The sequence below is a fragment of the Ixodes scapularis genome, unplaced genomic scaffold, assembly GCF_016920785.2.
Source record: "Ixodes scapularis isolate PalLabHiFi unplaced genomic scaffold, ASM1692078v2 PGA_scaffold0__279_contigs__length_252992795, whole genome shotgun sequence".
NCBI lineage: Eukaryota > Metazoa > Arthropoda > Arachnida > Ixodida > Ixodidae > Ixodes > Ixodes scapularis.
This window is the reverse complement of record NW_024609835.1, coordinates 116,640,452-116,712,540: the sequence shown is the minus strand read 5'-3', so window position 1 is coordinate 116,712,540 and position 72,089 is coordinate 116,640,452. Positions and strand designations below refer to the sequence as shown.

General features: G+C 44.9%; 1 protein-coding gene across 2 annotated transcripts; it reads right to left on the bottom strand.

Annotated features, from left to right (window-relative positions):
* Positions 1-22,964: 22,964 nt before the first annotated feature.
* LOC8029771 lies at positions 22,965-51,523 on the bottom strand. Of its 2 annotated transcripts, none has more exons than XM_002407403.5 (2): positions 50,141-51,523; positions 22,965-25,846 (listed from the first exon to the last, which is right to left on the bottom strand). In XM_002407403.5, the coding sequence occupies exons 1-2, from the start codon at positions 50,865-50,867 to the stop codon at positions 25,722-25,724; spliced, it is 852 nt and encodes a 283-aa protein (XP_002407447.3). In that variant the 5' UTR covers positions 50,868-51,523; the 3' UTR covers positions 22,965-25,721. The 2 variants fall into 2 exon arrangements, with proteins under 2 accessions (XP_002407447.3, XP_029824692.3); XM_029968832.4 differs by lacking the exon at positions 22,965-25,846 and adding an exon at positions 45,076-45,125 and having other exon boundaries at positions 50,141-51,417.
* Positions 51,524-72,089: the final 20,566 nt, after the last annotated feature.

Below are 72,089 nucleotides of genomic sequence, written 5' to 3'. Positions count from 1 at the left end.
AAACAAATGGGAGAACTGAGTTAGAGTGGCCGGTCCTCCGGTGAAAAGTAGATCCGGTTGCTGTAGCTTTTTTTACTATACAAATTTCGTACTGGTGTAGGCCTTTAGCGACAATGAGTGGAAGTCAGGAATAATAAATAAAAACGTGCTCTTCTGACGCAATGAACGCAGTGGTTAAGGTTAGTATACTGCCGGCGGACTCCACGGCTATTCAAGTAACGGGACAAAGGTACGCTAGTTGATCATTTACTTAAATAAATAAATCAACAGAGCGCTATAGGGTGATTTTAGAGTACCCAAAACTATTTTAAGAAAGCGAATCACTTCACAACAGCAGCCACGAGCGGGTGTCCGAAGTTCGAGACAGCCCGCCGGTACATCCCAAAGATGGAAAACGGCAGCCTCCCGGGTTTGACGTCTGCTAGCGGAATCGGCAGCGTGCCCTCCCCTCTCGATTTACCCCCGCCGAAACTGCTGAACTTTCCCGAATGTGTGGAGAGGGCGCTGCGGTTGAACAAAATGGCGCCGCCCTGAGATTGCTAAATGGAATGGTCTATAAAGCCCCGTAGACGTCCGGTAAGGTGGCGCTGTTTACATTGCATGCCGTTGACTCATGGCGGATAAACCCACGATTTAACTTCCGCGGCCCCCCCCCCCCCCCCCCCCCCCCCCCCCCCCCCTCTGCTCCCGTGGCAAGGTCGAAGCAAAGTTGAAATCCAAAGCATGATCCGTCGTCAAGAAATGAACGGCCAGATCGGACTTCGCCCGTGTAGCGTGTGCTGAATTGGCAACAAGTCTTCTGTGTTCCCATGAGAAGAGTGTTTCTTCGTCTACCCGTCTCACCCAATGTAAGTTGCGTCGCGATGAACATTTGATTACAAAAAAAAAGAAAGAAAAGAAGACAAGCCTGTTGTGTATTTTGCTCAAATAAGCAAACTCCACTAACAACGAGAGGGACAGGACAGAGCGTCTTTACGCAGAGTGGGATCCTTCCAAAAAGCCCAACAAACAAATCGGCTAGCCATGAGGTTGGAGGCAAAGCCCCTCTATCCCTGGGAAAAGTGGCGCCATTCATTGTTGTAGAAATGCTCGAGGCACGTGCCGCGCGCCACTTTTGGGAAATTTATGGCGTCTGAAATCTAGCTCAGTGCTGCGCTGTGCCGCCATGATCTTCCCAAGAGCTGCACGCTGCACGTGCATCGACGAACCTTGCGCCTACTTCTGAAACATAAAGGGGCTTTAGTTGGAGGTAGTCCCGCGCTCCCCCTTTGCTCCGTGCCCCGTGCAAAACCGACTCCGTGAGCAGGGGAGCAAGCGGGCCCGGGGCCGGGGGGGGGGGGGGAGGGGTAGTTTTGGCATCTCAGGGGAAGGGGGTGGTTTCGACGCCCCAAAACACCCCCTTTCCTACGCCACTGCATCAGGGTGCCACGTGACATCTTGATTGTCACACGTGACAATAAAACGTGACATCAAGATCACGTTTTATTCGCGATGCACGACAGTACACCAAGCGAAGACACCCTACGCACAGATTTTTCCCAGCCCTGCACGGCCGCAGGAAGGCCGCAGAACCTCCAGCGGCGCCCCAAAAATCAGCTTTCCCCCAAACCGATCGTGTCTGTGGAACGTACCCGACGTGTGACAAAAGACGCTACGTTATTCAACATAATGCTGCCTCCCTCCCCCCCCCCCCTCCCCAAAAAAAAAAAAAGAAAAAAAAAAGAGGTTCATACGCGCACGTTGCCGTACGGGTGTCATTTTATCATTCTGGAAAGTAAAAGTTATCACGTCCATGGAACGCTGCTACGGGTATTGGCAAAATGGACGATATATCACAGTGGTCTCAAACCCATATGAGTGTGGGGGCCAGGAATCCCGGAGAAAAGCTCACCCGGAGGAAAGCTCACCGGAGGAAAGCTCACCGGAGATAAGCTCACCGGAGAAAAGCTCACCGCAAAACCGGCGGATGCGGAGAAAAGCTCACCGATTTTTTTTATATATATGGAGGCTGTTGGATTCATGCGTAACATATATCAATTTATTATCATTAAATTTCGTCAGCTTTGTCAAAAAGAAAAATGTCATTTTTTGTATTATTTGCCAAGCTTATTGAGTATATTGCTCCCAAATTAATAATGGCGGGCCACTGTTTCCTGCGGCTTACTCTTTAGGCAACTAAAGCTTAACTGAAAATTTTATGAACTTGAATAACATGAAAAAGTTCGAAAACCTATCTCTCCCCAAAAACCTAAAAATCAAAACTGTAAACACCGAAAATCCGAAAGTGCATGCGCCAACAACGCGGTGCCTGAAATTCTCTTCGAAGCTTTTATTAACCTTTGAAAACAGGATAAAACACTCAGTAGGATATTCAGGCTTCTTTCTTCCACGGACATGCACGTTTTCTAGCCGTTCGTGCTGGTGTCTCCGCACGTTGCCTTTGCGTGATAGTGCCCTTCTAAGGTGAGCCACTCATGACTTTCAGAGCTGCACACTGGCACCCGTTGTTACTCGTGACCTATATAAGAAATAGTCTTCTGTAAGGTAGCGAATAGGGCGAGTTGACGCAATCAGCCGACACTGATTGCGTCAACAAATACCTACTGAAGCTGTTCTCAGCAACTAAAGTTTTCTCAGTGAAATTAACAGAAAGAAAACAGCGTAGCGGACACTGATTGCATCAACAAATACCTACTTAACTATTAGGCACTACAAAATATTTGAAGCTGAAACGGTTCACACACCGCTATTCATATTAGCTCACTAAGAACAAATCTCTTTATTTGACAGAGCTACCGACGGCGCACCCTCAGTTCTCAATAAATTGTTGTCTTTTTTTACCAGTGTACGATGTTCTGATATCATTTTTGCGGCTTAATTAATATACATAATGGGTGATTACTAATTTCTGAGGAATTAGTAAAATATGCCCAATGACCTTCAAGAATATTACAAGAAAGAGGAATTTTTTTTAAATGAAGTGGCGAATGCGAATTGTCTTAAATTGTCATGTTTAACGCAGAATCCGCTAAGTTAACCCAAAAAAAAAATCGGTGAGCTTTTCTCCGCATCTGCCGGTTTTGCGGTGAGCTTTTCTCCGGTGAGCTTATCTCCGGTGAGCTTTTCCTCCGGTGAGCTTTTTCTCCGGTGAGCTTTTCTCCGCCGCCCGGGGGCCAGATAGTCCAGACCGGAAATGCCGAGGGCCAACGTAAGGCGGAGGGGAGGGGGGAGGGGGGAGAGGGATGTTTACTTAAGCTCTCACATGATGGGATAACATTAATTAAGATGACACCGCCCTGCCAACGGGCTGGCATTCTTAATTAAACAAGAGAGCAAGTACACTGTCGGCCGCGTTGCTCAATTCACTTAGGAATAACCATGCCCCTAAAAAAACATTCAGTTCATTTGACAGTTCTTGCTTTTATGACTATTTTTATTACAATATTTGAACAAAGACTTGTATTCTAATGGTGATATATATATATATATATATATATATATATATATATATATATATATATATATATATATATATATATATAGTGGGCATGGTGGCAAAAGAGCCAAGGGCCGAAGGCGTATATGTAACGAGGTGAAAAACTCACGGTGAAAAACAACAAACAGCGGAGGTTTAATCGTCAGTTTCGCCGAGTATATATATATATATATATATATATATGTATATATTTGCAATGTACAGCAATTCCTCTTCTAGGCTGCAAGCGCAAGCCTCGTTGAAGGCCTGGTTGAAGGATGTATCTCGGCTCTCGGCTGCGCGAACTCTCGATTAGCAGGAGCAACTTCCAAAGATAAAGCTACAAGCTCGAGGTTCTCACATTATATATATATATATTTATATATAATGTGAGAATCTCGAGCTTGTAGCTTTATCTTTGGAAGTTGCTCCTGCTGATCAACGAGGAGCTCGCGCTTGCAGCCTAGAAGAGGAATTGTTGTACATTGCAAAAATATGAAAAGCAAAAAATAAAACGGAAAAAAAAAGGTCCCATGTAAGTATAGACTATGTGAATACGTTAAAGGAGCAAAGGTATTTTTTGAGGTGAAATGAATCGGCGAGGTCAAATGAATCGGCGCAATTCTTTCCTAGCTCTCGAGACACGGGAACCGGAACTCGTAGCCGGGTCGCCTGCGGGCCGCGTGTTTGAGACCCCTGATATATCATAAAGTACGTTCTGAATCATTTAGTTTTTGGGAGAGAGGAAAACCGTATTTTTTTCGGTAACAGGACGGAAGCCTACCGGCTTACCTGTCGGTAACAGGACATAAGCTCACAGTAGCTCACGTGTTTTTGGCAGACCCTGACAAAAGCTCCATAATTTTGTTGGCGGACCCAAACAAAAAAAGCTCAGTTTTCTATTTTTTTTTTTTTTGATAAGCCGGACAAAATATATTTGACGTAAAATGGGCTAGTCTAAATTGTGGTCTAAATGGGGTCACGTCAACAGCTCACTGAAAAGTATATTATTTCAACCGGGTTAACTAAAGCCCAAGGTAAAACTCTTAGAGGTTGAGATGGAATTTTTCCTACGAGTAGACCACACAGGATGACCGAGCTCCGACGACGACCGGAATTTTCTCCGGATGTGTGGAATCTGCAAGAGGCCGCGCTATGGGACGAGGATAGGACCAATAACTAGTGTGAAGGGTAAAATAACGGGTTGCACAAGCAACATGATCAAGCGTTGGTCACAATTGATGCAGGTACCACCAAGGTGTACACCTGGTCAAGAGGGTTCGGAAACCAACGAAGCGTCTTCAGAACCTTCCGAGAAAGCTGTGTATGGGCTTTCAAGTTCCCAAAGACATCCCAAAACTGCCGAATTCAGAAACCTCACTCAAACTACACTCAAAATGAAGGGCCCCTCCACTTCCTCGAGGAAGGCGCGCAGGCCGGCGCTGGTCAATCGCGAGGACGGATCCGCCGTCGCGATTGGCCAGTGCCGGCCCTCACGCCTTCCTCGAGGAAGTGGAGGGGCCCTTCAGTTTGAGTGTAGTTTGAGTGAGGTTTCTGAATTCGGCGGTATTCAGATATAAATATTTTAGCTATAAACATCCCTTTCTTAAACAAGAAACATATCTTGCTCGAGTCAAACATACTTTTTCATAGAATGTGCTGCTTAATTTGTCATGTTATTTGAGCTCATGTCGGAAAACCAACAATTTTTTCGGGGTGAGCTTTTGTCCGGGCTTACGAGTAAGACGGTGAGCTTTTGTCCGTTTCTTTAAAAAATCCGGTGGGCTTTTGTCCGGTGAGCTTCTCTCCGGGATTCGTTTTTCTCATCGCAAAAATAAATCACGCCTTGCCGTACGCTCGGTCACCGCCCCAAACTTATGGCCAGCTTTCTGGGACACGCTGTTTTAGTTCCCAATTCTCACGACACGACACACGCGCGTTTTTGCTTGAGTGGTAACGTCACAGCCATTTTTCCGCCTGATCGTTCTTTTCTGCAGTTTGAAGCGCGCGTAATCTGGTGTCACTCAGCTCGAGCGCGTAGCTTTGGCTAATGCATAGATTGCCATTTTACCGCCCAAGTCACGCACCGATTGCAGAGCGCCACGCGCTGGTGCACATTCAGGACAACAAAGGATATCTTCACCTTCAGACAGACAGACATGTAGGTACCCTAGAACAAGATAAACGGAGAATTCGAAGCGCGCGACCGCTATCTTAACCTCCTCTCCTGTGCATCCCCCCGGCCTCTTTTCACTGTTTGCGTCTGGCCAAATACTTTACTAGGGGGAATACATTCCACTCCGCTCATTTTCATTAGACAGAACGCCTACAGCGCCGAATCCAGCCCTGACAGAAGGGAGGTCCGCGCCGAATCTTTTTTTTTTTTTTTTCTAGGCAAATAAGCTATCATCATTATCAGTCACAGACATTTCACGACTTCGCGTTATGCTACGCCGGCGGTCGTTGCGCCAGTGCAAGCCTGTGTCTCGAGGTGTGAAACAACGTCAAATGTGTTGCGTGGTGTTCTCGTTTGATAGTTTTTCGAAACGATGTACACGATATACCCCGAGTTTCAGCAAACATTAGTTTAGTTTAGGTTTCTGAATTTGGCTTTTAGAAACAAAAAATCTCCCCAATTAATTTATCTTGCTGTTTAAGCGTTCAAGAGACAATCTGCAATTTTCTGCATTGCGTATGTTATTTCAGTGATGTGCGCCACTAGTATGGTGTAGTTTTGGAATTTGTATCCTTTGAACGAGGAAACACTATTGTTCTTTTTTTTAAGGCGCTACCGGCTGTTGGTCAGCGAAGCATTTTGTCTTTAATCCTTAGTTTTTAGTCTTTATTTATTTGGCTCTGGAGAGCCGCGGCACCGCGGAAAGGCCCGTACTATGGAGGCCCGCGGTGCCGCGTCTAGTGAACATGATAATGTGATGAGTATATACATCCAGTGATGACGACGACATGAATTGTTGGTATTGGGGAGGATGGCAGTCCGATTCGAAGAAGTCCAGATTTCATGGAGGTGGGTTGGGCAAGTCAGCAGCGGGCCATGAGGATCTGGCACGCCGTTCAATCGGTGCATGAAGGAGCCCCAGGGACTCGATGGCGCTGTTACTCACTGGGGTCCACTGGGGTCGAAGCATCAGGCTCCAAGAAGGTAGCCCAGTCAAAATAGAAGCTGCCGCTTCCGAGAAACCAGGGGCCATATGTTGCGCTTTTTGGACTCCCACGGCGAGTAGGGAGAAGGAAGTGACGTCACAGACACAGCAAACACAGAGTGGATGTTGATTTCGTTTCCTTTTGTCAACATCCAATCTGCGTTTGCTGTGTCGTTGACGTCACTTCCTTCTCCCTAGTCGCCGTGGGAGTCCAAAAAGCGCAACATAGGGCCCCAGGGCTCAGAGTGAGGCACCGCCTTCGCCCGGTGTGTCATTCGCTCAACGTCGCCGTCGTTGTGTTCTTTATTTATATGCGTATATATGTAAAAATCAAATAAGATTGATAAAAAGGCAGAATCGAACGGCCAGCGACGCGCCGTTCTAGTTATATTTCTAGTTATTTCTAGTTATATACAGGCCTGAAATAATTTTGTTCAGCTTGTGTCTGTAAACGAGCTAAAACTTTACGTACACAGGCAAATTCAAAGCAATATATATTGAGTGCAAGTGTTTCTGACCCCAGATAACAATTGTTTCCGTTTGAAATCCATTGCACACGTTTTAATTGTAAACATCTAATTATTATATAGTCATATTATAACCGCCACATTCTCAGACGATATGCTGTCAGAAACGCATCGTACAAATCTTTTTTTCGATAAGCCTCTGTAAAGGTAGCTTGGCCGCAAGCTCCTTGGTGCACGGCGGAGTGCTAGCTTTACAGGGGCAAAAAGCGGGCCGAATTTCAAAGTCTCGAGGACTAAAAAGTATTAATTAAAATACCGAAATTTTAACTGCCGTGTGTGCTATGAGTCGGCAGCTATGATCATCCTCGCGAAATTTACGATTATTTGTTTCAGTGAGAATAAATGTAAAATTTCGTCAAAGTGGCCCATAGGATCCAATGCAACAACATTATATCGGGCCTGGGAATAAAAATTATAGAATCCCGAGGTCCAAGTAGGTAATAAATAAAAGTGTATTAGTGTCCTCTATAGATATCCCGGGGAACTTAAAGATTTCCGCAGTAGTTTGGCTAAAATTATCATTTTACTGCGTTTTGCTGAGAACCAAGAGAGGGCGCAAGGAGACCATGTCCAGGAATGCTGGGGAGTGCCAGAGGTCTGCAAGGCCAAATGCCAAAGTTTCAGAACTTACTTATCTATAAGTCAAACGTTAAAAAATATTTTCGAAAATTTTCAGTGAGAAAATGGTGATCAACGGAGCCCGCGAATACAAAGAAATGAATGACAAAAGCTACGGGCAACGTACCCAATTTCCCAATTAGAATTTTCCAGAAATCGGTGCTAACGTATCAATTAGAAAATTAGGATTCTGTGTTTTCGAAGTTGAGTTTTTTTGTAAAAATCGAAAAGTGTTTTTTGGATTTTTTAAAATGGAAATTTGGGTTTTATTCGGGTTTATTTTTTTTTAGATTCCCAATTCTCCAAAATTCGAAGTTAAATCTTACCGAGTTCCAAGTTTTTTTTGAAATTCAACAAAAACGTAAATTATTCTGGACAAAAACGTACCCAAAATCCTTAAAAGCTAGTACTCCCAATTGCAAGGGCGATTGGGAGTACTAACTGTACCACGACAAACCTTGCAAATCAGTGTTGCTTCAATAAGAATCAGTGCTTTGAAATGGCCAAACTCCTGAACGTAGTCGTTGGGAAGCATAAAAGCTTCAGCTGCCCTTCTATGAAATCTTAGAGCTTTTTTTCCAAACACAACCCCTCTCTGTTTATGAAGCACAAATAGTATGGTCCAAACTGGAAACCTGAACAGAGAGAGTCCTTTGTAGTCACCCGTCGTATACTGTACGCACATTGACCCCCTCCAAAAAAAAAAAAAAAAAAAAAAAAAACGAAGTCTACAATTTTTTTTTTTTTTTGTAAAATAGTCTTTTTGAGAGCGCAGTTCTTAGGCGCCTGTCTCCGGGTTGAGCGGCATCAGCTTCGCCGTCGGTGTCGGCGTAACCGCGCTAAATTTAGTGGGAAAATTGACGTCACGTGACCTCAACACCAATTCAAATGCTCGCTAAATTTAGCGAGGAAAATTACGTCACATGACTTGATGTCACGTCACCTACGAATAAATTCACTTTCTCCGCTAGATTTAGCGAGAACATTGATGTCACGTGACCTCAACAGCAATTCAATTCCTCGCTAAATAAAACGGGAAAATTGACGTCATGTGACCTAGACACCAATTCAAATGCTCGCTAAATTTAGCAAGGAAAATTCTGTCACATGGCTTGATGTCACGTCACCTACGAATAAATTCACTTTCTCCGCTAGATTTAGCGGGAACATTGATGTCGCGTTACCTCAACAGCAATTCAATTCCCCGCTAAATAAAACGGGAAAATTGACGTCATGTGACCTCAACACCAATTCAAATGCTCGCTAAATTTACCGTTTAAAATAACGTCACATGACGTGTCACATCACCTATGTACAAATTCATTTCTTTCACTAGATTTAGTGGGGAAAATGACGTCACGTGACCTCAACACCAATTCAGTTCCGCGCTAAATTTAGTGGGAAAATGACGTCACATGCCTTGGTGTCATGTCACCTTTGAACAAATTCAGTTTCTCCGCTAGATTTAGCGGGAAAATTTACGACACGTAACGTCAACATCAATTCTGTTTCTCCGCTAAACTTAGCAGGATAAATGACGTCACATGACTTGATGTCACGCCACCTATGAACAAATTCAGTTTCCCCGCAAAATTTAGCGGGAAAATTGACGTCACGTGACCTCAAAACAATTTAAGTTTTTCCATGAAGCGGTGAAAATGACGTCATATGACTTCGTGTCACGTCACTTATGAACAAATTCAGTTTCTCCGCTAGATTTAGCAGGAAAATTTACGACACGTAACCTCAACATCAATTCTGTTTCCCCACTAAACTTAGCAGGATAAATGACGTCACATGACTTGGTGTCATGTCATCTATGAGCAAAATCAGTTTTCCCGCTAAATTTAGCGGGGAAATTGACGTCACGTGACCTCAACACAAATTAAGTTTTTCCGCGAAGCGGTGGAAATGACATCACATGACTTCGTGTCACGTCGGCTGTGAACAAATTCAGTCTCTCCGCTAGATTTAGCGGGAAAATTGACGTCACGTGCGGAGGAGGAGGAGGAGGAGGAGGAGGCGGGGAGAGTAGGATGGAAAGAGGAGGAGGACGGGGGAGATGGAGGAGGGGAGAGGAAGAGAGGGTATGGAGGAGGAGTAGGGGCATACCCTCCACTCTGTACCCCCTCCTCCTCTTCAAGAGCTGTGCTCTAATTTCGCGTTACAATAATTTGTAGACGCCTTTTTTTTCTTTTCAGTTTTTTTTATTGTGACCTCAAAATTTGGAGTTTTTGGGATAGATCCGAATTAACAAAAATTTTACCGGCAAGTTATTTTTTTTTTCGAAGTCTTTTTGGGGTTTATTTGAAAAAATAAACACGGAACCTTATAGATAACGTAAAAGTTCAGAAACTGGCATCTGGTTCGAACCGCTGGCTTTATATTTGGGCAGAGATTGAGCCTTCGACGATGCATACTTTATTTTTGCAGTGAGTAAAACACGCGGTTCTTTTTTTCTCCAAAACTCTCGGTATATCTGGTGTTGCTATCGGAATGCAAGATCTGATCAACCGTTTTAGGAAGTAACAAGAAATGAAAGACGTTTACAACTCCTTGTAATGCCGAATTAGAGCGCAGCTCTTGAGGAGGAGGAGGGGAGGGTACGGAAGAGAGGGTACGCCCCTCCTTCTTCTCTGTACCTCTCCTCCTCCCTCCTTATCTACTTCTCCCGTGCTCGTCGCCTCCTCCCCTCTTCTCCTCGTCCCGCCCTCCTCCTCCCTCTTACTCCTCCCCCTTTCTCCTCCTCCTCCATCCTCCTCCCCCTCTCCTCCCTCCTCCCTCCCGCGCGGTGCATAATGGGAAACGTCCCATAATGCATCGCGCGCGTCACCGCGGTGCATTATGGGACGTTTCCCATAATGCACCGCGGAATTACGCCGACGGCGACGGCGACGCCGACGCGTTACTGTTACGCCGACGGCGGCGGCGACGCCGGCGCGTTACGCCGACGCGTCACGCGGACGCGTTACGGTTACTCCGACGGCAACGGCGACGCCGACGTCGCTCAAGCCGGAAACGGGCGCCTAAGAGCTGCGCTCTAAAAATATATGTATATAATTCCTCTTCCCTTCGTAGAATTGAATATAAGTACCTTATTTTTATTGATTTACTAGCACGGCTCGTCTGCTTTTAGATGAACACAAGTACGAACGCAAAAGTGCACGCACGTGCGCATGCGCACAAAAAGACACACAAACCAAAACGGGAGCCGCAATACGCCGCGAGGGCCCGCAGGATGGATGTTGGTTTCCCCGACTCTAATTTCCATGAGAGGGCATACCAACTCCCGATTATCCAAACACGGAAACTCTCTCCGTGCAGCTAGAGGACGCGTCGTTTTTCTTCCGTGGGGCACCGAATTCATCTTGTCGGTTTCCGAGGGTTCACTGCGCAGCTTCGTTATTTCCGCTGCTCCTTATACGCGCCATAGAAAATGCAGCGGTACAAACAAATTCCGGGATAGGTTCATACCGCGAGTACGTATTCTGCTCAGTGTTTTACAAACAGAAGAAACTATCCTTTTTTGTTTTTATTTGTATATTTTTATTGTTTGGGCGCATATTACAATAATCAACATTATCGAACGTGCAGAAAATAAAGAGAACAACAAAATAAGTCCCATTGTCTGATTCAATGTATCTATGCTTTGTTGACTCCAGCCTCAGCGAAGCGCGAGTCCCCTCATTTTGACTTTCTCTCGCTTTAGATATATGCTTGCGCTGGCTCTTGGCTGTCATGAAGCACCGCTACGGAAGTCCTTTCTGCTCGGACGTGCGGCTGAGATTGGCTCCTTGTCCCGATGCGCAAATCACGAACCCTTAAGCCCCTCGTCTATTAATGAGATTGGGAGGCGCGTGAGATGGTTTCTCGAGTTCGACTGCTTGATTGTGCTGGACGCGTAAAGTTCCTGTTATGAGCTGTGCGTACGCCGCTCTTCCCGAGATGAAGATGGGCTGTTTTGGGGTGGGGGAAGGGGCTTATCTGTATAATTTGGCTATTGGAAAGGGGCTTATGTGTATGCGTGTTAGGAAAGGTTTCGGATCGTCATCCATCATCGTGTAAGCGCCGTAGTGGGAATCTCCCTCAAACCTGCTTTTATGGAGTAAATTCACATGTCAGTGGGGTCAGGATGTGAGGAACGTTGGTAACTGCTGAGCGTTATACCTATACTCCTTTTCACCCCACTACGAACCGCACGAATGCTGCAAGCCCATCGTGTCAATTCAGCACTGTGAATGCACAAAGTGATCCTGCCCGTTGCTGCGCACATCTCGAAGCTCCCGTGGCACTCACTCAGCAATGTATTGGCTCCGACCGCTCGTAGCCTCCTTGCGGTCCATCAAAAGGTGAAATTACGCTTTCTGGCGAGATAGTACGTTTTCTGATGTACAGTAGGTTTCTTGACGAGACAGTTGAATTCTATAAATACACGAAGAAAGGTAGAAAACAAATTTTGTTGCGAAGAGTTTATTAATTTAATTGGGCAATCGAGAGTAGACACTACATAATAAAGTGTTTTCGACTCATTTTAAGCCTTGTTGAGTGCTTTGTGCGTGTACTGAGTAAATACGTACCCGGTTAAAGTACTCGTCGTGCTCTCAAGTGGGAAGAGTGGGCTTCTCAAAGGTGCCAACTTAACGTGCCATATACTCGTAATATTATTAAATTTTATCTGAAAAAACACCTCAGGGAATCACAAACTACCGCTGCTAAAGTACTCGTTCTATCTATTTTAAGCCTTGTAGCATGCTTCGGGCAAGTTCTTAATGAAGCTGCACCTTCTCAAAAAGCTTGTGACCTGACATCTCAAGGCTGCACGCTTTATAAAATAATAAAAACTTCACCATGTGCTACCTCCACACTCGGACTCCTCATCAAAAAGACGCCCCTGTGTATTGATATGTATGGTTTTGTTAGGAACAACAATGAATGTTAGACAGCATACCAAAAATGACCTGGAACGACTGCTTTGTCGTCGTGTATTATTAGTGCATCATGGGGTTACGCTTGGTGTATCTAATTTTCTTTTATTCTTTACACAAATATAACAATCAATATAACAATGAAGAAAATTCCGAGGACGCCTAAGCACCTCGTATGTGTTCACAATTCATAAGAAGCAATTGAACAGCCGCCGACGATATAGATGGTTCAGGTGCCGCCATGTTCTACGGCACCGCAGTCGCAGCGGTCGCAGCGCCGGCAAGGAGTGCGGCGGTGCGCCGCGCAGACCACCCTTGCTCGCTGGTGACTGCTGCGCCGCTGGGTGAGGCAGCGGCGGGAGTGCGAAGCTCGGCACGGCGCGTGCTGAAATCACGTGTTATCTCATCATCATCATCATCGGGTACCGGTCGACGACGTTAGACATCAAAGCGTAACGTTAGTTCTCACGTTAAGCCTAACGCCAGGCCAGCGTACACCCGCGTGCCCCCTCCCGCTGCGCCGCCAGCAGTTCCGCTGGCCCCTTAGCAACGATGACGCAGTTGCTATGGAGCCACATGACGCTTCGCAGCCAATGGGAATTTAGGTGCCGTCGGTACCGTTTTTAGCTGCTACAGACAACGCCGGCCACGCTTAATGAGGCAGTAAATGCTTTCGCATTAAGAAAAAATGAAAGACGTTTGCAATTCTCTTTGAATCCGAATTAGAGCGAAGTTCTTGAGGAGGAGGAGGGGAGGGTATGAAGAGGAGGGTTTGTCCCTCCTCCCCTCTGTACCCTCACCTCCTTCTCTTCTGCTTTCCCATTTAGTGGGGAAATTTTTCGCTAAAGTTATTGGGAAAATCTTTCCGCTAAATTTAGCGGGGAATTTTTTTCTCTAAATATAGACCGTTCCATTAAGGTCATAGCAGAGAGGGTAAAAGAGAAGAAAATGTACTCCCCCTCTCACCCCTGATGTCGTCTGTTCCGCCGAGTGGGCTGTAGCTAGCGTCCGGCTGGCGTGGGAACTCTGTTTAAAATCGCGTCATTTTGGAAATTTCAAGCGCAGATGCGCAGATGTTGGTATGCCAGTTGTCGTGTAATACTATGCTAGATAAAAAGACTCACAGGGTCCAATTGCGATGTTACCTGCGTGCAAATAAAAAAATAGAAAAAATAGGGAAAACTGTGTCAGATTGGCCGGTCTCTTTGGTGAAAAGTAAATCCGGTTGCTGTACCTTTTTTACTATAAAAAGTTCGTACTGGTGTAGGCCTTTAGCGACCATGAGTGGAAGTCTGAAATAATAAATGAAACGTGCTCTCCTGCCGCAATACACGCAGTAGTTGAGGGTAGTACTGCCGGCTGACTTAGTAACGGAAGTACTGAGTCAGCCGGCAGTAACGTAACGCTGACTCAGTAACGTAAGTAACGAAAAAAAGATATGCTAGTTTATCATTTAGCGAATTAGAACAACTGAGAGCTATAGGCTAATTTTGGAGTAGCCCCAACTATTCTAAGAACCCGAACCACTTCGCAACGGCAGCCACGAGCGAGAGTTCGATGTTCGGTAGAGCCCGCCGATACAGCCCAAAGATGGAGAACGGCAACCTCCCGGTTTGTCGTCTGCTAGCGGAGTCGTACGCGTGTCCTCTCTCGCGTTTTACCCCGCCGAACCTGCTGAACTTCCCGGATGTGTGGAGAGGGCGCTGCAGTCGAACAAAATGGTGCCGCCCAGAGAACGCTAAATGGAATGGTCTATAGGGGGGAAGTTTTTCTGATACATTTAGTGGGAAAATGTTTCCGCTAAATCTAGCGGGGAATTTTTTTCTGCTGAATCTAGCGGGAAATCTTTTCTACTAAATTCAGCGGGTAATTTGTTTTGCTAAATCTCGTGGGAAATGATTCCGCTAAATTTAGCGGGGTATTTTTCGGCCAAATTTAGCGGGGAACTTTTTCAGCTAAATTTAGGGGGAAAATTTTCCGCTAAATTTAGTGGGGGAAATTTTCCGCAAAATGTTTTGGAAAATGTTTCCGCTAAGTTTAGAGGGGAAATTTTTTCACTAAATTTAGCGGGGAATTGTATCGCTAAATCTAGCGGGTAAATTTTTCCGTAATGCAACTCGCGCGATTACGCCGACAGCGACGCCGACGCTGCTCAAGCCGGGAACGGGGACCTAAGAGCTGCGCTCTAAAAACTATGGTATCTGCTTGAAAGATTTGTCGTAGCATACATACGATGTCTCCTGGTTACGGGGGCTTTCGATGTCATTAATCTAATGTGAAATCATTAACTGCCCCATGAAGCGAACCGATGTTATCAGCTTCAAACGGTCCGTTAAATCCTTTCTCCAAGTGCAGACAGCTCCCAGCTATGAAACCACGCGAAAAGCCTGACAACGGCACCTAGTTTCCCCGATCCCAAAGGAGCGGTGTAAAGCTGATGGATTTCGGCTTCGGTTCCATTGGCTGGCACGTGTCGACGACGCTCCCATTGGCCGCTGCGCGTCAGTTTCAACGACCGCTCACCCCATGGCGCTGCGTGTCCGTCAGCGCGCGCGCCGAGGAGAGCGCGCGCGCTGACCGGCGACAAAAAGTACGCAGCAGACGAAATAAGGGAGCGGACGAGCGGCTTGCATGCTTTTGTATTCACAACTCATAAGAAGCGCTTAGGTGTACCTCGGGCCTTTTTTTTAATGTGAAAGCATTAACTGTCCCATGGAGCGAAGCCGGCGTTGTCTGTGACCGTTTTTTGTAGTAGTGAAAACGACACGTGAATTCACATTGTCCAAAAGGACAGCAACGCAGATGCATCGTCACGGAAGCCTTGGAGCCGGCGGGGCGCCGCGCCTGCGCAGTGGGGTGGCGTGATGCCACGGCCGGAGCGCCGCTTGAAAACGGAAGACGTGACGCGCTGCTTGTAGAAATGCGCTGCGTGTAGGAATGCCTTTCGCATTCCTACACGTAAACAGTCTTAAATGTCTTCGTTTAATTTTTTTTAACGTTTTTGGCACATTTTGTGTAGGCGGTGCTGGTTCCGAGGACAAGTGTGGATCCGGTTCGAACATCGCGACTCATCAAAAGCTCCGATGGTAAGTCACATACCGTCCAGCGGAGCGGTGTAGTAGCTGAGGGCCAAATGGAAGTCCCCTTTATTAAACTGCTTTGAGGAACAGCCGTTTGACCACTTGGACGCCCCTTTCCCCCAGGCCGTTAAAACGGGGAAACCAACGGCTAGACACTGTGAATAAAATCATACTGCACAAACGATTCTTTGAATTATGTTGCATGCAGAGATGTACGGACCTCCATTCCGTGCAGATATTCAATGGTATTTCATGGCGTGCAATATTTTTTCAGAAAGTTTGGAGATCACATTGTTACTAGCCTCCGGAGACTTGGGCTACGCGTCATACACAACTTCCTAGGTAATGTTTTTGAGCAAGTTACTAGTGTGCCCAGAACCGACACCCAGGATGATCAGGCACCTCGCGTGTATGTTAAGGGTAATTTTTGCGTTTTCGTAAAAATTAGGAAAGTTTCGTTTTTTTCAATTAGCGCAGTAATATCACATTCACGGCTGACCAGTAGACAAGGTTTCTTGATCCTGATTTACACTTGTAGCCCAGAAGGCCGTGCGGTATTCGTTCAAGTATTTCTCTGCGAATTGCTGCCGGAGTTACAACTTTGTCTTTCTCCGACAAGGCACCATTGACGACCGAAAGATCGTTCCTGATTGATTTATACTCACCCACCCAGAATGGAAGTTCCCGCTTCTAAGCAGGCAGTTGCCTCCTGGACAACTGAATTGCTTGCTGGCTAACTGTCAGCTGCCCTGGGTCCGGCTTCCTACCAGCGTTAAAAGCATCACACTGGCATGTGCTCTGACGTCCGTCGTATTGTCTTCGGCTTGGGACTCACACAAGACGCTAAAAAAGTGTAACCGTGATCACCAGCTTCTTTCCAGGGACGAACTGTAAACGAAACTAAAACTTAAGAAAACGAAAGAATAACGTCTGGAGCCTTGGCGGCAGGTCATTTAAGCTTTTATTTGAAAGATGAATAAAAATTGCCGGTCTCAGCACTATTTTTTTTTCTAGTGCAAATTCGGTAAGGTTTTTCCATTAAAATAGAATTCACAATCTCTCCTTTCCAATTTGCGCATCTCGACGTTCGGATTCTGTAAGTAATCTTGAGGAATATGCCATCACCGTCCGGTCCTCCCCAACACGCTGGAGCAAGGCAGGACCGAGAACAAATGCAGACAGATATATTCAATCTTGGACAGGCTGAGAGGGATCAACATTGCCAGTCTGCCGGACACCAGCTACAACTGCCACTCACTTTCGTGCTCTTTCCGCCGTTCAAAAATAGTGTCCTTTCGAATAAATTGACGCAACGACTCTATCTGTGTTGATAGGTGGGGACCGCAGACCAAAAACCCCATTTTCCTAACTAACGCTATCTACGTGCTTCACATTCAGAAGGCTCGGTATAAGTAGATGGTTACATTTATTTTTTTTTTCTTGGGCTTCACTAGCTATTGGGGTGCTGACCAGCGACGACGATCTTGCTAGCAAGTTCGGGCTTCATCTTGGCATCGAGATCTCCAGTCGCGATGGTGTCCATGCTCGTTCCCGGCCTCGCACAACTTCTCCCAGCTTTTCCATCTTTTCTTTCACACTTGGTAGTCTCCCCTTTTTATTAAAACTAATATCCACGCCATCACATTATGCAGATATCGAACTGTAATTTTTTTAATACCCCCGTTTTTTATTACGTCTTTTTTAACATATCTCTTTTTGTGGCACTGAAAATAAAGCGCTTGATAAATAAATTAAATATTTAAAAGGGCTGCGAAAAGAAAAAGAAAAAAAGGAACTATGAAGTTTAATTTCTCAAAATACTTAGAAGTAATGAATTTCGCGAGCTGAGGAGATGGTTGTTGCCAAAGTCTCACGCGACAGTTTTTCGTGTTTTTACCAACTACTTCACAAGGGGGAAAAAAAATGTTGAAGAGTGAGTGGTTACTTAGGGCGTGTTTCAAAATTTACTCGATCGTACTCCAGGGTAAGGGTTCTGTACCCTTAACGTTCTAAAACCTACCCGCGTCCAGCGTTTTCAATTTGTGTTGTCACGTGACACGATCCGCTGGGGTAACTCAGATTCATTTGGGTGAGATTTGGAACACAGCCTTAGTTACTTAGTAACTTACTTAACAGGTACAAGGCAGCTGTTAGGATCTTAACAATTTTGCACTATAGTCACTGACACGATGAGAACGACAAGGCGTTTCATTGGTATGTCCGGCTTCCAGCACGCGTTTGTTGCCTTCCGTCGTGCTATAGTGGCGCATGCACGCTCGAAGTTCACGAGAGGATGAATCGGTATCAAAGAATATAGGAAGCTCGAGCGCTGTCGTTTCTGTCCCGTCAGTCAATAGAGTGTTCCAGCTCAAGTCCAGACGCAGTCGACGCTACGAACTAATGAAACCAATCAAGCAGTGACCAAAGCACAAGTCACTGGGCCTTTTTTTTCTCTTTATGATTGGTTCAGGCGATGATAGTACATGTACAGAAGCATGACGCAAAGGTGCGCTTTTGACGCTCCATCTGATTGGTCCCATCAGCTCGTATAGGAAGCGTGCGACACCTAAAGGGGGCGCGCCGATCCAACTGATGTTCCCGCCAAACGACTTTGCTGGGAGCAGCACCGCGGCGCCACTGTCTTCTCGCACGCTTCTTATCACTTCGAAGCCAATCAGATTGAGGCGTTACTCATTATAAAGGCCGAAGAAGTAATCAGGCAGCGCATGAATTTATAATGATCCCTGCAGTTCTTTGTCAGTGAGAACGGCAGGGCATGTTATGTTCATGCTGTGCCTGATTCCTTCTTCAGACTTCATTATTAGTAACGCCGCAATTTGATTGGCTGCGGAGTGATAATGAGAAATGTGCGACAATAACGAAGCAATCTGATTAGCTGCAGAGTGTTAATAGGGAGCGTGCGACACCTAAAAGGGCGCGGCGACTCAACTGATGTTCCCGCCAAACGACTCAGCTGGGAGTCGCACCGCGACGCCACTGTCTTGTCGCACGCTTCCCATACCGTGGGCTGCGTCTGGTATTAACAGATGTATTTTGTATGCACTATGCTCCATCATATTTTCAGTGGCTCTAACCAATAATCCTTCCGCTGAGATGTTATTGAAGGTCGATTTAACTTGATAACAGATGTCTTCGAATAATAAATTTTTTGTCCATAATGGAAGATTGGATGATTAGTGTTACAGTTAACTCACCTGCCTGTTTTCTATTAAATTTTTATTTATTGTCACTTTGGTTGGTCTTGAGGAGAAATATATTTATGTCAGAATATTCAACGTTTACTAGTAGTCTGATTCTATCGCATCGTTTTTTCTCGACTGATGTACATATTCATCCTAGGATGAAAGGCGTGCAATGATTTCAAAACGCTTTGTCCGAGCATCTACCACTGAGCGCAGCAGATATATTGCTTACTCCTGGATGGCACAGAACCGCCATTGTACTGCCATTGATGCACAGTCAACTTGACCGCAGCGCATGATTCTGTATTTGTCTTTCTGTAGATCAACTGGTGGCAGTCGATTAAACAAATCTGTGACGTTAATTTGGGAGCGTCTAAAAATCACTTTGGGGTGTGGGTATACTTACACATCTTGAACTTGGTCTGCCTCAACAGGCGACTTTTCTCTCAGCTGTAGATTAGAAATTTAGGAACCCCACTACAACCGCTAGCTTGGGGTCTTGAATGTGCATCACGCAGTAGTAATACAGGACCGTACGCCGGTGCAATGCACATCCAGATCGAAACGGGGTTGGGGGGGGGGGGGGGGGGGGGGGGGGGAGATGTGAGATGAACGAATCAAATGGATGCGTACGACTGAGTCCTTTTAAATTGGGCGGTGGCTTGTGCCATCGAATGGATCCATGGGGACAAGACTCAACATATGTGCCAGCGATTCCGGCACTCCGTTCTCCTTTAACATAATGGTTAATGAGGAAACATCAAAGGGTCGAGCAACAATTTTTGCACGTTCAGTTAATACCGCTTAGAATTATTAATTGACCCTCTTAACATATAAAACACCCATTGGTTTCTATTTCTCTCTCTTTACAAAAAAAAAAAAAAGATAAAAAAAAAACACGAGCAGCATTTACCCTTTCAACATGAAACCAAAGCTAACGGTCACGTGATCTAGATCCTATAATATGCCGCCAATGTTTTTGCCATAGCCACGCGGTGGGGTTAGCAAAGCACAGGACACGCGCTGAGTTTCACACATTGTTAAGGTTCGGCGATTCCCGTCATCGCAACGATTGGGCACGAGCTACTACTCGAATGAATGCCGAGGCATTGAGTGTCCCGAGCACAGTTCGTATGCTCACGCAATGGTCGTGTCGACTGTATGAGCCACATTTAAATATTGTTACCGCGGGGATCGGAAAGCTTCATGACGTAATCTTGGGGATTGCATTGTTGACAACACCAACAATGCTATCCCCACAAGTTCGGGTAATGTTCTTCTAAGAAGAGACTGAAAGAAAACGTCCGCTTTTATCCTTGATATTACGCAGCAACAAGGGAGCTCTGGGGCCGAGTTCCAAAATTTTCTCCATCTCACTCTAGAGTAAGTGTTCTGTACCTTGGCGTTCGGAAACCTCCTCGCGTTCAGCGTTGCTCTATCTGTATTGTCAAGTGACATGATCCGCCGGAGTAACTCGAAATCATTCGAATAGGATTAGTAACACAGCCTCGTCAGTGGCGTTGCGTGCGAGTATACGTGGGTCCTACTAGTGCCAGCAAGCTTGTGTAAAGTTAGGAACACCCAATATTGTTGCACGGCCCCTTTCAAGTTAAATTATTCGCGGGATTCCACGCTCATTTTATGGCCTTTTTACGCTTCCTCTGATGCAAAATGGCAATGTTTCTATCGATGTTACTTATTCTCACGATTCTGGTGGTGGCCAGTAGAACCATCGGTGGTGAAAGCGAGCGGACGCAAAAGTCGGTGTAGTTGCAGCATCTCATCCCGCGCTGACGAAGTTTCCGTCGACTGATTGGTTGTAGAACGAGCTAAAGCTGAGTAGATGTTTGTCGAGCGCACCTCTACTGCTGTACCACCACCGGGATCGCGACGAACAGTGGAACTACACCATTGTGACTAAAACCAGAAGGAAATTGATGGGACAAGAATAATGATGTAGTATACATACCCATTTCTTTAACGATCTGATGATGATGCGTTGGTGCAGAGGCACTGCCAACATCTCCGGATAACAAGACCGTATAATAACTTTCAACGTCACCTACAATGGCAGATGGGGCCCCGCATGTAACGAGTTTTGCATTATTGTTTCACTGAGACTTGTATTCAGTCGGTAGGGAGTTTTTGTTGATCGTTTTCGCCGTCCCGCAACGGCTCTGCGCAACCCACTACGATACCAGGAACTCTACGGCCCGCGTGGGCTCAGTAGCGGCTTCTTCGTTGCGAAGGGCTTAGTTGAGGGGGAAACACAGTCTACTCAAACCCCCTCGCGACTGAAGACACGAACGCTGAAGCCACACTCGTGTACAGTCCAACCCCTGCCCCGCGTTTGTCTGTTTAGTTGGTGTTGAGAATTCATCCCTCCGGCCTTGTTATTTAGGAGGTGATAACACTGTCATTGCCTCGTCGAAGAAAAGGCCTGCGCCCCCCTCCCCCTCTCCGAACGCGATCACTAGACTTCGTCTCAGCTTAAGTCCAGACGCTGCCGACGAGCTAATGGGACCAATCAAGCAGGGAGCAAAGCTCAACTCAGTGGACCTTTTCTGTTTAGGATTGGTTCAGCGATGATCGAACACGCACAGTAACACGACGAACACCATGATGGTGTGTTTTTGACGTCGTCTGATTGGTCCCATCAGCTCGTAGCGTCGGCTGCGTCTGAACTTAAGGTGAAACCAGATATAGTTGATCCGCGCAGAGTCTCCACGAGCCAGCGCATCTTGCAGCGCGTCTCACAAAGACACACCGAAGACACTTCAGGCTGTTTACGTGTAGGAATCCGAAAGTGTTCCTACAAAACAGTGCGCCACGTCTCCCTTTTGCACATGGCGCTCAGGCGGTGACGTCACGCTCCCCCAATGCGCAGGCGCAGCACCCCCGCCGGCTTTGCGGCTGCCGTGACGAAGCATCTGCGTTGCTGTGCTTTTCTTTGTGTTTCATATCTGAGGCGCGTCCGCTTTGACCTTGAGGGCCTCCGCCGGCCTCACGGCTTCCGTTACGAAGCATCTGCGTTGTGCTTTTCTTTGTGTTTTATTTCTGAAGCGCGTCCGCTTTGACCTTGAGCGGCACGTGCTTGGTGTCGTATTTTTATGGCAACCTTTCGGGCACAATGCCGATGCCGCCTTGTCGAGTAATGGGACATAGGAGGCTTTCGCCTTAGAAAAATAGTCGGTAGACCTCAAGGCATCTAGCGTTGAGGCCTTTCTAATATCCTTGAAATGCACGCCAATCAGAGCTCGGCGTCCTTCTGACGTCCCCGAAACTCCTGCACAAGAAGCAGAGGACTTGCTCTCCGCATAGTCATTGAGAGCGTGAGTACGGCAGGGCGTGTCTTTCGAACGTGTGGCCTCCAGCAGGCTGCCTTCCGCCGTGCGGATTTGCGCGCGCACGAGTTGCACGAGGCACCGAAGCGTTGTCGAAAGTAGGAAGCTCAATCGCGTTGGAGGCGAGACAACTGCAGAAGCTCCTCCCGGTTGTTCTCATTTTGCCAGTGACTATGCGGAGCGCAAGTTCGTCTGCTTCTTTCGCAGAGGTTGAGGTGACGTCAGAGTAACTCCTAGCTCCGATTGGCTCCGAGTAAACCATAGCGGGTACACCTCAATGCAAGCTTCCTCGAGGTCTAACCCACTATCCGTCAATCAGAGCCTATAGGAGTTCGGTGTCGTTCTGACCTTACCACAACCCCTGCAAATGAAGCAGGCGAACTTGCGCTCCGCAAATTAGGCGGCGACACCAAGACGCACATGTCCGCCACTTTGCGGCTACTCTCGTCCAGTTTCAGCGTGTTTGTCGCTAGGGGCCGGTCGAGGACACACCGAAGATGACGTAACGCGCCAGTCTTGTCTTCTAGGTGGTGTTGACGCTGCTCCGTCTGAAAATTCGCATCCTACAGAAACGCCTAGTGAACGCAGCACACTGGCAGGGGTCCATAAACTGAGAAATCACGCGATGCAGTTTTTCAACCTTAACCCACTTTTTTTATTTGCTCCTCAGATTAACAAAACCTAATCATGACTAGAAATATACAAGTACAATGTAATACAACATTACACGCGGCCTTTGGCACGTACTTACGGACTCGGAGACTAAAGAAGGAATAAAACGCGGCAAAGCGAAACAAGGAGTTGCTACGTAAATAAACGCCAGTGTAAAAAAAAAAAAGACGTTTAAAGACATGAGTTACAAGCAATTGTTCCACGTTATCGGAATGCCCAAAAATGAACACGAGTTTGGACGTGTGTTCACCGAAATCCTCATTTAATGTCAGCCTCACCAAGTTCTTGGTCACCATTACACTGCTTTTCACATAAGAAGAAAAAAGCCATTTTGTAGCTACTTTCGAGCGAAGGTACCATCTTGATGGAACGCCGTTATCACGTAGAGTCTTTTGTTTTTATTGCCATTTGTATGACTTTGCTGCTCCCGTCGGCTACACAGTATCGTGTTTCTGGTTCAAATTTCGAATAGTATGTCAGAGTAAGCAAACATTGATGTCGCCTAAAACGAAAATATTCGGCTCTTGATGAAGAGTTCTTTGAAAACATTATAGAAATGCGAGGAACTTTTACAGGAGGTAGTACCACCATCAGCTCGCCTGTTGAATCTGTCGGAGGGCCCATGGCGACTTTGACTCAACCAGAGATGCCTTCACGAGTATCTCCTGAAACTGCGGCCTTTTTTCAAGTACGTACTTTGGAGTCGGTGATGTTCGCAGCTTTACATGACTACTTTCAAATGAAACTTGATTTTTTTTTTTGACTGCGTAAGAAACTGTCACTGAAGAGTTCTACTGGTGTGAACACGACCCCGTAGCTGTTCTCCAGTGTAGTCATGAAAACTAAGACCAGAGACCCTTACAACAAAGGTCTAGTTCAAACAAAGAGCCTTATGCATTTCCTTTTCTTTCATTTCTTTGTTAAAAAAAAGTTGATCTATACTTTGTTTCACCTTAAGTCCTGACACAACTGGCGCTACGTGCTGATAGGAAAAAACAGACAGCGTCAAAAACTCACCATCATGGCGTTTCTCATGTTTATTTACGTGTTCTATCATTACTGGACCAATCATGTACTGAAAACTCTAGTGACTTGTGCTTTGGAGGGTCTTGATTGGTTTCATTTAGCTCGTAGAGTCGGCTGCGTCGGGACTTAAGCTTAAACGAGGCTTAGAATTGTCCTTGATTTTGCTCGTTCTGCTGGGAACTACAATATTATTTGGACCAGTAAATACTTTTGACGGTGTACTCCGATACCAACCACGTAATGTGATGTTATGAACCGCGGCAAAAAGAAAAGCGTATACAACATTGTTCCTGTAACAAAGCAATGCAGTACAATGTAGTCTCGCTATCAAACTCTCTCTTCTGTAGATATCGATGCACTAAAGCTAGAGCTGCCGGCGCTTACAATTTTTCTTGTGTCCAAGAGAGCGAAAGCGACAATCTGTTTCACGAGACAATCTATAGTACATACCAAACGGGACTCGTGAAGAAAACTAAAAAAACAATAAATAAACAGCAAGAATAGCTTTAAATACTGACGCCGAAAAGTGGTACAGTTTACGCACGTTAGAATGCTTTACGGTTATCGATTGGACGCGCCCCGTGGTGCTTGTGCGTACGCGAGTCGAATACCGTTGGCCTCTAAAGCGTTGCCTCTGCTGTCTCTTCGCAGGGATTGTCTAAAACAACGACTGCTCATATGTTTCCCCTCTGGGTCGTGCCGAGGTTCCTCGACATCTGAAGAGAACATGCGAGGCTTTGCCCGCGACGGCATAATCTTGTTCGAGGATATCCCTCGCTTCTCACTCAGTAAGCGCAAGCGGGGATGTGTGAGGACGTGGTCGACGGCAAGTGTACAAAACGCGAGTGGTACGTTTCGCGTTGAGGCGACGGCGTGTAATGGTCGGACTTTACCTTCTCTCTTGAAGCTCCTCTCCCGTGCAGCAGACGAGAGAGAGCGTTTGTACAGTGTAATGCGTGAACAGTGGGGAGACGGAAATGTGTGTGCAGTGAACAGGTTTCTTCCTTGCGAATTAGTGTAGTTTTTTTTTTTTTTTTTCCGATCTACTACCTCTGCGGGGAATGTTATTCTAATGCAAATCAAAATCAGTTTGTCAGAGACCGCAATTTTTTTTTTCGCGTCGTAAAGTTTGGGGTGAATTGTTCCTTCCCATTGTGGTTGCCTGCTATCTTGAAATACAACTTTGTTCGCAATAAAAGCCGATCCCTTTTACTAAGCTTCCAAAACCTGATAGTGCTGATGACACATCCGTCGTTTTCGTTGCTGTTACAAATCTGCCGCCGCTGAACAGGTGTATACTTCGCGGGAAAACAAATAAAAGTCGAGAACAGCAAGAATACTATTGATTTCTCGTTTTCCTCTGACTCAGTTTCGCCTGATTTCGAACCTGAAGTAAGCTCACACTGCCTTCGCGTACACGGAGAAAGAAATGTTTGTGGTCCGTACGCGCTCATAGACGTTCCGAAACGCTGCAGGTAGCACAGCTCGTGGATGCGTTGCCCGTTTAAAATTACTGGCGATCGCCACCTGCAGACGACACAGGCTCCAAGTCGGGCCGTGCTTCGAGTCCAGTTCGAGCGAACCGTACGGACTTGAACACCGGTATGCTTGCACTTCCGTCGCAGTCGCCGCACGCTGACCCACTGGCGGCACCAGAAGGCGGCTTTGGTGTCCCTCCGATGCGCAGTGGTCAGCCGACTGCCCGCGCACTGGTGGTGGCGTTTTCGACGAAGGTGGCCGTAGCCGTAGGTGGTGGCAGCGTCGTCAGGCCCGTGGACGTCGGGAGCCGGAACAGGTTTTCGTTTTCCTTCCGCACTGCAACAGTAAGCAGAACGGAAAGGGTGGTTTAGTTTTCTCTTCAGAGGATTGGAACAAATAAGACGGACAAAAATACTATAACGAGAAATGTATTAATGCCCTCTAGAAGAGCATCACCACGCGTAAGTAATGCCAGCTTCTTTACGGCATCCGGAGATTACGCTGAAACTTAAAAACTTTCCCTCTTAAGCATGTATAAAAGCCACAGCGAACTTTTCGGCAAAATACCTTCTTTATGAGGTCTTATAATGACGCTACATTGGTAGAGTGACAATATTGTGTGGAATCATCTCATAGAGTCTTCTAAAGACAGGCTTGACCCCGATTTAGCATAAACAGAGGTCGCTCTATATGAACTAAAATAAGATTTTAAAATTTTGTTTTCTACATATAAAAAGTACCGCTTTGAAGGTTCCCTGCGATACAATGACCCATAGCTATAACATATCGTCAAAAGGCATCACAGCGTGCTACATTTGGAAATTTATGTTTGAGAGTTCTTTGCGTTGGTTAGTGTTCGTTTATTACATCAACGTTATGTTATGTAGATTGATATGATAAATCTGTGTCGTGCCACATTTTTTATTTTTTGCTCGTGTATTGATTTGTTCTGCATTTTTTTTACAAGGAAACGCTAACGTGCTATAGGCTGCGGCATGGAGGGGCATCCACGCCCTGATTTTTGAATTGCCATACGGTCATCTATAGGCTCAAATGCCGAGGCTCGATATAAAATGGGCCGTAAAAATCGACGCCTGCAAGTAGCAATCGAAACTTTTCTTCAAAGGTTTAGTTCGCAGGTGGGTTTAACCTCGTAAAATTACAAGGCGTAGCTCCCTTTTCGTAAAAACAAAAAAACAAAAAAAAAAGACAAAAAAAAAAAACTTGTTAGGGTTAACGGTGGACGCAGGCGCAGACGAGCGAGTCGAGTTGGTATTTTCAGAGCAAGCTGGTAGCAGGAAGGTAGCTACATGCATCCATCACTACGTGCGGAACGCACGTATCGATGGATGCATGTGCTACCTTCTTGTTCCAGCTTGCTTTAATATCGAGAAAGCCTGCGACGACCGTAGTCTGTTAAAATGAACATAATCTTATTGAAATGTACCTTTTGTTAAAAAAATAAATGCAGGTAATAATAGCAAAACTTAAAGTAAAAAAAGAAAAAAAGAAAAAAAGAAAACGTGGTTGCGTAACGACGGCGTTCTTGCTGTCGACGTATTTCGCCTGCATGTCGTCCGCTTTTTTTCGCTGGTCGGCTACACCTTCCGACACTGCTCCCGATGTTATCTGCCAATACGTGCGCCAAACGCGCCCCGGCATTCGACTCGGTCGTCTGCGTCGCCGTACGTCGTTAACCGTGGCAAGCTATTTGGCCCTATGTTATTTTTGTTTTGTTTTTTACAAAAAGGGAGCTATACACCTTTCAATTTGACGATGTTAAACCCACCTGTAAAATACACCTTCGACGAAAAGTTTTGATTGCTACGTGGGGGCGCCGATTTTTAAGGCCCATTTTAGATTAAGCCTCGGCATTTCAAACAGCCTGATATTCGTTTACAGCTCAAGAAACGCAGCGCGTGGCGGGTACGGAGCATCTTATTAACGTGCTCCACAGCCAATCAGATACCGGCATTAACCAATAAGAATTCCGAGGAACCGAACACAAAGCAAAAAGGGTGATCATAAAAGGTCACGCCTCGCGTTTCTTAAGCTGTCGGTGACTATGCGAAACGCAAGTTCGTCTGCTTCTTTTGCAGGGGCTGTGGTGACGTCAGCGCGCCGATTTCTGATTGGCTCTGGTTAAAGGATAGTGTGTTAGACATCGAGGCTGCTTGCTTTGAGGTCTACCCACTCTCCTTCAATCGGAGCAAATTAGAGCTCGGCGTTCTGACGTGACCACAACCCCTGCAAAAAAAGCAGACGAATGACTTGCGCTCCTAGGTCTTAAATACACGAAGATCAGACACAGCTATACTTCGTTTCAGCTTCGGTCCGAGCGCGGCCAATCTTATGAACCGAAGGGCCAATCAAACAGCGAAAGAGGCACAACGTCATGGCGTGCTCTCTGCAGTTAATAGGACCAGCCGGTATTCGCCGCCTCTCTGTGCGTGCTCCTCCGCCGGCTAGTCCTATCAAGCGCCAAATACACGCCATGACGCTGCGTTTTTTGCGGTCTTTGATTGGCCCTTCAGCTCATAACATCGGCCGCGCTCGGACCGAAGGTGAAACGAAGTATAGTCCTTATGCAGTGATGCTATTTATACACAAGCACCGCCCAATAGAAAAAAAAAAAAAAAAAAAAAAAAAAAAAAAAAAAAAAAAAAAAAAAACGAGTGACCGAATTGAATGAGAAGAACGAGAAAACGAGAAAACATGGCGTTTTTTTCTTTCTTTCCATCCAAACTCTCCGTGGTCGTAATCGCTGCGGGGCGTGCCTAATGATTTTCACGATTCTTGCTTTCTGATTGGTTCTTCGGCTTTCTTGGGGTGGCTAATGCCGCGTTTTCATTGGCTGCGTAGCGCTAATAAGATGCTCGAAACTCGTCACATCCTGCTTTAGAGCTCAGCTCTTTGGCGCTCGTTCCTGGGTTTCGTGGCGTCGGCGTAACCGCACGCGTTGCAATATGGGACGTCACAGACTTATACCCCAATTTAATTTCCTGCTAATTTTAGCGAAGAAACTGAATTGGTGTGTAGGTCTGTGACGTCCCATATAATGCAACACTGCGCATTCAGTTTCCCCGCTAAATTCAACGGTAAAACTGGCGCGATAAGACCTCAACACCAAATCAGTTTCCCCGCTGACTCTAGCGGGGAATCAATTTGGTGTTGAGGTCACGCGACGTCAATTTTCGCGCTATATGTATCAGAGAAACTGAATTCGTTCATAGGTGACGGGACACGCTCATCTGACGTCATTTCCACCCTAAATTTAGCGGAGAAACTGAATTGGCGTTGTGGTCACGGGGCGTCAATTTTGCAGTTAAAATTAGCGGGGCAACTGTAAAAGGAGGGGAGAGTATGGAGGAGGAGGAGGATGGGAGGGTTCTTTATACCCTCCCTTCCTCCTCCTCTTTACCCCTCCTCCGCCCTCTTGCATAAATAATATTATAATAAATATTTACAATATATATATATATAGGTGAAGTAGGGTAAATATAAAACAATGGACCGGGAATAGTTAATAAGTCAAAGATGCGTACTGTTGGAGTTATTAACACAAAGTTTATTGCAACGTTTCGAGCGGGGACCCCAGGTCCCCGTTCGAAACGCCGCAATATACTTCGTACCAGTAACTCCGACAGTACGCATCTTTGATATATATATGTGTATATATATATATAATTGATATTATCTACGCAGGAGTACGAGGTCTATATCTGCACATATAGATATTTCCTCCTCAATTTTTCTAAGTCGGTATATCGCAAAATCAAGATAGCTCAAAAGCTGCGCTCTGGTTTCGCATTGCAGAGATTTGTAAACGTTTTTCAGTTTTTTTCTTGACCTCTCAGTGGCCATCCACTTAAAAAAAACTCACACACGAGGCAACGAATCACTGCAGACAAGAGAAGGATCCCAGCAAATGTCGAAGCTTAGAGTGCGATGAAAGCAAAAATACGATGTCTACGGGGACAATGAGCATGACGATTCATCCTGCACATCGCATTTTCGACATCTAATCGTATTATGAGCTTCGGCATTCACTGGGATCCACTTCTGTTGTCTTTGGTGATTCGTTGTCTCGTGTTCTGCAGAAAGCAAGCTTTCACTTAAATATTTCTCCCCCACTCCCTCCCCCTCCCCCCCCCCCCCCCCCCTTATGTAATACGCTCGAACGGACGTCTTTGACGGTAATGAACTTGAACTTGAGTTTTATTTTTGAAGTGAAATTCTTTTCGAAACAAAATTTCTGCCTACAGATCGCAATATATGCAACTCTGGTTGACGCGCAAAAACCTCCAGTTGCGTATTTTTGAAAGTAGGGATATTATGTTATCGCTGATATTCAATGTTTTGTCATACGCACATGGTTCAAAATTTGTTTTGAACTAAGAAAAGTGAATTTGGAAGAAGTAGAAATGAACGAGTCGAATATCTGAATATTTTGCATTGTAAACAGCGAAAAAACAAAACAAACAACAGCAACAACAACAACAATCCGAAAAAGTGATTACAACAATGTGCAGTTGAAAGCTAAAATGTGCAACGATCGATGGCCCTTTGCACTTTTATAAGCGTTCAAAACTATCAACAATACTGTTGTTTAATTTCTCACCAGTAACGTTATAATCAGCGTTTTTGTTTTCAGGCGACCACCTGGAAGACGAATATATGTAGTAAAATAATAACAGGTGAACTACAAAAAACACGAACAAGACTTGCTCCAATTTAGATCGCGGTTAGATAAAACAATCATAAGATGCTATGATGAAAGGCAGGTAGCTTTTCGATGCTATTAGTAAGGCTCTCGAACATTTCTTGTATTTTTGAAAGGATAATCCCCTAATTTTCACTAAGTTTTGTTGCAAAAAACAACAACAACAATAATAATTGCTTCTAAAAAAAAAAAAAAAGAAGGAAAAATTTGTGTATATGTTTTACACCCCTATCACAACATTGTTATTCGCGACCCAAGTGATACTCAAATCTTGCAAATGCAACAGGCACAAGGCTAGCAGTTCTGGGTTGTCGCACCCGCTGCCTTTTGCCTCTTGCTCGAGTGGTAACTTTGGCGCTCCCCAGCTTTTCCCACGTGCTTCAAGTTCATCTGAAATTGACTAATTTTGTGGGTTTCAATGACGCTCTGTAAGTTTCTAATTAGAACAATATGTTTATTTTCGCTAATTGTAAAAGTTAATCAACGAATTCTAGTTAATTATCGGACTCAACGTGATATATAAATATCCCCTTCCCTCAAATCCCCAAATTGTGTAACTCACCTGCACAAAACGCATTAATGTACCTTTCACATAAAGAAAAAAAAAATCAGTTGAAATTGAAATAAAACACCCTGCATGTGAAGCTCGTACAAAACTGAAGGACAACGACTTATACGCCGTATGTGGGGCGCCCTTGAATCTTCCCATGAATACGACACTTGATGCCATCCAAGTTGGCGTGCCACAGTTTGATGGCCACAGCAACGACCGCTTGGACAAGAAATAGTTGTTTACACGAACCTTTTCCCGTATAACGACTCGCATCGAAGGCGGCAGAAAAGTTTGGTTTTGGCTTAATGAGGGGCGAAAGAGACATCTAAATAACGGCACTTTGTCTACCGAACGGAACTGATTTTAATCAAGGTGTGGTCCATATTTATGATCACGGTTCTTGCTTCCCGATTGGCCCTTCGGCGTTCTTATCGACTAATGCGGCAATCTCATTGGTTGCGGGGCTATAATAATAATAATAATAATAATAATAATAATAATAATGTTAATAATATTTATTCATGAGAGAAGAATTACCAAGTTCAGCTTCGGACCTGGTCAAAGCCGGCAAGGGCTTGTGGGACCAGATCCAGCAAGAGAAGAATCAAACGGCGAGCTCGCATATTGACACACAGTATGTAAAATAAAAGAAAAGAAGAAAATTACACAAAAAATTGTCATTGCTCCCGCAGGACGAACAACGGACTTAGCCGCGGGGCCAGCAGATCAGTCGGAGCACTAAATAAAGGAAACGGCACTCATCGGCGCGCACACACACACACACGCACACTTGTACGTCCGTATTGAAGAAAGGCGAAGCAGAACGTCGGGACGAACAGACTAAGACTGTCGTTTCAAATAGTGTAGGGCACTAAAAAGAAGAAGAGCACTAACGAAAAAAAAAAAAAAGAGATCACTGGGCAAACTCGCAGAGGTCTTAGGGCCCCCACGATGATGCAGATAAAACAACAATCTACTTCAGGACAAAATTGAGAAATGAAAAGAAAAATAATATCGCAAACAGAATAGTCATCGTTTCACCGATATCATATAAAGGTCACAGTCACTGTCGCGATACGTCAGAAAATGTTGTTTTTAGAGTTTTCTTTAATTTCTTGTTTGAGGTAATGGAAAATATTGAGTCTGGTAAATCATTGAACACTTTTGGCACATAAAAAGCGCGCATACTTTCACCATATCGCGTTCTCACTCGTGGTATGTCGAAAAGAAGAGGTAGCCCTAAGTTCACGCGACGAATCTGATGTGACCTATAAATTCGCTCTCCCAGAAGTGGCGCCAGATCACCGTTTGGAGAAAGAGGGAGTGGAATGAGGGCAGTTCAAGCGAACCAAACAAGTTAGCGCTTGACAAAACTGGTGTGTTATACGTGACATTCTTGAGGATTGCGTTTAGAATTCGGTCAATTCTGAAATGGCAGAAGAGTGGACAGTTAAAAAAAATTGCGATTCCGTACCATTAGTATACCGTAGGCCAGAGCGTGCACAACCCTTTTCCTGATGGGGAAAGGTAGGAATCTCTTTATGTTGTATAGCCTACAAGACACTGACCTCAGCCGTTGACAAAGATGTGTCATATGAGTAGTCCAAGAAAGATCGCAATCAAAGTAAATGCCTAGGTATTTGATCGAACTAACATATTCTATAGGATCACACTGAGCACACAAGCAACCGGAGTTGTGGAGAAATAGCTGATAGGTCAACCTTGTATTCTTTAAGGGATTGCAGAAACATATAAGCTTTGTTTTAGAGGCATTCACTCGAAGCTTGTTTACCGAAAACCAGTCCATGACGCTAACTACATCCAGTTGGAGCATTTCCACTGCACGCTGGTATACTAGATGGCGAGAAAGCAAAACAATGTCATCAGCGTACTGAAACATTATTGAATTAGTAGTGGATGATGAAATGTCGTTCACAAATATGTTAAATAACAGTGGTGACAAAATCGAACCCAGAGGGACTCCAGATCTAAGGAGGGCCTTTGCACTATGGACCTTGCCTGCCGCTACAACCTGTGTGCGATTTGTAAGAAAACATTTTAGCAGTGCGTGAAATGGGCCACGAAAGCCCAATCTATACAGCTCGTCTATTATTATTATTATTATTATTATTATTGAGATTATAAGTACTCGCCACGCCCTGCGTTTCTTAAACTCTCAGTTAATTTTTAGTGTATTAGAAGTGACGCTATTCCACCATTTGGAAATTTCTTTGACATTACTTTGGTATTGCAAATCCTCGCGCGACTTTCACCAAGCAGGATATCTCGTGTAGGAATCAGCGTAAAAGATTTCTCAGAAATACTCCGCCTTGGTGTTTACAAAGAGGTTACGTGAAAACATGGTAGGCTGCACTACAGGCTGCAAAAACTACTCGCTTACTCGTACTAAAACTTCTTGGACACAGAAAAAAAGATTACCAAAGCAGTGTTAACGTTGTTGTTTTTCTTGTCTTTTTTGTGCTCTTGTTGTCTTTTGTCTCAATATAAAGAGTAAGCTTATTGGATAAAATTAATTTGATGTCATGTTATGGCGGCCTCACACAAACGTGCTTAAGGCAGTTTCGTTGTTGCTACCTTTAGGATGTCAGGTGCTGTAGTTATGAAGCGTAATCCACGTTGAATTTAATCTGGGGCTACCATCTCGCTTCCATAACCACTTTGCATGTTTCGAAACTCCCTAACGAAGCAAAGTATCCCCAAAATCTTGAATAGAAAATTATATAAGAAAAGACTGAAATTATATAACTTTTTTGATTACTGAAAAAATAGAAACGAATACCGAGCAAATAGTTTGGGAATCTTTTGATACCTTTTTATAATAATATAATTTCGGTAGCATCCATATGAATATGGATGCTACCGAAATAGTTTTTGCGTGTAACTTTGAACAAGTTCGGAGGAAAGTTACAACGTAAGCCGATTTGGAAATATCCTTTGACGACAACGTCCACGAAAATGCGCCTGCTAATACCTTCCTTATCGGTTGGGCCACTTTACGGGAAATGCTCTCAAATAACTTCAAAGTGGCGGCTTTTCGAGTTAATCCTGCCAATAACGATGTCCTGGAAACTACTTTCTTTCGGAGTATTAAAGTTTTTGCTTAGTTATGCATGCATTGTCGTAGGTGTAATTTTTTTTTAGTTTTCATGGATTAATGCGCTAGGCTGGCGGGAAGTTTTAGCAGATCATGTTCGTGGAACGATAACTCTCTCTGCCATTGCGAAGCGTGCTTTGAAGCCTGCGCCCGAAGCGGCAGCGGGCCCTTCAGAAAATGTCGACTAAATCTCCCTGTTATTCGTATATCTTTAATATGAAATTGAGGCTGTACTGCATAAGGCAGTTTCTTGTTTTTCGAAGCAATTAGCATGCCTTGTTCCTCAGACAAGCCTTTCTAGGTCGCGCCAGTTGATGGTTGGCACAGTATTTATGCCGTCTAACAAAAATTTCAGATCAAATTGGCCCTCTATATAAATTCATTTTTATATATACTATAACTTCTGATTTGCTTAAGCTTTAGTTCATGTATCTTTACTCCGCTACAGAGTACCATGGACCCACAAAGCGGGCTCAGACAATATAAGACAAAAGAGAGTTTTAGGGAACCGTTTGGGCCCTCCGGTACGAACTGCGAGTTTTCTGTGGCAGCGCATGCGCAGTTCATACTGGAGAGCCATCGTACCGTATCGGATGTGCAAAGACGGTTTCCTAAAACTCTCTAAAATCGTCTTGATCTGACGATATTACCGAACATAAAAAAAAATATATATATATATATTAGATGTGGTTTGAATTTTATTTTTGGTAGTGGTAAAACAGGCATATCGCACGGGTACCTCAACCATCCGCATACACTGTATCTTCATTTTGATATCTAATGTACACAAATGAATAATATAAAACTCTACTGTACAAAAAAAATGTACAGAAAAAAAAAGTTTGATTTTTAAAGCTGACCAGGAAGGTTTCATAACGTCTAACTATACACTCCGTGCGACGCAACTGGCGCGCCGCCGCGCGGCCGGTACCGAAGGTAAGCAGTGAGAACCCCAGAGAAAACGAAACCGAAACCACGCCGTGGTACGCATTGAAGTCGGAGTGGTGCGGTTGCGCTGGGTTCGCAGCATGAAGTGCTGCCTGTGCTGCGTCATTAAGTGCTTCAATAGTTATGCGTCGTATCTCGTGGAGACAAAGTTTCACAGTTTTTCACCTCGCCGATGTTTTGTGGGACAGCGACAACGATGGAGCCGTGCCCTACGACGCGAGAAATTTGGTCTCCCGATCATGTCTGACACTGTGTCGGCACGGCTGACATATTCTATACTGCCGCTTTGCGCTCTGCGTTTGTATTCGTATCAGCAACGCATACATATCTCAGCTCGAACTGAAATGCCATCCCACACTCGCGGGTATCCAGTGCGAATTTCGTTGAAGGAATGCCCTCGAAAGAAGTTTCGTCCCCATCGTACGTGTCGATGACATTTCCGGACAAGTATGGCACGCAATCTGTACTTCATGAAGAAAGATTCGAACGGTAGAACAAGTGACAAATATAAATCTAAAGAAAAGAACAATGAAACTCGGAATCACTGGAGAATCGACGTTTGAGTATGGAAGTTTATGTGGTGTGCTTCCTTTCCTGATCAGCCTCCTTTTGGATGTGGATACGCTGACACCCCGAGTTATGTAGACAGCAATTTTTTTTTCTCGGCTTTAGAGACACCTATCGCAAAGTGGTTCGAACTGGAAGTACCGTCCACTGGTCCCTTCCTACCTGTAAAGTGTGCACCTCCCACCATGAGTGGTATTATCTTGACAACCTTTGACGGTCAAAACTGGTTCCCATTTAGTTACGCCGCCCAAACTAAATTTCCACCTGGTTTCGCTATGCCAACTCTTTTTGTTATAATAAGTGTTGTGCCAAGTGACGGCCATGAAAAAGTACCCGTGCGCCGAAAATCAGCGCCTCGCACAACAGGTTATTACGCAACAGCTGACCGCAAAAGCCCTTGGCGGCCAAACCGTGTGTTGGCCGACAAATTCGTTCTCTCGGCTTTGGAACCACCTTTCGTAAAGTTGTTTCAACTGGAACTACGGTTCACTAGTCCCTTCCTACCTCTAAAGTCTCCACCTCACCCGACCAGTGGTATTCTCTTGACAGCCTTTTCATGGTCAAAACCGGTTCCCATTGAGTTACGTCGCCCAAACCAAATTTTCACCTGGTTTCCCTATGCCACCTTTCTTCTTTTTTTTTTTTTTGTATAATAAGTGCTGTGTCATGTTACTGTCAAGTCCAAGCACCTGTGTGCCCAAATCTGCACTTTGCACAGCCCGCTATAACACAACATTTTGGGTCCAATATTGGATATCCCGTGCAGCTTTATTTCTTTATTCGTTAGAAACATAACTTTCACACCTGCTGTCTTAACGAAACTTGGCACTCTTCGTGCACAAACTTAGTGAACATCTCACTCGCCTTCAAATATCATCGTTCCAGCAGTCCTACGTTTACAACGACGAGCGAAATAAATTTCTCACTCAGAGCAATTATGGTGGCGGCCGTCTTGTTTTTCGGAAAATTGCTCCAACTCCTTCTTCGGCCGCAACTAGAGAAATTACCCCTAATAACGACTCAAACTCAATATATAGGAAGTGGAGAACAGCTAAATGCCCTTCTGCCCCAGCACTCATGCAACGTCACCCCCAACTTATCGGCTCAAAAAGCAAAAGTTTCGTCCGTGCGCGCTTCCACCGCCACAGCTTGGCATGCGAAAAGGCGCCGCAGGCTGTCGAACGCGCCTCACAGTCGAACGCCACTTCCTCCGCTAGCGGCGCTGCGCGCGTTTTTCAAAGCGCCCCCTATAGTTCCCGCACGGAGTGTATAACAGTTAGAGCGTGTGAACAAAGTTATATGATTTAAATGCGCTGGTTAAGGCCACGGTGAAAGAAGAGAGGAGTCTGAACGGTGCCGCGGATTTCGCTCGCATTTCTGGCGAATGCCGTGAGATGAGCTGCACGGCTACCTAGGGCTTGGAACTGTGCTTTTTCGCGCGCACGTTCTGAAGGCCGCTCCTGCGCGTCGCGTCTCCAGCTCGACGCTCGCCCTCCCGCGGCGGAAACGGGAAGCGCTCTAGTGAGGGTCCCCCGATTTTCTCGCTCAGCGGGCACGGCGGAACTGCTTGCGATCATGGCTCGCGAAATGTCATTTCCGAATGCACGCAACACTCTTCACTGTCCCAACGTAGTGCTGCAGCCGGTATGGGATTGCACCTTACTGGAGAGTTTTAGTATTGCGCGTAGAAGCAAACGCAAGCGGTGTGCGTTTGCGTTAGAGTTGCGTGCCCCACGTTACGCGTGCGCCTCATCGCCATGCGCCATCCAAGACCCCAATTTCGGGCTACTAAAGCTCACTACTGTTTCGTTGGCTTCCAATGCCAACGGAACGTGCTACAGTGAGCAGACGTGCAAGCAGGTATGCGTTCCTTCGAACTGGAAAGGCTGAGATCGGCAGAACGACGAAGCGTAAAAATGAAAGTAACTAAATGTTATAAAAAATTAATTATTAAAAAATGTTTTAGGCATTTGGTCTGGAAGGATATTGGCGGCGGCTTACGTTGTGCCGATTGTCAGAAGTCGCGACTTTGATAGAAAAATATACTTTAACCACAATTAATGTAATTTTACATGGATATCTCACATTTGCTAGAGTGTTTGCATTGACTTTGGACTATTTTTATCTTATTACTTGGTAATTAAAAATGCTGCAATTGGCACCAGTGATGATAATTAGCACACTTTTGGTTGTCATATTTGTTCGCGCGTTTAAAATCAGATCATAAGCAGCGCTTGAAAAAATTACGTATTACAATATCTGAATTTTAATACTATTATTAATACCAATCGCGGCAATGAATGCCCTTAATTAACTCCAAGATCACGAAAATATGCCATTTCACTATAATAGTATTTCCAGAAAGGTATAATTTTGTTTTCTTTTTAGCATATGAAAAACTGACATCGTTATCAAGGTAGACAAACAGTCAAACACTGGAATAATATAAAGTCCTATGCGTCACGCGTTGCTATAAAAAATAGACACACACACACTGCAGCTGTATGACTCGGATTCCGTCTTTGGGCTGTTGCAGCGGGAACAACGTTTATTAATTTATACGGTTTGTGGACATATTGTAAAAATTGGAATTATTCTTTTATTCTTCTGCTGGGAATAATGTTAAACCAAGTAATCATCTAAATACCCAACAACTCATTAAAAGGCCCGCAGTTCATTATTTCTCATGGCAATTATCTGAGCAGGAAAAGGCAGCGAGAACGAACAAATATCCGCACTGATTTTTTCAACAACTACAAATATCAGCCTGGATTGAAACATGTATGTCACAAAATAAAGTTTCGGCGAACAACTTCTTTAACTAAATAATTACGATGTGAGACACATCTTGAGGTATGAAAGAATCTGAACCTATACCGAGAAATTAAATCTTAAATAAAGATTAGTTTTGGTTTTGCACCAGAATTAAAACGCGCATCCTTGCGTAAATATTGCGCTAAACACCATTCTTGTTTCCAGGGTAAAGAGGTGACCTGAGCCCATAACACCCTAGCTTCCACGTATTAGCAGAAATAATTTGTGTCGCTCAGTAAAGCCAGCACAGTAGACAGGCTCAACAGCGGCACGCATCTCTGACCCTCACTATAACCGCCATATTGGAAAATGAGTGGCGCCACCTATAGTTAGTTGGAGTCGCGACCCTGCCGGGAGATGTGCTAACCTCAAGTAAAACTTCGGTCCCCTTTCTGACTTTGTTCAGCCACCACTCTCTTCTTCATTGTGGTTAAGCCTCTACGAGTCTATCGTTAGAAAACAGAAGTCGATATGTATACTTTTCGAAGCGTATATGTTAGATATGTAAACGAGCTGACTTTTATTTGCAATTCCACTCGTTTATGATGGAATCAGGTTGTCGCTTTAGCATAATTTGTCGACAAAAAAATTTTCGAGGTTCGTGATCATACCGCTTATCCTCCCCAGGTTTCTCTTAAATAGCTAAGATAGGTCATATCAGCCTATCAAAAATGTTGGCCCAGGGGGATTGGCGCAGGTAGTCTTCAATGACCAGGAAATGAGCGGCGGAAATGATGGCCCGATAGGGAAGACAGCACTAACAGGAAGGAGATCCCCCTCCTCCCTCTCCATCCCTCCGGCTCCTTTTTGTGATCCATTAGGAGACTCATGGAGCCATGCTACGGTGGTCAGGGGACCTTTTGCAATGCTCTCAAAAGGCCGCGCGCCTAACCCTCTTTTTTGTCCTCGCAGCGTCTACCACGTGACACTGGGGAGAGCGAGAGAAAATATGAAAAAGGGAGGGGATGGAGGCTGGGGGTAGCACAGTTGCTCGCCTGCCCTGACCTGCTCGCCCGCGTTTGCTCCGTCGTCTGCTACAACCGGTTTTGTACAGATCTCTCCATATATCCTTTCAGCGCCGCAGACGGCACTCCTCGTTTTGCAACAAACCACATGGCGCTCAAAAAACAACAAAAAAAGAAAAAAAGAAAGGGAGCAAGCAAGTGGAAGAAAGACACTTCAGGGAGCAGGGAACGATTCGAAGGAAAACCTCAAGTTAAAACAAAAAAACAAACTTGGCTCCAAAAAAGCACTTCAGATCTACTTCTAAGAAGTGATGACCGCACTCCTCCTCCTAAACTTTAGCCTATCGTCAACATTTAGTAATGTCTTTTTTGTTTAGTTTTTGGTGACTAACATTTCATATTAGTTTCTCTGGGAGCATTGTATTACAAATCCTAAGATCTAAAGTAAAAAAAAAAGAAATTGTGTTCAAATGTAAGATATTTTAAGCTGTAACTACAAATCATTCCTCGTATACCATTTTTAGATTGAAAACGTTTACTAGGTATATTCGCTCATTCCTCAGTTCTTTATCAAAATAAAGCCCGAACCATCATTATAAAAACAGATGAAATCAAGAGCACGCAAAAGTTTCATGTTCAATCCCAGAAAGATATTCAAATAAGTGGTTACCGGAGGTATTAAAAAAATATTCAGTGGAAGTTAGAATCAACGTTTTCCGTTGTATGCCTTTGTGGGCTACTCCATAGGACATTTTCTGTCTATTCAAGTTTTTCCTAACTTTGTTTCAACTGAATGCTTTAAAGCCCATATCATTCATTATTGAATGCTCTGGCAGTGTGTTCCTTTTCGTCTACTAACGCTACCGCCTTATTTTTTTTTGTCTCTTACGTCACACTTCCGAAAAATAATAAAACGGCCTCTCAAGCTTCATAATAAAACTTGGTCGCTCGCTCTGCACCATTTCTTGAAAGAAAAATAATCGAAATTATCATTTATAATTATTATTATTATTATTATTATTATTATTATTATTATTATTATTATTATTATTATTATTATTATTATTCGATGTTCTACATACAGCATTGGCGTTTTCAAAATATTTCCCCAAGGTGAACTTTATTTTAAAACAAATGTTCGACGTGTATTCTTTTTCTTGTGAATCAAATATTTTGTCTCAAATAAGATGAAAACTGTAGTTGCACGTTCGCATATATTGCAAATTATTTACTTTGCAAGCAACCAAAATCAACAAAGGACTGCTGACACAGGGTGAGTGTTAAGATATTATAGTAAGGAACGCACGTTTTATTTCCCAAACGGCATGCTTTGTTTACAACTTCAAGATCAAAATATATGCCTAACGCGCCATCGTCCAAGACATGCAAAATATTTTAAGCACCTTCTTAGTTTCTCTACTATTATTTCAGAGAAGCTAACATATGGTAATCCCTTTATGGTAGTCTGTGTTTATTCTAGGACGAGCGCCGATAGTTTGGATAAACCTAACTTTCAACGTCTTCAAGACAATATTAACCATTTTTTTTAATCTTCCATAATAGGTTTACGTTAGTGCGAGGTACCAACTTTCGGCGAGCAGAAATAACTTTTTTTTTTCTTAATCTTCCATGGCTCCTGCTTTTTAGCCGCATTTTAGAGGTAGGTACTGGAGTTTGTGTAATCATGGCTGCCGTCTGCCGTTTTAGTTTATAGAACACGTGTCTTCAATCAACGTCTACTGCAATAGCGAGCATTATGGACGAGCATGTCCCGATAAATACAGGATGAGACAACTTCATAAATATGTAAGAATTATGCACCGATGCAAGCCTATTCCTAAGTATCGCTTATTCAGAAAAGGCGAAATCTTATACTCGAACGTGCATTTATGAATTTAAGGTTTTCATCCAAGATAAAGAAAAGAAAAAAAAAGAGGTTGCTTCTAAGAAAGTGCGTTTGAGGCTGTAATGAGAATCTGATGATCCATGCTGAATAAAGAGATAAGTCGTTCTTTTTGTGTCCGGTTTTTTAAGGGTTGTTGTAGGAGCAGAACGGGGATTTGGAAGCCCTCTAGCTGTTATGCTTTAATGTCGATGCATGCTCTTCTGAATCACCAAAGCAATAAAAAAACAATTTTTGTCATAATTAGTGTATGTTAAAGAAGCCGTCTTCGCACATTACTATCCGAACGCCAGCGTGGTTTCTAGTACAAAGACACCCAAAAGAACAAACGCCAGAAGAACCATCAGCTCGGTTGTTTTCTAAAGACTCACTGCATACATTTACGTTTGTGCAATATATTTGGTGGGGGAAAACAACGTAACTAAAGAAAAGCAAAATATTGTCCTCATAAAACTGAAAAAAAAGGAAAAAGAAAAGCGAAATGCTTCTTTTTGTATCTTTGTGTGCGTCAGAAGTTTGAACACGCTTAAGCACTTTATGGTTTGCTTGAAACCTTCAATGGGATGTGCATTCAAGCGCCTTTACTCTTGTGGCTAAATCTTTAAACTTTTGTACACTTTCTTGCGTGTTTATGCTCATTACGGGACTACTTTTTTAAACAGCAGGATGAGCTAGCCAGACTCTCATTACGGGACTACTTCTTTAATTCATGCGTGTTTATACTCATTACGGGACTGCTTCTTTAAACAGCAGGATGAGCTAGGCAGACGGCTTTTAAGCATTTGAAAACCTATGCTAGAGGGGGCCAGAAAAACGTGTGCAAGGCGCAGTAAAGCAGTACGATTTTAAGTGAAGAGCTGCAGTAAAAAGGAAGCGCGTCAGTTGTTTTTATTTCTTTTTCATAATTGGTGACCACACCGAATTCCACACACAAAACGATTGGTCATTGGATTTATTTTATTGTGCGTCCCCATTCGTGAAACAAGCACGTAGAAGGTCGGCTCGAATGACGCAGTTGCAGTCCTGAGCAGCTCAGGTAGGTGTTTGTTCGTAAGGGTCGCATGCTATTTAGATTTTACCCCCTCCATTGTTGTTGGCAAGAGTGACACAACAGCACGTACGGTGGCACAAGGCTAGGAAAATGCGCGCTGTTACATTTTTATGTTATAACTTCATGGTTTAGGGTCCTGCCGGGAAGTGTGTATGTGTGTGTAGAGGGAAGGAGACACTCTTATCACGGAGCTGCGTGCCGCTATTGGGCTCCAGAAAAGCCGCAGGTTGGCCACCCCTGGCTTATATTATAAAACGCGGTCCGGTAGAGTTAAGTGGTCGTAAATGATTTTTATTTGTAGAACAGACCCCCCAAATCACGATACGAGTACTTTTCATTACTTGTTTATATAAAGTTTAATAGAAAAAAACCTGCTGTCTAAAATATATGTTTGTTGCTCCAACTTTTATAAATTCAAAATCAAATTTGGAAGTATTTTTTATTAAGGATTGTTTTCCGTCATTACGTTTACCATATCAGCTTATATTGGGTCCACATTTTATGAACTGAAAATATGTGTAGTGTTATAAAGAACATTTGTACAAACAAAAGACTTCATTTCAACTGCGAAATTTTAAAAGTAAAAGCATGCTACGTTCTTGCTGGCGTGATCGTGATTAGTCCAGTTTCTAAGGGTGGCGTTTGATCAACTTTAAAAGAATCTGTTTAATCTTTTGAGAAATAATATATGAAAAAGTTATGCTTAAACTTAACTTTACCCCTAAAACCTGCACACTCATTATCTCGATTGAAGCTCACCTCTGCAAGAAAGAACAACTGGTTCAAATGCCTACAATAAAGAAGAAAAAAAAGGGACTTGAGTGGCTTATTCAGTAGCGTGTAAAGCTCGCAACCGAAGAGTCTTGGGTTCGAATCCCGCCTAAAAAAAAATGTTCAAATTTTTAAGGCAAATAAATTACTTTATAGAGTGAAATCGCTTGAAACATGCAGCGACCTTGAATTCGCATGACCATATCATGTTTTAATCACTTTCACTCCACGCGTGACGCCACGCTTCACGTGAGGGTTGTCGGTTGTTTAAAATTCCCGCGCGAGGTCATGTGATTGTGACATCACGACTTTATCGACCAATCAGGATCTTTCCGTTTTGCCACCGACGCCGGCTTTTCTGCGACACGAGCTCCCTAACGCTATCACGTAGCAAAATATAATGAAAAATGACAAACAACATTAACCAATCTGCGCGTCGGCGAAAATTGGTTTGGCGTTCCAGACAAATAGATTAGGCCAGTTGAGAGAAAATGCGAGACGTCTGACAATATACGTTCCAAGCTCAGCCAACCTAATCACTCGGCAAGGAATATAGTCGGCGCAAATACGTCGGCGCAGCTTATGGCCGCTGACTTTTATTTCATGGTTTCTGAAAGAGCTATTCCTTTCATGCAGACAGCTGAATATTTTGACGACACACGAAGCCGAAGAAGGGGAGAAGGACACCGCTGATTAGCAGCTGGGTTTCCAGTCCCCACTTCGCCCTTTTCGATCTGGATGAGCGTCGCGCCTGCGTGCTATCGCGTATCACTGCCGCGTGATGCACGTCAAAAACCCTAGGCTTATTAGCCGTACTGCACTGGCTCAATTTATAATCTACCGAGTAAAACAATGTCGCCCTACCTTTGAGGCACACTAACCTTACACTGTCTAAACAGAATCGTCAAAGTTGACTTTAGCTACGACAATCAACCGCATTTTAAAAACAAAAGTTGGTCCTCGTGAAAATAAAAAAATAAAATCGTAGTATTTACAGTTACTAAATATCTTGTATAGTTTATATCGAAGAATGCTTATACAATGTTGTCATATATCTTGAGCGCTATCGAAATTAAAACACGCGTGTTGAAAGAATAAAAACAAACAAAAACAACAAAAGCGTGCTCTTTGATGCACATCTCTCTATCCCATTTCGCACTGTAAGTTAATCACAAAACGCGGAGAAAGCGGCGTTCAGTGAAACGCTCGAAGTCTAGGTACACTATACAGTAAAGCCCTGCGCCTCAGCGATAAGTCAGGAAAGCACTCCTGCAGTCTGCGCTCGCACGCCTGGTTTATATATATTTTTGTTCCTCTCCCGAGAACAGAGGGCGAGGGATCGGCCCTGGCTGCCGAAAATCAGGGAACAGCTGCTCCCGTCCCCGTTCGCCTCTTGGGCTCCTCTCGGTTTTCCCCCGAGTTTTATTAAAAGCGGGGAGGGGGGCAGGCCGCAGGAGGCCACGGTTGGTTGCGCGCACGTGCCAGAGGTCAACTGTCGCGCGACGGGGTCGCAAAAGAAGGGGGCGGGGGAGAGCTGCTGAGAGGGGCGCGCGAGCGTGCGCGACAAAACTGCAACGGGTCTAAAAAGAAAGAAAAAAGAAATCAGATTGCCGGATAAAGCAAAGAAAGACACAAAACGAACTACCAAAAAAGGAATAAACAAAGTTTCAAGCGCGCCAAAAAAATAAATAAAGAAAAAAAAAAAAAAAACAAGGAAAACGAAGAGTAGTGTTCGCGGCTAACAGCACACACACTTTTCCAGCGCTTATCAACCAGGCGAAACATGTCGAGTCACTGGGTTGTAGCAATGTCATCTAGAAGCAGTGTTGGCGGTAACGTGTTATAAGTAACGTCGTTACCGGTAAAGTGTTACTTTTTTTGGTCAGTAACGTAGTAACGTACTCGTTACTTTTTCAAAACCGTAACGTGCAATGTAGTTAAGTTACTTTACCTTCCTCCAAGAACCAAAACCAAAAAAAAGTACACTTACTTTTTTTTCGTTCCCACTCAGCCGACGCTACTAGCTGATGGGACCAATCAGACAGCGTCAAAATCGCACCATCATACTGTCCCTCATGTTTCTTCACGTTTTCTATCCAAGCTGAACCAGTCAAAAAAAAAAAAAAAAAAGGCCCAGTGACTCGCGCTTTTGATGCTGCTTGATTGCTCATAGTGTTGGCTGCATCTGCATAGCGTCGGCTGCACCTAGTATACGCGCCAAGTTAATAATTATTGCACTCATTCCACATACCTTCAAAATCTGGCCTCTCTTTTCTCCACGCACAAACACAAAGTCCCACTTCAGAAAAGCCTCAACTCCCGCGCCCTTTTTTCGGGTGTCAAAAAACGCCGTTGCAAGAAAAAAAAAAAAACACACACAAAAAAAACGCTGTTTACGTAAAATTATAAATAAAAAGTAACGGAAGAGTAACGTCCGTCACTTTTTATCGGTAACGGTAGCGCGTTCCTTTACTTTTTTTATTTTTTGGTAACCAATACAACACTGCCTAAGAAACAGAAACTGCGCCCCCCCCCCCCCCCCCCTAAAAAAAAAAAGAATTATTGGTCGCGTATGCTGCTTTTGTGACTCTCAAGCTTCGGCCTGTTTTTGCCGCTGGCGGCGGGTCGGGGAACCACGAACAATGACGGCATGCGCACGACGTGTCTTCTAGCTGGTATTGCTCGTGGACGTCCGCCAGGCGTCTGATATAGGCCCGTTTCCCTTGGCCAGGGGGCACCGTGGCGTCCACGAGATACGACCCCGAAAGAGTCGCCTCTGCCGCGAGACGCGAGTCCTGACGTGAAGCGGCGTCTTAGCGTCCCAGACATGCACGATTCCCTGGGCATAAACCAACGTCTCTCAGCGCACCTCAGCATCTGTCCACAGGCACCGTAGAGCGTTTGAAAAGGCGCGATGGCACGCACAGCGTGAACGCGACCTAAAAGTATTCGATTTCACTGGTCAGGGGCGCCGCTCAGAACTTGAGAGCTACAGATCCATTCCGCAACAGAAGAGAGCTGCACGCTCACAATGGCCTCCCACGGCCCAGTAGACGAAAATGGCAGCGCGTAGCGGGGGATTCTTGGAATGGTCTATAGTCACTGATAGGACAAGAACTGCAGCTAGGACGTCTTTCAGTTGCCCCCTCCAGTCGCCGACAGCCGAAGGAACGCAGGGCGTGGTCTATGATGTTCCCGCTTTGTGATTGGCGATTTGACTTCCTTATCAGCTATAGTGCCGCAACCTCATTGGCTTCAAAGCGATACTATGCGGAAGCGAGTGGTGTGCTTCTTGCGCAAGGGTTGCGGTGACGTCAGAAAGACGCCGAGCTCTGATTGGCTCTGATTGAAGTATAGTAGGTAGAATTCAAGGCAGCTAGCATTGAGGTCTACCCACCATCCTTCCAATCGGAACCAATCAGAGCTCGGCGTTTTAACGTCACACCAACCCCTGCAAAAGAAGCAGACGAACTTGCGGTCTGCATTGGATCTCGGGACTCGCCACGCCCCGCGTTTCTTATGTTCTCAGTGCATATACAAGGCCGGCGGCGTCTTGTGAGCTTGTAGCGCGCAGGCGCAGCCAGTGGACGGCGTAAGGCAACGCGGACGTTTGTTGGAGCTCGGGCCTCCGAAAGAAACGCCGTTCTTATCTTGTCGGGGTCAGGCAGCAAAGTTGCGAGCTGAAGTAAAATTGGGAACAAGTTCGACAGAGCAGCTGTAGGCACGAGGTCGAAAAAGAGATGTAGAGCCTCGTATATAAACGAAGCGAGCCGATTTAACCGACTGAAACGTTCGCAGAATGCAATGGAGTGTGGAAAGGACAATAAGGGTACCATGGGCCTCCATACGAGGATTCGGAAGCAGACCAAGGAAATATATGCGCAGATTGAAAAGTAGTCAAATTAACGATGAACAAAAGAGAAGACACTCCTGGACCAAACATGACATTGAGTAAATACAACATAAAAAATAAAAATAAACCTAAAGAAAACATAAATTGCACCGTAAATACTGATGCGTGCAAAGACGAGCGCATACGGATAGGCATGAGAACCAAGAAAGGTGGAACATACGCAAAGAACGCGTTTTTCTATGACTGCATCTCGCGTCACACCCGCCTTCAGAAAATTTGACTTCTACTTTTTCTTTCTCTCACCCTAATATTTTCACGCTGTTCTTTTCAGTCTGTTGCCGCGTGCTACGTATATCGTCAGAACCTTACGACCCGTGGCAGCTTAACGAACAGCAGCAGCAGCAACGGCAAAAGTAGCAGCCAGCCAGGCTGGGGGGAAGGATGGAGCACGGGGTCCAAACTCATTTAGCGCCATCTGGTTTGGTGATTTTTATCTTTCCTAGAGGGAAGGGGAGGAAGCAGCCATGCCGCCCGAATCGCGGGGCTCTGTTGCGAGTCCTTACTTAGGGCCGGGGGAGCCTGTTTGAGTCTCGTTTGCTCCGCTTTGCATAACAGACACCGCGCTCTCTCTTTGGACGTGTGAGAAGCAAAGTTTGCTGGAGCGACTTGTTTAACTGTCGGTGGTTCAGAGTCTGCGATGGAAGAGGAACCGAACTTCTCGCAAAGGGTGTCCCAAAAGTTTCAATGCAAAAAAAAAAAAAAAGAATGGCTTGTTTTTTTTTTTTTTTTGGGGGGGGGGGGGGGGCTGTGAGGGGGGAAGGGGTTCTTTAGAAGATTCACCTTGCCTGTCTTCTTTACGAGATCTCGTTTTGCGCACCACCAAAATTGAATAAAAAAACTCTAAACGTTTTTTTTGTTTTGTTTTTGTTTTGTTCTTTTAAGCATTTAGATTTGAAGCACAAAGGATGTCTGAGTTTTCTCGAACATCGGGTATATGGAATTCCCTGCTTTGTCTGGGCAAACGAGAGTACGATAAAGTTTGTATAAGCCTCTACTAGATTATATAGTAGTGTTTTTTCGTCGTTTTTTTTTTTAGATGAGACGAAAAGCATAAAGCCTAAATGTTCAAACTAAACCTTTGAAAGGATGATAGCACATTGTCTATAGGGAGTGTTCCCGAGACGCCGCATCGCCGGTCGCAGTTCGCAGTTCGCAGCGAATTCTCAAAACTAGCTCCCATTTATCGTCTGCCAAGAACAAAGATCCCGAAAAGGTGAAATGCACACTGAACATGCATATTAGTGCATTCCTTCTGACCAGCACATTTGTTCTCGGCTCAAGATGAATGGAAGACATTTCTAAGCGTGAGCTGCAAACAATGACCAGCAATATGGCGTCTTCTTAGTACCGCCTGCAGTATGATGGGGAATGTTTCGCTTATATAAATATTTCTACGGGGCCTTTGAAAGAAGACACCTTCCATTCGAGAACGTAAATTGAACTGTCTGTACATCAGTAAATTTTTCAGACCCAGACAAACAACAAACGTACAAAAAAAAATACGCACATCGTCACGACTAAAAAGAGACACGCTCATTATAGGAGAACATCATTTGAATAGAACGTGAAAATATCGAAGGCTCAAACGTTTTCACCGATTTTCGTGCGTTTTTATGTTGTTTTTTTCTCCGGCAGCTTCATTTTTACCATTTGGGAAGCAGAAAGCTGCGAGAACACAAACGGAATCCGAGTGGCTGTTTTTGTCGGACATTGAATCGTTTTAGTGAAGCACTACATAAAAAGAGCCCCTCTCTTCATGAAAAAATAAGTATTTCCCCAATGCTGAGCACGTTTGCTGTGTCAGCAAAAACGGGACTGCAACATCGGTCTCTGGATAGATGGGAGTTGGTTTTGAATGAATGATCGAGAGGACCAGAAAATTTGCAGCGAATGACCGAAGAAACCTTCAATATATAATACACATGTCTGTTTCCCCTTCCTAGTATTTGTATGCCTCGCGAAAAGTCAGAATTTCAGAACTTCTCATCGTTTCGAGAAACTGTTCCCTGTTTTTTTTTTCTATTTCTTTGCAAGACGTGCTTTGGCGGCTCTCCACCGACATCTGTATTCCGGAGTCGTCCGCGCTTTATGGAGAGGACAAGAGATCCCGTGCTTTGCGCAGTTTCGTATTTTTATTTTGTGTAAAGAACAAACAGAAGTTGAAAGTCACTGATTTAAAATCAGCGACGCCAGTTCAGATTGGTCTTTGGTAAACAGCGTTCTTAGGACTTGATCCAAGGATTTTTTTTTTCGTATCGCTTTGCTTTTCTATTGTTCCCTCCGGTCCGTAATGACGGGGTAAGTATGAGACACAAACAAACTGAGGAACAGAAAACCTACGTTTAAACGCATGAAGCAAAAAATACATCTGAACCAAAGCATCGTTACCATTGTTAGTTCCAGAGTTTCAGTTGAGGTAAGAAAGAAATATAACTTTTATATCTCCGCACATATTTTATTGTAATATGTTCCGTGACATTTTTTGTACTATGTTGAAAATCATCTACTGTGTAAATGGCTTTCGTTTGTGTTTTTTTACGATTTTTGTTTCGCTTGGTGATGGCGCTTGTCACTTCATGAATGACAGGTCACGTACCTCGATTATTTCAATGAGCAATTCAATTCATTCTGGCTTTGATATGGCCAGATGCAACCAACCTCTAGATTAACAGACAGCCTAAAATGCTAGCATACATGGTAAATATAGCATTATGATAACCAGAGCATGCTTCAGCAAAATTAGTAGTTCACAAACGTTTTTTTTTTTTTTTTTTTTGCGGTTCGGGAAATTGCAGCGGAAGAAAGGTCATGAGCATGGTAATGACCAGGTGCAATACTTTTTGAAAGTTCCTCTTGTAGCCCTAAACCAATTTCAGTGTGGATGTAACTGCCCTCGTGTCCTAGTGCTCACACGAAACCTTCGGCAATGAAGGATGCCGAGGGCATATGCCTACCAATATTTTTCATATGGAGGTTTTTGTTGTTTTGCGATATCACTCGGCACTGTTTGCACATGCGTTATATGAACAGTATTAACGACATTCTACATGTAAGTGTTCATTACCTACTATGGAGTCTATTTTCTCCATTATGTTTTACGCAGGTGACGTATCATGATCTCAAAGCATGTCGACCATGCAATGAGAGCACCATATTCATGCAAGGCGTAAGTGCGTACCCGAATGTATATGACATCTCCCGTTTGTTTAGTTAAAGCCTCAAAAAGTAATCCCGAAACTGACATCGCAACGTCACAGCCCGTTATCAATGGCGTATGGACGATTTTCAAGTTGATGACCTGACTTACGAACTTCGTCGACGGCCGGCGAGAGAAACAGGGTGATGGCGACGAGGAGCACGCTGGCCGTCAAGAGCGCTAATGCGACCAGCACCACTGCGAAGACGATCCTGCGTCTCCTGCTCTCCTTTACGCTCACGTCGCTCACAGGGGACAGACCAACCTCGACCGCGAACAGTTCTGTCAGCGAAGACGTGTTCTTGCTCTTGGCAACGCTCCACTCGGGCTCTGCGGAGCTCACCGTCGACCTGGAGCCGGTGTTGTTTTCCTTAACAGTGTCCCTCTTGGCATGCACTTTAGGACATCGTGCGGCCGCGCCGCTGTCCGGATTGTCTCGAACATCGAAGTTTCGAGGCCTGGGTCCTTCACTGCTCGTCCTGCGGACAGGTTGTCTTCCGTTCAGAGCCTTTGGTTCACGGTCCGCTGCTGAGGCTGACCTCTTGAGATGCCTTTTCCCACGACGTCCGTTGTTATTGCCGTTGTTGGTCTTGCGGTTGCCTTGTTTCTGATGTGGCGCCTGTGTCAGGACATCGGATTGAACGGAACATCTTCGTTGGCCTCCTCCAGATTTTCCATGTCGTCGACCGCGGTTTCGGTCCGGAGGCGGGTTGCTGAGGTTGTCCAAACTGCAGGAGTTTGAGACCACTTCCTTCTTAAGGCGCGCCATGTTCGCTTCTTCTTTGCGCTCTTTCCGCCGAGACTTGGTGTTCTGACGACCGGCTCCGTGAGTGTCCATGACTGCTTGATTTCGAACCAGGTTAAAGGAAACAGGGTTCCCTACTGAATGGTAGGCACAGGTCTCGGTGTGAACCTCAAAATATTACTTATCACGGATATGTGACTGCTTGCAATTTCAAGTAAAAACAAATGTTCAAGCAAGCTTGAAAGTCTGGTTCAAGGAGTTATCGCTGATAGCAGAGGCACCTAACCTCGCCTTTTCCAGGAGGTACCACAGGTGAATCTAGATGAGACGGTAGTCCAGAATCCCCGAATAATCCGCGATCTAAGATTGCGTCGGCGTAATACAAGCTGTGGCACTTTCGCAAGAGGATCTACACGAAAGTACAAAAACAGAGTCTTCGTTCACAGAGAAAGCAGCTGAGTACTGCAGTCCAGGACGCTCCACACAAACACACACACATCCGCTGTCCTCGCTCCAGGCCACCTCTGCTCTCATGATCGCGCCTGCACAACTTTGCCGATGCAAACAAGCGGCCGTAGCCAAGCATCCCACGCTGTCGTCATAAAAAGCGGCTACGGACGTAAGCAATCCCGCCTGGGTTGCGTCCTGGTTGGCCCACAAGCAACGGGTAGCTCTATACACAGCGCGCAATATACGTTTTCGCTCTGCCGTGGCTTACATGCTTGGCCGGGATCCCGCGGTCATCTGCCGCCCTAGCTCCAGCTGGGGTTTTGGCCCATGGGCTCTGCCCTTTCCCAAGCCCCGTCGAACGCGTAATAATAAAAATAAAGGGAGAGGAGGCCGCGAGGAAGGAAAGAAAGAGAGAGAGACAGGATGAGGAGGGCCGCTCGTGGTTCCCGTGAGCAGAGCTCGTTCGGTATCTGGATGTGCCGAATGGAAGAGGGGAACCCTACGTGAAAATCAAAATATGCGATGAGAGGAGGAAAGGGGGTGAAGGTGGGAAGGGGGAGAGGGAAGGGGGGGTGAAGGTAGAGGTGCTTGTCTTGTCGGCCCCTCTTCTATTTTGGGTACCTTGTGCGTCTGTGTCTGGCGGATTGCTCACCCGCCTTTGCTTTGCTGCTTTAGAATGCCATCGAGTTCTATCAGTGGCTTCGTTCACCTTTGGGTGCGCACGGAAAAATGGGGGAGGCATTAGAAATAAATAAGCTCTACTTTTTGCGTTGTTTGCGGCGTGCTGGTCAGAATGTTATTGTTGCGCGGTTCTGTATAAAAGCTGTGGCGCATTCCTTAAAATATATCTAGTTTATTTTTCTAAGCAGCTTGACTGAGCCCTCATTGTGACCAATAAATATTTTACGAAAAGGACGCCTTCTAAGACTGAGTAAAAGATCAAGTATGGTCTGTAGGAATCCCTGCACTGTTTTGCCAACCCATAATTTTGTCGCGATATCATGCTTTGTGCGTTTTTGTTATTTTGTTTGCTCACTAGGATTTTTCTTGCGAGTCTGCGAGGATCCTTTGACAAGGGTTAATTAACGGCTTTCTAAAGTAGTCCTTTAGAAGGGTTTCTCTGAAGACGGCCGTCTTGGATGTCTCAAATTCTTTCTTGGGATGTGGATGGTAATCCTCCTAACTGTTTTTGTAAATCGTTAATCGGTAGGGGCGCCGAGCGTTGATGCCGGAGTCGGTGTGTGTCATTTTTTAGCTTCCCGATCAGGAATGATCCCAAGGGTAAGAGAAACGTCCTTGCTTCCTTGTTCTTTTTTATAGGTGTTTCTAGTTTGCTATTGGAATGTGTACATGTTTGTTTTGCAGCCAGAGTATTCTGATTGGTCCGGAGAAAATCTTTCCGGATTGGTTGCTTAGATGACCCCTGAATACTGCGAAGCTTTATAGACCAAAATTTTTGAGGTTTTAGCGCCCGGCTATTTTTTTCCGACTGGGGCGCCGCCCTGCGGGCATTCGCAGGGACTGCAGTTTAGCATACATTTTCACCATTTTCGCTGGCGTCAAAACCGGCGTTAAAACCACACTCGGTGTTAAAACCGCATCCAGCGAAAGAAAAGCAAAAACTGAATGCCCAAAGAAATCATGTGGCCTTTGCGCAATGTGGCGTACCCCCACGATTTCCTCAGTCTCCTGCTCCGCAAACGCTATCCGCTGTCGAGAGTAGAGCGCCGCTCGCGTCTGTTAGCGAGGCTAAAAAAATTCTGGTCTATATAGAGGGCGTTATTTTTAAATTTAAAAGATTTGTTAAAACAGAAACAACAACAACAAAGTAAAACTACACTAATGCGGTCTTTGTAAGTAAGTTATATGGCCGGGGGTACACTATAAGGCTAATCGCCATGATAAATCGGATAATTAAAAAACTGTGTTAACTGACTTCTTTAATTCGTGAAAATAAACATTTGGTTCAAATTAGAAACTTGCTGAGCGCCATTGAAACCACTGAATAAAGCCTGGTTCAAACAGTTGCGTTTGACTGCGCTTGACTGCGCTTGACTGCGTTGCGGCTGCGAGAAACCAGGAGATCCCTGCTGCTTCTATCGCGTGCCAAGGTGATTCCTTGAACTATACTCCACGCTTCATACGAAGCACACATGTGCCGGCTACCCACTTTCGGTTCTCGACGCAACGCAGTCAAACGCACTTAAACGCAAGTGTCTGAACCGGCCTTAAGTGGGTTTTAGGAAGGTTGGGTAGCGGGGAAAGCGTGGTAAGGCGCGCTAAAGTTACTACTCGTAGAACGGGCACAATGCTGCATGGTGGTGCGAAAGCGAGGATAAGAGACGGAAAACTTTGCGCGGGCGTGTATCCGTACAGCCAGCCTTGCACCCGCTGCACAAGTGGTAACTTTAGCGCAACGCCGCACTTTCCACGAGCCACAAGTATTTCTATTATAAAGGCATTTAGCGGTTTTAGATCAAGCTCGGCAAGTTTCTCATTAGAACTATATTGTTATCTTCAAGAATTAAAAAGTTAGTTAACACATTCTAGTTAATTAACCGACTTATTGTGACTCTTATCCTCTGAATTATGTACCCTTGGCCGTATAACTTACCCGCACATACCGATTTAATGTAGCCTTCACGGCTTTCTTAATAACAAGCGGCACCTGGACGACTAGACCTGATCGACACTATACCTGAGTTTAATCTTCACGTCCGACTCCCCAGAATAGAAAAACAAAATACAAAAGGTTTTATTTACATGTAGGCAATGGTGTGTTTGGGTAGTTTCAGCAGCTACCAGCGCTAGTTCGTTCTAGGTTTATATATAACGTTATTTCTAGATTATAATTAAAAAAAAAATATTATGGTGACCATATCACCGATCATGGTCACTCAGAAGTGCAACACACATGGCACAAACAGCAGTTTTCGAGAAATGGCGTAAAATCGAGTTTTCTTAGTATATTCAGTCTCGGAACCTTCAACAATTTTACAACTCCTGGCTTGTTATCATCACACACGCACACACACATATTCTGCCTCTGTCTTCGGCTCGTTGTTCTTTTTTAAGTATCGGTACTCTTCCGAATGAATTAAAAACAGCGAATCTCAGCGTTTTTTGCCTTCGCTGCGCACTCACCGACATATGTTTGCGAATTCACACCATCACAGCCACTCGCCTTGGTGGCAGGTGAACAAGGTAGATGACGTGATACTTAAGCGTACGCACTATACACAACGCAAGAATTAAATGACCCCGCATAGAGCGCGCATTAATCCGTCCGTGACAGCGAGAGAACCATAAAGTGTGGTCGATGTTTTGTTTTTTGCAAAGTAACATCTACTATATAAAGTACAGGCATGACGCGCTATTGTTTGAGCTTCTAGAAACGAGCAGGAAAAAAAAAGAAAAAGAGTTCATACATGTGGCAGTAATCCGAGAGACATTGCTGCATTCTAGCCATCATGACTGTCAATACTGCTACAAAACACACAAGTGTGCTCTGCCAAAAGAACCCATATAGAACAATAAAAGATTGTAACAGCCTCCTCCACCTCTATTAAACATCATCACACTCGGATGTTGGCCACTCGGCATGCAATGGGACGGTCCGAAACCGACATCGAGCGTCCTTAGGAGGCATGACTGGGCATGAGACTCAGTCTCCAGTCTGTCCTCGAGCTCACTGTAATGATGTGGAAATGCTAGTGCAGACATAGTCTTTGATTATTCTAGGTAGTGTGGGCCAGGCAACCCGATTAAGTATTTTTGTTATAATTCCCTGGACACTTTGACGCATAGACGGTATAGAGGACGCTAAAATCACTCGCCGCAAACGCGTACCGGTGACCATTGTGTAAACATCAAAGTTGACTAATCACTTTCCCTCTCCAGAATTCCACAGCTCTTCGCTCGGTGGGCGCTTGTCGCTGAATCTCTCAACACTTCAATCTAGATTCGGGGAGTCCAACTGCCTCCATGGCCGTTCCTGGCTTTGACAAGCTGGCATTTACGCAGGCTGTGCTCTAACACGCGCATTCCAAAACAAACATGGCAAATGCCAAGCTGCTACCGCAGGACAGTAATTGCACTCTACAAAGTATGGAGCGTCTGTTTGCTGGGAAAGCACTTGAGAGAACCAATCGCTGCCATCTACAGAGGAAACTCTGCGAACGATGAGGTGTATTACGTGTTTAGACCTAAGAAAGAAAACAGTCTGCGTTATGGCACTGAGCATGGCGAAGCGTCACGCTTACTGCCACAGCGCAGATATATTTTTTTGGTAAGGCGAAAGTAGTATATATTTCATTACGCGAAAAGGCGGCGTCGGCGTTGTGCCCGAAAGATGGCCATAAAAATACGTCATCAAGCACGCGCCGTTTAAGGTCAAAGCGGCCGCACCTCAGAAATAAAACACAAAGAAAAGCGCAGACACTCAGATGCTTCGCCACGGAAACTTTGAAGCCGGCGGGGGCGCTGCGCCTGCGCAGTGGGGGAGCGTGATATCACCGCCGGACCCGCGGGACTAGAACGCTTTCGCATTCCTACACGTAAGCAGTCCTGCGTGTCTTCGGAGTGTTTTCTAGGTCTAAACATATATTACGCCTCATCATTCGCGGAGTTCCCTCGGTAGATATAGCGATTGGTTCTCCAAACTGCTTTGCGGGAAAGTATAGACACTTCAGATTTCTCAGAGTGTAGAAACTGTGACATGTCAAATCTCGCAAGGTCTCTTCAGTATCGTTTGCATAAAGTTCCAACTTACACCTGACCACTTAAACGCACACACACAAACATATATTTGCACAGATTTCATTTTGCATCTAGAAGAGTATGCGTATTTTTCACGAGGTCTCATTGACGGCGTAGAACGGCCAAGGGGAGCAAAATGTGCCGAGACACCGAGGGAGGGGAGGACACGAGAGCTCGCGGGGACTTTCAGAACGCCGAGCGCTGATTCGAATGAGTAGTGAGTAGGCCTATAGCTACCTTTGTCTCGCCTGCACTCGTCAAACGCACGAAACGCCGGCGTCCGGCGTTCGGCTATCGCATTCGAACACGTTCCACGAGTGCAGTGGAGATAAAAGCAGCTAGCCTTAGGTCTACCCACTAGTCATTCGAACCAGAGCATGGCGTTCTGATGTCCCGGCGTGCTCTCGTGTCCTCCTATCCCTCGGTTTCTCGCCGCATTAGTCGAACGCCCAAGGGTAATATCGAGAGTGCGTATTGACGCCCTTGGCCATGATACAGCAACTCCAGCCAAAGTTTATCCCTTCTTTTTTTTCTCGTTTTGAATATGCCGGAAGCTGGTGATCCCCAAGTAGGGCTTTATATTTTTATTTATGCGCGAGATGCTGCCCTCGCCTTCAATATATCTGCCGTCCTATTTTGAATATGTCTGCTCTCACGCCCAGCTCCCTCTATAACTCGAGGGATGAGGAGCGATGAAAGAGGCTATCTATCTTTTGTTTCAAAGCCTGCGGCGTTGATACGGACTTGCGTTGCACGCGAATGTATGCCGCGGGCAGAATTCCTTTGCATAAGATTGTACTTGAGCGGTTGCGGCGGTATGGTTCGATTGCGAAATTTTATAACGGCAGTATTCGGGGGCTCCTACCCGTGTGACAAACCAAAACAGAAAGGTGGTCGAAGTTGGTTTAAATAACTTAAAAATGTACTCTACCGGACGTCCTAGGGTGTGGGTCTTTTTGCGTAGTACTATTTACGAAGAGAAGTTGAGGGGGAGGAGGAGATGAAAGCGCGAGGGGACGGCAGAGCGCAGAACTTTGATTTAAATTATGAATGGAGGGTGCACGTGTAGTGTCATGCGCTATCAGGCGTGCCGATATCAGCAAGATAGCGTCTCGGGCGTGTGTTTGTATTCTTTGTGTTGTTGCCCTTAAAATGTACACTCTAAAAAAAAAAAAAAAAAAAAAAAAGAAGCCGCTGCATCTACTTTCCGGCACAACGCTCGGAGATTCAATCACCGCAACTTACGGAGGCAGCTCAGCGAATAACGATGCCGAAACATATGTTTAGATCAAAAAACGCAGCCTGAGTTGTGACATGCAGCAATGCAAGCATGACGTTTTGCACACTCAAGACGCTATCTTGCCGATTATGGTACAGCTAATGGCGTCTGGAGTGTATGTTCTTATTCTTTATGATGCTGCCATGAGGATGGAATATAAGGAAACGATTGTTGAATAAAGGGGGAGTATCCGCACTGCAATAAGACAGTTGGTAGACTGTCTCGTTGCACTGCAATAAGACAGTCGGTAGTCTGTCTCGACCACGGGTCTCGACCCACACGAACCCTTCCAATCGGAGGAAAAGCGTCGTCTGCTCTCCGCCCTCGCGTTCGAACGTCGCACGCCGGCGTTCGGCGTTCAAGCGTGTTCGAACAGTATAAGTAGAGAGAAAGGCGGCTATAGCCTTTGTGTCTACCCACTATTCTTCCAATCAGAGCTCGGCGCACTGAGGTCTCCGCGCGTTCTCATTTCCTTCTCTCCCTCAGTTTCTGTTTCTCTGCTTCTCCAGGAAGCTCTAATACAGAGGACTAGAATACGGGTCAGCATTTTCACGCGACGTCACGTGACGTGCTGATAATGTCACGTGACCACAGTGCACTAAATTTAGTCGGGAAAAAATTACGCGTATATCTATCCCTATAGATAGAATCAAGATACTTAAAAATCATCATTATGCGGCGCGCAGCTTTCAAATCTTGGCATTTTACAGATTTGTTTACATCAACCATCAAATGGAGGATCATGGCTCTGCGGCAGACTTGTAAAATGCTGTGAGTTAAACCTATATTTTTGTATAATCTTAATATCGTATATGATAATAAGATTTTTGTATAATCTTGATATGAATCACCTTCTTGCAAATTTCGTTGCATCTTCATGAAAAAGAGTGTTACTTGGTTCAGTCAATGTTTTCGAAGTATTGTAACTGAAATCTAGCCACATCGTAGCTGAAATCTAACTACAGTTAGTGTGCATGCTGGGAGACAATTGTGCAAAGAAGCGATAGGGCGTCTTATACACTCTTTGCTTATAATTAGAAGGCTATATTAAGCTGTGATGAATATTTATCATCGTTTTTCACTCCAGAGTCAGGGTGGTCCGTCAGATTCATTGTATGTCAGCTCGCCTGCACGTTAGACATCTTCTTAAAAAAGAAAAAAAAATAATAGTGCCGTGGAGAGTTTTTATACGGGCACTAACGCAACCATTAAAATATAGTAGAACGTTTTAGCATAGCGTTACCGCAGGCTACCGCTTAGGGCGGTATTGCTATCCGGAGCTACCGTTGCCGTACCCACAGAAGCCTACGTTAACGCCTGTGCCCCTAGAGCTCTCTATACTCTAAGAAATGCCTGCGCGTCTACTTACCCGAAAAACGCTCAAAGAGCAAATCTCTGGGATCTACGAAATCAGCTCAGCGAATGATGAGGCGGAACATTCCGTTAGACGTCAAAATAAAGTGTGCGCTATGGCATACATGACGCTTTGGATTTCTGGATTGCTTAATGCCACAGCGGAGACTTAATTTTTAGGTCTCAATAGGTGTTCCGCCTCATTATTCGCCCAGCTGATTTCGTAGATCGCAGAGATTGGCTCTTTGAGTGTTTTGCGGGCGGGTAAATAGACACGCAGGCATTTCTTAGAATGCACTGCTCGCTAACGCCGTGCAGGAGCAAAATTCAGGAAAATGACGATGTAGTGTTTATGCGAACCCTGTCGTGCAGTGTATAATATACAATAGAGACGCGAAAATTGCATATCCCCGTGCCGATCGCCGCGAGTGCGCACATTACCAGTAAAGTGGTAACGGAACACCTGTCATGATCTACACCATGCGCCTCAATGGAGCGGCATCGGTCCCAACACTCGTTCGATTATGATCCAAAGCCGACGTATAGGGAGTCTTCACTGGCGGCCATAGCTGTGTGCGAGACTGCTGAGCGCGTGCTGACGGCGAGCTTCCTCAGTCCTTTAGCAACGTGAATTCCGCACCATCAAGGATGCCGGTCTTAGCAGGATATTAATGGGAGCTGGTCTGAGCATGTGCTCATTTTCCCTACCATGGACAACCTGGGTTCGTCCACACTGTTTGTACCGCTCCCCCCGAAGACGAGCTGAGCTCGTCCACGTTGTTGTTTGTTTGTTTGTTTATTTTGGGGTGAAGAGAAAGGGGGGAGCCAGGAGATATGTGGGCCTCCAGTCAGGGGCAAGTCGCTACCTGGCTTTTTGGGCTAGTCTGCTTGTTTCTAGTGAGCTTTGCCGTGGATAGATGGTGCCTAAAAAAAAAAAAAAAGGTAAATTTTTGAATTTGGTGGAAAATTGTTCCAACGCAGGCAACAGGGGATTTAAAAATGTCGCCAACATTTTCTAGTCACTGTGCTCATAGTGACAATCTTGCATCAAAATTGGGGCAAAAACGAGATATTGTGACGTCTCTTGAGATTCGGAAGACGAGGAAATCAATGTTTCATCAGACAGCAAGAGCGATGCATCTGAGGTATTGGATTTTAGTTCAGACGACTTCGATTTCGATGAAGACATTGTGTCGGCGTGTCGGCATTGGACTAGAATCAACGTAAAAATCCCCCTCCTGCCCCTCCACGTTTTTCGTTCACTTTGCGTGCAAGGTGATGTGAACTGTCCGCAGTACTGCTATGCCTGGCCTAAACGTCAAAGTGCAAGGTGATGTGAACTGTCTGCAGCAATGCAGTGAAGCTGAACTTTAGTCCCATCTTCTTTTGCAGTGAGTTCAAAGATTTCTCATAAAATATTTTTTTTTTGGCATTTGTTTGGCCTTTGTATTGCATACTAAATTTATAGGGCTCATAAAAAAAATCGGTATTTTCAAATCGTTTTTTTTTTTAATTTTGCAGTAGGCGAAGCGTTAAGATCGCCCATAAATATGGCGTCCAGTGAATATTCTCGATACTCCGTTCACCCTTAAGCTGAGACTAGAAGCTGCGCCTTCAGCGCGAGCTTTCTGCCCTTGCTAACACAAGTGGGAGCGCGGAGGCACCCGCAACCAAAGCACTGCGGAAGCCAGCGAGTTCGCGATGAAGGCGGAGCTTCTAGTCTCGGCTTAAGGGTGAACGGAGTATAGATTAGAACAACACTGAGTTGATTTATTGAAGCGTGCAAAAAGTCAACTCAGTGATGTTCTCATCCACGTCGGCCCGGCAACCTATTCGAAACACGGTGTCATATAAAAGAGCTATTGCAAAGACCGCAATATTCACGCCAGCCCTGTCCTAAAGAAACAAACAAGCAAGTAATCCCCCTTCAGACTCTATGTTTCGAGCATAAGTCAGAACCAACATGTATTAGAACATCGCCGAGTTGATTTATTGGAAACTTCTTTTTTTGTCTCGTACCATGAGAGTGGCCAGGCCACTGCCGGTGCCAAAGCTAACCCGCAGGCTGTAGCTATCCCCTACCGAAGATTCCACAAAAACCTATGAGCGAAACTTCCTTCGGCTGCCGCTCTGAGGCCCTTCCAGGTGGCTCCTTTTTAGGTATCCATGTGGCATGACAGCCGATTTCTTGTAACAGACGTGACAACTGGCAAATTCGTCTAATCACGCTCACACATGCGCACGTGAAAAGTACCCTGGCATGTGTTTACTGTCCCCCCTGTTGTGTTTTACACTCTAAAAAAAGCCCGTGCGTCTACTTTTTCCGCACAAAACTCGGAGAGCCAATCAGCGCAACTTACGGAGGCAGCTCAGCGAATGACAATGCCGAGACGTATGTTTAGACCAAAAAACGCAGTCTGAGTTGTGCCATTAAGCAATGCAAAACGTCACGCTTGTATTGCTTAATGTCACAGCTCAGACTGTGGTTTTTGGTCTAAACATATGTTTCGGTATTGTTATTCGCTGAGCTGCCTCCGTAAGTTGCGCTGATTGGCTCTCCGAGTTTTGTGCGGGAAAGTAGACGCACGGGCTTTTTTTAGAGTGTAGGCGTTACCGAAAAGAAAACGTAACGAAATGCGCTACTCGTTACTTGCAAATAAAAGGAAGGTGTTATCCATCTACGTATCCTCAAAATAGGAGGAACATGTTACCGTTACCGATAAAAAGTAACTCACGTTACTCCTGCGTCACTTTTTTTACCTATGAATTAACGCGTTTTGCTATTTTGATGGTTCACGTGCGCGTAAGTGCCACACAATTTCAAGAAACGTTCTGTTCATGGAGAAACTTAAATTACTTCATATTTTTTACGGTTTTACCTAAATACTCACGAGAAAAAGCGCAAAGAAAACGCAAAAAAACACACACACTAGAAGATTCACTGACTTTGTGACAAAAACACGAAAAATATTAAAGTGTAATTTTTCTAAGTCCTAGGAAAAAGAAGCACCGAGTAACATAACTACGTTACCCGTATTAAAATAAGTAACGTAAGTACTTTACCCGCTATTGTCTTGAAAAAGTAACGAGTACATTACTACGTTATCGAAAAAACAACCGCATCTCCACGTGGTGAATAATGTTGATGGGGGCGAAGCTCTAGTGGTGCTTGTTTGCGTAGACGCTGAGCCGCAGCATGCCGAGACTTTCGTAAGTTTTCATCCATGTCACGTTGCGGTCAAATGCGTATATAACTACGTTCCATACCACACATTCTCTTTCTGACATGGAAGAAAACGAACGAAAGGCTCGGCATGCTGCGGCTCAGCGTCTACGCAGACAACCACCACCAGAGCTTCGCCCCAATCAGCATCATTCCCCACGTGGAGATGCGGTTTTTTTTTTCCCTACACGAGCATGGGAGCACGTGCTCACGCGCTCGTGAGCACGAGCACCCGACGCCAGACATCGGACGGACATACGGACATGGCTAGCCCCTAAGGAGCTTCGCCCCTAAAAGTAACGCGTTACCGGTAATGCCGTTACTTGTAACGCGTTACCGACAACACTGGCTCTACACACATGTAGCCTGTTGCAGCGTAAGGTCTGGACTAGAAGCTCTGACCTCGGAGCGATCTTGTCGATAACACTTCGTCTTCCCGCTACCACGCGTAGCCAAAGCACGACGGAAGGTGAGCGCGTGCTGGAGGCGAGGCTCCAGCAGCTCTTTTGTTGCAACAAAACCCGCATGCACTAATTTTTTTTTTTTTTTTTTTTCTGGTGGGTTATGATTTTGTTTTTATATAGAAGAATTTATGACTTCAACGTCACTTTGCGGAGGCGGCTTGTCTTTGGCGTTTTTTTTTTTTAAACTGGCACGATACAGACACGCGTCCGTGCTTTGTTTTGAGATTTACGCGTTTGTCGTCCCCAAACAGTGCGAGGTGGACGAACCGTGACTCTATGCAGAGGTAGGGAAGGTACTGAGAAGCACAGGATGCTTTTGCACGCAAACGAAAAGGCACGAGCCAAAGCTACATGGCCAACAAAAAAAAAAAAAAAAAAACACACACACACACAAAAAAAAACACGCCCCTGCAGCAAAAAAAAAAAAAAAAAAGGAAAACGAAATAAAATAAAAATCATTTTGCTTTTTGGTGATTTTGCTTGTTTCTACACAGCACGTGCTTTCGCTGAATATTGCGGCGATTGGTTCTCGCGAGCGCTTTGCGGAAACGTAGACGCGCCAGCGCGTGGCAAGAAGCTATTCCAAAACAAAAACCGCCCCAACATTTTGCGCGCGCTTTTATTCGCCCGCCAAAAGTGACGAACGAGCTATCGTCGCTAACCCGCGCACGTTGGGAACGCGCTTTTTCGTAAACATTGGAGTTGTCTCTAAGCTTCCCCGCACGAGCCTGGCTTCGCGTCCCAGAAAGCGACGGGACGGAGCCCAAGCCCGCGCAGCAGCAGCGCAAGCGGGCGTGTCATCCCCGCGGGCCGTGTCCGCGACCCTTGCCCCGTGCCCCGCCAGACACGAAGGAGCCCAGGGGGCTTTTTGGCCAGGGCTGGCCGCAAAATCTGCTCGGCACAGCGTGCCCCTGGTGTGCGCGCGTGCGGCCCGGGCTGGCTCTCCGGCACCGGTGTGTGCATCAATCGATGCATCCGACGGCTATTTTTAGAAACGCGCCGGCCGACGCCGTGAGCTTCTTCTCGTCACTGAATGCTTTTTTTTTTTCTTTACTTCGCTTCATTTTACGGCTTTCCCGTATTTTTATATACACATATTTCCCTAACACGGTTCTTTTTTCCCCCAATCTAGCTGCCCGTTTTAGTATCTCTACCACTTGGATAAGGAAAGGTCCCCCTCATTTTTTTTCTTCTCTTCATCTTTCCTCTGGCGGAGTTTATTTCCTTGTTCTTTGGCGTGCCCGGATTTAGCCGCGTTGTCGTCGACGTCGTCGGCTCGCATCGAGGTCGTGATCTAACCCGAGTTCGCTGTTCCACGTCGATGTGTCGTGGTTTGTCTAAGCGGAGTGCAAATTCGTCTGCTTCTTTTGCAGGGGGTTGTGGTGACGTGAAAACGCCGAGCTCCGATTGGCTCTGATCGAAGGATAGTGGGTATACCTCGAAGCGAGCTGCCTCGAGGTCTACCCACTATCCTTCAATCAGAGCCAATCAGAAGCGTGCGGACCGCAAGTTCGTCAGTGGACGAACTTGCGGTCCGCACAGGCCACTTCTCTTCGTCCCACGTGCGACCTTGATGGCTTTACGAAGATCGGTGTAACGTGTAAGGTTCCTGAAACGCGTCTTCGATTAGTGCGTTTAGCGTCCTATACCCATCCACACATCAAGAGTGGTCCCGAAGTCGCAACAAATGCCGTCACTGACGCCGGTGTGTCATGTTGTCGGTTGTCGGGATGCTGGCGTTTGGCGCGAGAAATTCCGGCAAAAAAAGCAAGAGGCGAACGCGAGTGTCGTTGTCATCGTGGAGCTCCAACCTCTGGCTATCTAAAGCTTTCGTGGACTCTCAAGCTAGAAAGCGACCTGCAGCAGAACAGGCGTCTGCCTTAGTCACCACCGCTGCTGTACGACACCGCCAGGATCCCGGCCGGCGACAACCGGACGTTCGTATGACGTCATCAGGCGGAAATCGAGGAGTCACCTTTTTTTTTTAGGAAGCCAAAAACACCATTCGGAGACGCGTTTCAGCCGCCATATATAGCACGGGGACAAACACACGGAGCATCTGTACGTAAACGACCCTATTGGGAACTTGATTGATATCGCGCGCGGATTTTGTCGAGAAGAGCCACGCGCCGCGGCTGACTAACGCCGTCTGATTATGTCGACGTTTTCGAAGCATTGGTGGTGTGTGTTGACCGTGACTAGCGGTTGCTGCAAGGTGAGTGTGGCTAATGGGTCCCACTCTCTTATAGCACCGAATGCAGGACCTCCTGGAACGAGTCGCAAAGTAGGACGTGTTGGTTCGTGGCTGATGCTTGAAACGCCAGAAAGGCGCGCACAATAAGGGTCACGCACCAAGCGCAAAAGGTTTGCACCCCAAGTGTAATAATGTTTTTTTTTTTTGGTTTTTGTTGTCATATGAATATTGATAATTTAGTGAACGAATGTAACACTGTAATCTTTTGTTTCCTTATTATATCGTTCATATAACAATACACAGCTCAAGGAGCTCGTAAAAAGTTTGAATACTACACCTTCATTATTATTACCTATATTGTCATCTTCGTGACGGCAGCCCCGCGCAGTTGAATTCGGGAAGTATTGAGGCTTGATGCACAACACAATGATGTTTGTGTAAGCTCTGTTTATATTACCCGAAAGCACTTTTTTTTTCATTTATGCGTATTGGCACGATTTACTCTGATTTTCTTTTTTTAACATATATACTACCGTATCGACAAACTTTCAAGCGCGTTACCCGTAGTTCAAGGAAGCAGCATATCCTGCGCCCAGAAAGATTCGTTAGCAAGGTTTATGGTTAATTTTTAAAAGAACATTGAACCCACACTTTGCGATCAATACTTGAGAAAGCTCTTTCCTGCAGCGAGCATTATTTCAGGACAAAGCTAAGACAAGGCATATTGTCGAGTGTGCTTTTGTGCTTGGATCCCTAAGAATGATATAGGGGCAACATAAAAATTAAAATGCCAGCCTCAAAATTAAGAGTGGCATTGTCCTCAATATAGAAAAAAATTTTAATATAAAAAAAAATATGGGCTTTTTTTTAATGAAATGAAATCAGGGAATGAAGCTTTACTTGCTTAACCTGGCAGCCTCCGACTTTCTTCCCTTGCCATTTTTGCATTTGCTTCGAATTTTTAAGCTGACTTAGTTTTTATCTGTCGAGAACAAGCTGAACCTCCCTATATTGAAAGATATAACAATGTTCCCCTCTAGATCTTCTCGCACTACACTTTCCCTTTCCTTTTCTAAACTTTTCTCTTTCCTTTTCTAAACTAAAAGAAGCGTATGCACCTGGGCTAGTTGGTGATCCATGTTTGTGAGGGTAAAAGCGCTAAAAACAACAGACAAGTAAAAGAAACGTACAACACAGAGCGCTACTTTCAACTGAAGTTTATTCTCAGGAAACACAGAGATATATACACCGTGAAATCGCGACATGTACTTCAGAAATGCGACATCACCCAATCAGTGTTCGTCTGTTCACTATCTACTTTAAGAAAGATTTCAAAAACGCCACCTCAGCGCCAAAGAGGGCTATAGATGGAGCGCTGACACACGTTTCTTCAACGCACTCAGATATGAAAAAAGCTTCGGATATCTCCCTTGTCATTTTGTTTCGGTTTCGAGCCAAGATAATGGTGTTGTCAAACTTCGGGACGCACCCACACCTGTCACAATGCACAGCCGGATTTCCCGAGGGTGACGATCGAACTGACAGTGCATGCTCCCTGAGCCTATCGTTTATACAACGTCCCGATCGGCCTATGTATACTTTGCCATATGATAAATGAATCTTGTACACCACGCCCTCGCTACACTCCACATACCTGTTCTTATGCTTCTTTTGACAGACACCGACGCGTGTCTCCCCCCCTCCCACTTTTCCACACAATCTGCCCAGTTTTCGAGGAGCTGAGAGTAATACGGGAACCCCATGTTTTTGCCCCACTTTCTTTGTACTGTGGCTCACCTTATGAACATAAGGTATTAATAATACCTTATGTTCATAGGCCAATCGGGACGTTGTATAGACGATAGGCTCAGGGAGCATGCACTGTTAGTTCGATCGTCACCCTCGGGAAATCTGGCTGTGCATTGTGACAGGTGTGGGTGTGTCTCGAAGTTTGACAACACCATTATCTTGGCTCGAAACCGAAACAAAATGACAAGAGAGATATCCGAAGCGTTTTTCATATTTGAGTGCGTTGAAGGAACGTGTGTCAGCGCTCCATCTATAGCCCTGTTTGGCGCTGAGGTGGCGTTTTTGAGATCTTTCTTAAAGTAGATAGTGAACAGACGAACACTGATTGGGTGATGTCGCATTTCTGAAGTACATGTTGCGATTACACGGTGTATATATAAGTGTGTTTCCTGAGAATAAACTTCAGTTGCAAGTAGCGCTCTGTGTTGTACGTTTCTTTTACTTGTCTGTTGTTTTTAGCGCTTTTACCCTCACAAACTAAACTAAAAACTAAGGCGGCAAGTGCGCGTTGCTTTTCCTCTCATATATACCATGCACTGCATCTCAAGTTTGCGCAGAAAAACAACAAAGATAATAGCAGCTACAGCAAGAACAACAAGGAAAGAGTCGCGTCGAGAATGCAAAGCAGGCCTATATATTTCTCACACATCATCGAAGTCACTTATCAACAAGTACGATTGCCAGTACTGAAGCACAGCCTGACTGGCTATTCGTCATAGGCCTTTATAAATTGCGAAGGCATATTCTGGAGTAAAGAAAGAAAAGCCTCGCAACGGAGAAAGCGATTTGGGATAATATAGCTCTCGTTCGAACGCGAGCTTACATTGCCAACGATCCCGCGAGACCATCGGCGTGCTCTTCAATTTCTGCAATCAATGGCTCGTGAAATGGATTTTCTCCCCGCCCCCTTTTGTTCAGGAATTCTTACGCCTCGTCACTCGCTACGTCCGACCAACACCGGGACCGTTCCGATCTTACAGCTAAAAATAGTTTTCTAAAGCTGACGTCGCTGAAAACACGCGCCGTGATTGGCGATCAAGTCACAAAGCATGACGCCAATGCTACCCCGTTCCAGTTAAGAAGGGAATAAAAATACCGAGAAAACATCGACTGAAGCAACAACAACAAAAAAGAAATTCAGCGGTACATGTTCCTTCTTCTCAGAGGTAGGGGGGAACAGTGAGAACCAAACTTATAAAGAAATGCTAGGACGTATTTATATAAGAACTCAAAGGAAGACCGACAAATCGTGTGTTGGAAAAGGAGGGCACGATAATCGAGTCGGACAATACAGCGTCCAAGAGGATTCACTCAACCTGTCCGCAGTGCACCATGAAATATAGTTTGACGTTCCTAGGCCGTCGGACCTAGGAATGTTCAAAGCAAAAAAGCAAAAAAAGGCAACTTTTTTTGAGGAGAAATGAACTACATTTTAGTTATACCGAGTAGATCACTCCTTTCGTTAGATGTACTATTCATAAGCCAGTAAATGGAAGAAAGCTTGGTTGTTTCCTAAAAGGCTATATTTCGTAGCAGAGGATGACAAACACGTATTTTTGTCGATTGTATCTCACTGATGTCATTCCACCATGTTATGTTTACCATTTGTCACTACTATGAAGCGTTCATTCCCGAAATATTACAAAGAAATTTAGAGTCAAAGAATCTGGCATAAAATGACAAGCGTAAAATCCGATGAACCGAGGTTTTGGGCTACCACTGCGTGCTCAGAGAAATCCAGTGAAATAACGCCGGGGTCATTGTTTGGTCTGCATGTAAGTCTGCAGTGTTTTCGAACCAATGACACTTAATTTTCTTTTCTGCTCGCGTTGTTGTTGGCTGGAGTTTATCTTACGGACCTGTGCTCGAATTCTCGTAGTGCACACCATCGTATAGGTTCCACATAGGCCTAAAACCATTCTGTTTTATTCTACGAAGAGCTGCTTCTGGTGACTCGAATCGATTGCGCTTTTCTCATACTTTCTGGACGAGAAATAAGATGGGCGTCTTGATTGAGACAGTTCACCCTGAAGGCGCGAATAATAATTTCAAATCACTTCACGTCGAATCAAATAATTTTATTGTGCATTGCGTATACAAACACCCGAGCCAGGGACAAAAAGCCACCTTTGTTGACTTGACGAGGTGCAAGCCATGAGTGCTTTGCAGACGATCAAGGAGATGCAGAAATATAAATAAAAATAACACAAGAGCCAAACGGTTAAGATAAAAAAATACACGTATAGAAAATAGAAACAGTTATTTGTAACTTAAACTATGAATGTCAATGCTATCTATGCACAATTGATTGAGCAGAAGTCATTGAGCAATGTAGGCAGGTTACAATGCGGGAGAATGCGAGCTCTAATTTGCGCGATAATGGGACACCTTCGATTCTCCCTAGCAGCGAGAGCGGATGGAGGTTATGTTTCCGATTGAATGTGATGTATGTTCCACAGGTAACGTTAGAGGCTTTCAAATGCGTTCCAGTTAAGGGGAAGGAGAATCGGCTTGTCTTCTGATCCTATATGTCCGCGCGTTTCTCGTAGCGTAGGTATAGTTTGCCGCGTCCTAAAATCTGTTGATTTAAACGGCCATTGAAATACAAACGAGAAACACACTAAAATAAGTATATATGTCTCTCTGAGAAGCATCGGTTGCCTTTTTGTTCTCAAGGAGTTTTTTTTTTTTTTTCTTTTGTCGGGTTTTGCCTACTAGCGTTTGCTATCTTTGAGCTTCAGGAACAATACAAGCAGGACGCTTGTATTGTTCCCGAAGACAAAAGAAATGTTCTTTCGAAGCGTTAACAGAAGAGCCTGGCGTGGAAACCCATTGGGAGCTTTTACCGTTTCTTTCAATGGAGGTAGGAAACCTAATCACCCCCAACACCCGCTTTTTCCAAAGAAGAAAAAAATAAACAAAAATAAAGCGAGAAAAAATTTTGCCGTTCCAGACCGATTAGAACAAGAGCAACGCCGGATTTCCTATTGTCTCTTCTCTCGGTACGTCTCCTTATTAATATTTGAAGAACGCTATTTTGCCCCAATTCATTCGTATTTTTTTCTGCCCGTCTCGCAGTAACTTTGTAAAGAGAAACAATGGGCGACCCGCACCGTCTGCTTGGAGACAAATATGTAGCACTGGCCTGTTCGCCCAAAGGCGGCTGCATCTCAAACCGCGTGTTCCTCTCGTTCTAGGCTTTGCGTGTTTGCATTCGTCCTGGCGTCGACACCGGAGAGCTGCTGCGTGCAACACTGTGTACACGAAGCTTCCGATGTTGGCTTCCCGCGAGCCGAGAATTTTACGGCAGGTAGACACGCGCTTGTTTGGAGGAAGGCGGCACGCTGCAGAGGGTTTCAAGTCGGCCGAAAGAGCCCACAAATCTTTCGTGTGGGCGCGCGTGTCTCACTTTCGCGCCGACAAAACGCTTAGCGGCCGGCAAACGTGGTTGAAATAAAAAAAAAAAAAAAAGAAGAAAAGCATTCATCTATATCGTGCGTCTCCAATGGAGCAATGTCTCGAGAGATTTAGAGTAAATCCCTGAGGGATAATGGATACATTGCCCCGACGCACGCGTGGGTGGTTGCATTCGTGTCCTCGCTCAAAAGCTTGTAACAAAAAAAAAAAAAAAAAACATAAAAAAAAAAAAAAAAAATGACGAAGTTAGCCCTAGCAGAGTACTGCCGAATTTTTTGTTTAACTTCGAGCGACAGAAATATGCTGTCCTCAGGGAGATGTGCATAGGCGTGAGGCCAAGCAAGGTGGTCAAAGGTGCTGTTTAAAAAAAACCCTGTTTAGGGGAAAAAAAAAAAAAAAAGCGAGGAAGCGTTGACGTCATGTTCGGGCTAACAATGCCGCCAACTGTATATATACGAACCGGGGATACACTTTCAGAAGCACAACAAATAAAATTAGCTTTTTTTTTTTTTTAAATTGAGTCGCCTATTTCCCCAAAATTTCAACCAAACAAGAATTTTACGTTTCGTATGAGGCTCTGAAGCAAATGTAAAGCGAAACATATGATTAAAGTTAGTTATTTTCTAGCCTTGCAAGCTGCCACTAATCTAATAACAAAAATATTATATTTTAACACAATTTGTTTTACACATTTTTAATTGATTTTATATGAACGTATTGTTACTTGCGGCCAACTGTTTGTCGGTCAAAAAGAAAAAGCTATTACGTGGTACTGAATCGCCCCCTTTTCATCTCTTAATTAAAGTTTTGCGTGCTATCTGCCGGTTATGATTGTATCACACAACGAATGAAATTTCTTAAAGGAACCTAATCAGTCTCGCGCAGCCAATATCTTTATGCGCACCATTAAAGACCGTATTCAGCCGTTCATCGCCGCTAGCGGGGTTCAATATGAATGGCAACTGGGACTGAAATTTCAAAAAACCAGAAGATTACGCCGTTTGAAAAGAAAGTTTTCAAAGCATAAAGATCACGAAGCACAGCCATCTCGATCTGTTTTTACCTTTCTTTATTACTTGGGAAGAATTTTCTTCGTGAATAAGAACATGTAAAATAAAGGCGTATATAAAGGTAACTAGATAGATTTGTAGCTTTTATGCGTAATAAAGCGCGATATGAAAAGTTGTAATCATCTAAAAGGATGACGTAGGCTATCGGCCTCATTGTGCGGAAAACTAAAGCAGACTTGACTCTATTTTTGCTTGTATAGCTCTGATATTATATTTGAAGTTAAAATATAATACGTTGCGTGGCGCGACGGAAAACGAACTCTCGAGGTCATCTTGCGCCACAATTGAAAGAATACTATTTGAATAAAAGAGTTTCCGAAAAGTTTATTGGTTTGGTACATCTGGTGCGGATAAGGGTGACAAAATATAGGTTGGGTTTAACGCTAAAATATAATCAATTCCCCAGCAAACCTCGGAGTAAGAAATTGATTGACCGTGACAGTATTCCATCTGTGTGAAAGATGTGATGAGGTTCACAGTGAAGGGCGATCTTCAAAAGAATTCAAGAAATAAATTCGTCGCTTCAAAATAACTTTTCTAGTTCTACTAGATTTGTTGCAGCGCTATGTGTCAAGGAGTTTGTGATTTATGCTTCATTTACAACTTCGTGCTACTTCGAACGTTTTACATTAGTAATTGTCTTGCCAATCCATTCCTGGAGTAAGTTCAAATGAGGTCAGAGCATTTGAATGGTTATTTGTTGATACCAGTACAAACGTTTAAATATTTAGGCGACTTGTCTTCCTAAACCTCCTTTCTGATAATATTTTCACACATTTAGGTTGAGGAAAAGAGAATGTGATGCAATAAATTGTTCTACGAAGCGTCATTTATTTTCCCATCTTGCGTTACCCACTAGATAGTAAAGCACAATGTAGCCCCCCCCCTCCCCCCCCCCCCCCTTCCCCCGAACACAAAAATTAAAAACTCCGCATTATTAGAAGAAGAAATTTACAAGTCCAACATATGCCAGGCGGATATAGACTATTACTATTTTTAACCGCGCACCTCTGCGTATTGCCGTTCGTGTTTTATTCAATAAGAAAACTGAGAAAACTTTTTCATTATTATTTCTGTATGCACGAGTAGGTATGCTCTATTTCACCTTATTAGCGGCGAGATGTTTCGGTGGCGCTCTCGTTCGGTTACCTTTCTTGACGTCGCTACCTTGTGAACAACACGTTCGATGGTGTTTGTAATGGGCATGGGGGAGCCTGAAATCATAGCGCTCTCAAAGCAACACTGCCAACACCGTCAAAATTAAAGTTCTTACATTCCTCTTATTTCCGTCGACGAGA

What these genes read in the sequence shown, in the direction of transcription:
- LOC8029771 (XM_002407403.5), bottom strand. Translation starts at nt 50,867, where the DNA reads ATGGACACTCACGGAGCCGGTCGTCAGAACACCAAGTCTCGGCGGAAA. An exon ending in GCCGGCCGTCGACGAAGTTC is followed by an intron (nt 25,847 to 50,140) that starts GTAAGTCAGGTC and finishes TTACTGTTGCAG; the next exon opens with TGCGGAAGGAAAACGAAAAC.